Source organism: Phalacrocorax aristotelis, chromosome 1, assembly GCF_949628215.1.
Source record: "Phalacrocorax aristotelis chromosome 1, bGulAri2.1, whole genome shotgun sequence".
Taxonomy (NCBI): domain Eukaryota; kingdom Metazoa; phylum Chordata; class Aves; order Suliformes; family Phalacrocoracidae; genus Phalacrocorax; species Phalacrocorax aristotelis.
The window spans coordinates 10,155,214-10,223,429 of record NC_134276.1 but is presented as its reverse complement, the minus strand read 5'-3'; the positions used below and the strand labels follow the sequence as shown (position 1 = coordinate 10,223,429).

Here is a 68,216-nt window from a genome sequence, read left to right as displayed (position 1 = left end):
TTCTGCACCAGTCCCAGCCACTGTCTTAAGCATACGTCTGGATGTCTTTGTTCAAATGATAAGCACGTCCAGTTTTGAGATCTTTTTTCTGTCATTTCCCAACTGCTCGTAAGCCGTCACAAATTCTGAACAGCAAGGACTTTTCACACCAACATCTCACTTGACAGATACAGACCAGATGGAATTCCACCTACAGAACTTATAAAGAATGAGCATATTGATGTATTATTAGCACTTATACAGCACCACAGGTGTAGGGCTGGCACATAATAGACAGTAAAGTGACAAGGGCTTTTGTAGATTACTATCTAAATTAGGCCTCACATGATGATAACATCAGTGGAGAAAGAAGGTAAGAACAGCAAAAGCGAGAAAGCATGAAATGTATTTATTTCTATGCCTACATCTTTTTAAAGTGATAAGGCCATCAGCAATTCTGAGATTGAACAATACCAATAACCAAGTGGTTTCTACCTCTTAAAATACAGTCCTAGTCCTATTAGTTATTAGTTGAGGCATGTTCTTACATTCCATGAATTGGCCACTGGTGGAATACATTATGTTCCATTCAAAGGCATGTATAACATACAGTATCTATCCATGCTTTGAATCACATGAACTCCACAACAGGACAGGGACAGGAAATAAGATGAAAAATCTCATGGGTTGAGATAAAGAGAGGGACATCACTTGCCAGTTACCATCATAGGCAAAACAGACTTGACTTAGGGAAAAATAATTTATTGCAAATTAAAATAGGCTTGGGTAATGAGAAACAAAGACAACAATTAAAACAACATCTGCTCCCACATCACACCTGATTTTTTTCAGCTCAATCTTACTTCTCCACTCCTGACTCCTCCATGCCATAGAGCTGCCATAGACGACACAGGAGGCCTCCTGGGATCAGGCCAGATACCCAGGATATCTAAAGTGCACTAACTCTAAGCACTTGAATTATTCTGTACAGAGAGTGTTCAGTACCTAACAGAAAAATACCCAGTGCTGTTTGGGAGCTCGGGGAGTGTCTGGGACCATTAACAGAGCAAACATGAACAGGGCAGCACTTACATGAGCCCTGCCCTGTTCTGTGCAGCGGCTACAGGCCAGGTGAGGCTTCTCACACCACCTAAAGTGATACTGCAGAGCCTGTGTTCAGACAACTGACTCCTGCTCTGTGCAGCCAGGTGTGAGCTGACTGTCCACAGATGGAGCCAGTGGAGTCCCAGGCACGACAACAGGAATTAAAGTCAGTATTTAGTTCCATTTCAGATGCCTTGCTGTAGCCCACCTGGGCATGCATTTCTCCCAGGTCCAGTATTCTGCCAGTTTCATGCCCAGTCATAAGATATTGTCTACCTGGACTAATCCAAGGCTTTTGAGATGGTTCCCCACAGCCTCCTTCTGGAGAAATTAATGCATTATGGCCTAGACAAGTGGTCTGTGCAGTGGGTGGGGAACTGGCTGACAGGCCGCACCCAAAGGGTGGTGGTAAATGGCTCCTTTTAAAAGTGGCAACCTGTCACTAGTGGGGTCCCCCAGGGATTGATATTGGGCCCAATGTTATTCAACATCTTCATAAGTGATCTGGATAATGGCATCAAGTGTAGCCTGATGAAGTTTGCTGATGACAACAAATCGAGAGGAAAAGTAGTCACTCCAGAAGGGAGAGCTGCTCTGCAGGAGGATCTGGATAGGCTGGAAGAGTGGGCCAGCAAGTACCTTATGAAGTTCAACAAGGAGAAGTGTAAGGTCTTGCACCTGGGAAAACATGATCTGGGAGTGCAGCACAGACTGGGATGTACCTGGCTGGAGAGCAGCTCTGTGGAAAGGGACCTGGGGGTCCTGGTGGACAGGAAGCTCAACATGAGCGAACAGTGTGCTGCTGCGGCCAAGAAGGCCAACAGGATGCTGGGTTGCATCAAAAAGGGCATCACCAGCAGAGAGAAAGAAGTCATTATCTCACTCTACTCAGCACTTGTCAGGCCACACCTGGAGTACTGTGTCCAGTTCTGGTCCCCGCTTTACAAAAAGGATGTGGACAGGCTGGAAGGGGTCCAGAGAAGGGCCACCAAGATGACCAGAGGACTGTGAAGCTGCCATACAAAGACAGGCTGACAGTACTGGGTTTGTTCAGCCTTGAGAAAAGAAGGCTTAGAGGGGATCTCATCACCACGGACCAGTACTTAAGGGGTAGCTACAAAGAAGATGGAGGTTCCCTTTTTACAAGGAGTCCCATGGAGAGGACAAGGGGGAATGGACACAAGTTGCTCTTGGGGAGATTCTGACTGGACACGAGAGAGAAATTTTTCACAGTGAGAACAGTCACCCATTGGAATAATCTCCCCAGGGAAGTGGTTGACTCGGCCACATTGGACACCTTCAAGAGTCGTCTGGACAGGGTCCTGGGCCATCTTGTCTAGACTGTGCTCTTCCTAGAAAGGTTGGACTAGATGATCCCTGAGGTCCCTTCCAACCTGGGATTCTGTGATTCTGTGATATTAGGCTTTCAGACAGCCAGATTGGCACCAGGTCAGTATGTTAAACACCTGAGTTGCTCCCCCATATTTAGACACCCCATTTATTTGTCTGCACCCTCATGCTGGGCTCCACCTGCCCCTGCCCCAGCCCTGACAGCAAGGAGGAGGCCAAGGGGAGGTGGGGTGGGCTGGGGGCGATGAGGGGCCGTGATGTGACCGAGCCCCTGGCGAGAGGCTGTCCCCACATGGGCAGGAGCAGCAGTGGCCTCTCCATGTCGGCCGTTTCCCCCGAGGCCCGAGTTCTCACCTCTCCCACTGCCCTTGAGTGCACCTGAAGGGCAACAGCCCTTTTTCCCGAGGCAGCTGGGGGCTGGGCCTTCCATCAGCCCCTGGCACCCCATTCCCCGGCTCTAGAGCAGCTCTGTCACCGCGGGCAGGACGGGGCAGGGGCCGTGTCGCGGGGGTTCAGTCGGTGGCGCGGCCGGCCCAGGGAGGCTATAGGAAGGGCTGCGTCGTGAGCCAGCCTAGGCTGGGAGGGCAAAGGCTGAGGTGGGAGGGCAGAGACGGGGGCGGCCGGGGGGGCTGGGCTGCAGGCAGCGAGGCAGGGGCTGCCTCTGGTGCGACAGCTGGTGGCTGCTCCTCCTTTGCCTTCTCAGGCCGGGGGCCCTGAAGAGGACACGAGCAGACCATGGCGCACCCCTGTCCTTGGCCACTCAGCCGGAGAGATCTGCGACTTTCTACAAGGACACTGACATAAAGATAAGGAATCCAAATAATACCCGGCCGGTGCCACCTTTGAGCCGTCTGCTCCTGGCACCAGCCCCAGCCATGCAGTGGCCATGTCGTGGTGGCAGCAGGCTGGTGGTGGGGTTGGTGACACAGCCACCCCAGACGGGTGTCTCCTGGCTGCCGGGGAGACGTGGGACTGACAGCCTCGGCCTGAGGCTGGGGGAGCCCTGGGCAGGGGATGCCCACGGTGGCGGAGGTGCCTGCTCCCCTGGTTTGTATGTATTGCCCTATTTTTCACAGCCTCAGGCCCAGGCAGGGTCACAATTAGATCCTGGCGCACCCCCGTCCCCTCCCTCCTCAGCCGCTCAGCCAGAGATTTCTGCAGCTGTCTGCAAAGCCCTTGACCGGAGGACAAGGAAGGACACACAGCCCCAGCCCACACTGCGCCACGGCCTCACAGGCAGCTGGAAGCTCCTCACAGCCACGGACGAGGGGAGCTCCGCGACACCCGCCTTCTCTGTCTGACCCTGACCTCGAAATGGAGTTTCTGAGTTATGAACCCATTGGCTGCTCTTCTGGTTTGTGCGGGGCTTTGGGGAAAACTTTTGGGGCTTCCCTTATTATCCTTATGTCCTTATTGTGTTTATATATGTGTCTGTGTGTATATGTGTAATACATAATGTAAAATATATACAGGTATATAAATACACATTTATACATGTAAATTGTATCTGTGTAAATGAATATATACACACACACCTTTGTATACTCACATATATATATACATAAATGTCTCTATGTACACCTGCATATTGTTCTATATGAGCACATCCTGATCTAAAGGAAGCGGGAGCCTGTCAGAGGGTGCTCTGAGGCCATGTGGGTATGGCGGTTTCAAACATACTGACTGGTCAATCACAGAGCAGTGTGGAAACACGCAGGGCGCGAGCCAAGAGTCCCTTACAGATTCACACACAGATGCATATGGCTGTATAATATTTCAACTCTATTACTTTTTAAAAACCATGAGATCAAGTCATTTAATCACACTAGGAATGCTTGATTATCCTGTTTCAATTCCTGCATGGTCTGTGAAGCTGAAGCCTCCTATTTCTGTGGTAGCACACCGGGGTTCTGCAGTCCTCGTATGACTTGTGAACCTATTTTCCCTTACTGCTGATCAGTATTTTCATATCCTACTTGTACTGTATACCTCGACAGATGTGCAGGGCTTCTTCACAGGGCACTGGGTGTCATTCAAATGATGATAAACCCTGAGGACTGGTTTTTGTGCATTTCCAGGACCCCATCCTTTATGACCTAGAGTGCTACATCTTTGTGGGTTGTGCTGGAGACCCTGAATATGTTGCATTGTGTGTCTGTTAGAAGTATTGGTAAACCAGCACAGAACAGGCCAAGCAGGCATTAGAGGTGAGACTCGCCTTGTCTCGTTTAGGTACCTACAAGGCCAATTTCTCACCTTCTGAAGCAGGCTTCCTATTTCAGAAGTCAGGGGTGAGAAACGGGATTTTTAGGCACAAACCATTTCATCTGCTTCAGACATTGATTTAGAATGAAACAAGTTATACCTTAGAAGTGTTTTTTTCTTTTCCTCTCCTCTTTATAGAGTAAGTTTTGGGTGTAACTTGGATATAAGCATGGAAGAGTGAAGCCCAGTGAAATGAACCCCTTTCCTAAGGATATTTTCACAGAGGCACCACTGACTGGCTGAGGAGCTCAGCTGTGGCTGCCGTGGGTCTGTCACGGAGCAGGCTGGGAACAGCCGTGTCCCGCACGGGGCAGCCCCAGCCTCTCAGCCCTCTTCAGGGCAAAACCACGCCAGCCACAAGTTTCACTCTCATCTCCTCTCTGATTAATGTTGCTGCTTTGCTCCGTGGTCTTCTGTATCCTTCCCGACCCTGGAGGCCCAAGAAAGAGGAGAGAAGGTATCCAGAAGCAAGCTCTGCTATAACTTGTGCCTCTCCTTGGGCCAGACAAAAAAGCTAAAAGGCTGTAGGAGTGGCAAGAGGAAAGGGATGTGCTCTGAGGTGGGAGAAGCGCGTTGGTGTGGGATCAGCTAAGTCCATAAAGGGATCCTGAGCATGGGCTGACTGAGGAATCACTTTATTCTTAGGTTGTGGCCTGAAGAAAAGAGCTGGGGGTGTCGTCCTCCTGCGGCCAGGGAGAGCTGCAATACAGGAGGCAAAAGCAGCTTGCAGGGTGTGCTTAGGAGAGTGAGAATCTGTATGATAAAGTGGCTAAGCAGGGATCAAAAGGAGCAGGCACAAATCCCACCATCTGTCTTGCAGACCTATGCTTAGCTTGGTGCTTTTGGATCCTGTCTTATCCTGGTGACAATGACTACCGTTTGTTTAAGGTTTGGAGCTGGTAATATTGCGTGGGTGGAAAAGAACAGAGGTCGTGGGTGCCCTGGACTGATCCATTCATTGGTGGAGATGTTTGAGCAGTTTTGTTGTGTTTCCTTGTCTGTCTGATGGCTCAGAAATGCCAGAGCAAGAGTGAGGGTGTGATACAGATGGCAGGGGAATTTGTTACTCAGAAGAGCCCTAGAGTTACAACATTTCCCTCAGAAAGTGAAGTTCCCTGTAAAAGAATCCTCATTCTGGCTAGGCTGAGGTGCTCTAGTTATTGGCTAATCTGGGCTGATCTTTTCTCTCCTGAACTCCTTCAGGTCTTGCAAATGAGAGAAATATTGACTGGGAAAGCAAGTGACAGTCTTCATAAACCAGTCCTGCAAACCTACCCTGTCATATCCAAGCCCCTGCTCTTCGCTGGCATAGAAAAGTAACGAACTTCACAGGTGTATTGCTCGAACAGATTACTGAACAACTGTGCCATCAACTGTTTTCAAGCAAATTTTGTTGTGGTCCTGCTCCAGTGTTGAACAAAGCCACATTCTGTAACCTTCTATTCTCATAAATTTGAAATTTTGGGTTCTTTCCAGCCCTAAATTCTTGAAACTTTTATTCTTCTCTTCCACTGAATAAGGGATTATTTACTGCTTCTTTCATGGACCTGTTGGAGCAGGTTCAGAGGAGGCCACAAAAATGATCTGAGGCTTGAGCACCTCTCCTATGAAGGAAAAGCTGAGAGTTGGGGTTGTTCTGTTTGGTGAAGAGAAGGCTGTGAGGACACCATATTGCGGCCTTTCAGTACTTAGAGGGGGACTATAGGAAAGAAGGGAAGAGACTTTTTAGTAGAGCCTCTTGTGATAGGACAAGGGGCAATAGTTTTAAATTAAAAGAGGGTGGATTCATACTGGATATAAGGAAAAAACTTTTCCCAATGAGGGTGGTGAAGCGCTGGCCCAGGTTGCCCAGAGGTGGTCGATGCCCCATCCCTGGAAACGTTCCAGGTCAGGCTGGCCGGGGCTCTGAGCAACCTGACCTAGCTGAGGGTGTCCCTGCTCACTGCAGGGGGTTGGGCTAGGTGGCCTCTAAAGGTCCCTTCCAACCCAAACGATTCTATTCTATGAATTAGTTTGGTATGCTGTGGAGGCCAGTGTAAGGAGTGACATTACTACACAAGAATTTTTGTTGTCCCTCTTGGATCATATTTATTTTATACATAGATATTTCAGAATGGTTGCTGATATATTGCAAAAGTATCCCTGAGTCATCACATCTACACACTTCCTGGGAAGATGAGAAAAACAGCAGATAAAGGCTAAATAAATATCATTCACCCAGGCAAAACAGAAGTTTCACTAGAATTAAGTTTTCCAAATGAAGAAAGGGAGGATAAAGCTGTCTCCTCATATACTAGCTGTCAGTTACCTCAGTGCCTGGGCTGGAAGCGGGGGTTCTCTTTAGCATTGCTTGCTGCTCCTTTCCTGTCCCCCTCTTTTTGTTTCTGTACTTCCTTTACTTTCTCCCCTTTGCTGGTACTACCAGTTCCAAGATATGCAGCATAAGGAATGCAGTACCTATCCTGCATGTTCACTGTTTCCTGGGTCTTGGGGCATGGCCTAAATAACCTACTATATACATTACTAAATCACAAAGCCGAAGTTGTAGTATTATGTCTTACAAACACTCCTTAGAACAACTGGAGGTAGAGAAAAATTATCCTGACATGGTGGGATCTGAAGTACAGCATGCCTGGAATGCAAAGACATACCTGTGAGGAGGTGGAAGAAGCTGCTCCAAGCCACAACGCATCTCACTCTGAGCTGTCACTGAGTGTCTCACTGAGGAGCCAAGGAGAGAGCTCAGAGCTGTTAAGACAATCAGTATCCCATAAGACTCATCTCGCTTTGAGTCATTTCCTGACCAAATCAAAATCCCATCTATCAGCTGCCCTATTTCTTTTTTAATGGGGCTTTTCCTGTTAGAACTAAGGTATTATCAGTGTGAGATACTGCTAAGACCGCTCCTCTGATAATAGTTGGGTATTTTATTCAATGCTGAAAATACCAATCTTAGTCTAAGTTTAATCAAAGACATGAGGCTGATGGGAAATAAAACCTGTCCTAAGTAGTTGTAAAAATTATGCAAGACAAGTAATGTGAAAAGATTACCAGGAAAAGAGATTTATTTTCTCAGCCCAGGTGACAAAACTGAAAAAAGGTCCAAAACACAGACAAAATCCTGAACACACAGTACTTCTTCAAATTAATACCACTTTTAAAACTAGCAAAACTATCAGTTACTGCATAGGCCTCATATTGAGCGCAGGAGTGATCAGAATTGCACATGTTGAGAGTGAGAACAAGAGTGAGGTTCAGCTGAAGCTAGCATTATTGCAGACAGTTACATATATTCTACCTAGTAAAAAAAAAAAAAATCCTTGGTAAACTAGAAAAGCTCCAAAAATGGCAAAGATACACATGCCAAATGGAAAGCTAGCATGCATTTGTTTGTTGAATGCATAATTATGCTAAGCAGCCAATTAGAAAAACCATCAACAGTACATACAAATACATAATACACAAAATAAATGCCAGGGCTTGTAAATTGTAGCTTATAGCCGCTCAGCAACGGGGTCCCAAAGCCTAATATCTGCAGCAAGAAGGCTATGCTACTGTTGTGCTCTGTGGCCTATTTGACTAGAGGTTGAACTTGTGGCCTGAGAGCTCAAAGGGCCCTGGTTCGTGGGAAAGGCAGCTCCTGCAGGAAGAAAGGCTCAACCACAATTTCAAATCAGTAGTTTCCTTCTGACTCTGCCAGTTGCACAGTCCCTCAGAATTCTCTCACGGCCTCTGCAGTCTATCTGACTAGCAGATTAAAAGGGTGGTAGGTTTTGACGCTTTAAGTCAGAGTCTCTGTTATCTTGAACTTCAGGAGTCCATTATCGGATTCCAGCTAAAATAAAGTTTACATTGCTGGCAGCTGTCAAGTTCAACTTGCAAACTTTGACCCTTTCTTCTACAAGAGGAATGTACCCAGTGAGGCAGAGAGAGCAAAGGACTGTGCATCGAACACAAACCAAATGGTATCTTCCAGCATGTACAAGTTGTTTCTCAAGAGACTCAGCCAGCCTCTTCAGTGGTGCATGACGGGAGGATGAGAAACAACAGTCATAAACTGAAGCAAGAGGTTCTGCCTGGATATAAGGAAAAGCTTTTCCATCATGAGGGCAGCAAAGCACTGCAATATGTTAACAGAGAAGTTACGTGGTCTCCAGCCCTGGAGATTTTCAAGCCTGGAACTGATAAAACACTGCAACCTGGGCTGACCTTGGAGCTCACCCTGCTTTCAGCAGGAGTTTGGACTAGAGACCTCCCGAGTTCTCTTCCAACCCTATGACCTTATGATTGTGTGATGTTCTTCCATTCATTACAATCCCCTGCCCTGGGGAGCTGCTCGCCATCAAGTGAAAGAATACGATTTACTGACTCCAGCTGTGAGAGTTGGCTGCTCTGCTCTACCACGGTGCTGTCTGTAGTCCAGCAGCACATCTCAAACTGCTCATATAAGCAGAGATGAGCACAGGTCTCATCCTAAAGATGCTGACTACAAGTGATTGCTCTGTCTCAGCTAAATCAACCCTTGAAGATCTGTCAACAGCATCTTAATTTAGAAACTACACTGCCAGGTCAACACACTTTCCAGCCAAAGTAACATTGACATTGCTGGTTTCATCATGGCAAGGGTTCATTTTAATACAAGTATAATTTCTACCTCTACCACATATGGGTATGCTTTCATTTCATTTGATTTAGACTCTTAGTGCATAGGATGGTCATTGTATGAATTTGTGATCATATTATAGAAAGTACTTTCTTCAAAAAATACTGTTCGTTTCTCATTTCACCTCCAGATTCTTTAATGTAATTGCTCAAATTGGAAAGGATGCTCTAAGCAGTGCCAGTGTGCCAGTCAGGTCCCTCCCCTTGCTTACTAAATAATTCTAAAGCTCTTGTCTTGTAATTAACTCATCTGCTGCAGTACATAAACCAATGGCTCGGTGAGCTTGTCTGCAGTAACTGTCAAAGCCAAATGAGCGTTTGCAAGGAGCTGTCTGGAATTAGGATCTTAGTTCTTCCAAGTATTAATTACAGCATATTTAGAAAATAAAAGAACTGAAAGTTGATTATAGTAAACAACTCTGCTAATGGCCCTCTCTAGCTGAACACATCTGTAGTTACATGAACAACTGGCTCATGTTACATGATCAATAAACTGTAAATTCAACGTACTTAGTTGATCTTGGTTTCTGTTCCCATTAACATTTTTTTTTCCACTTAATTCAACAGTCTTTGTTGGCCAATTCCTATGGAATAATCCCAAAGCTTGAGAGCCAAAACAGCTCATCTGGTCAACAGCACTTGGCAGTGTTAAGAGTGAATTTCAACTCACTGTAAAAGTCCAAAAAAAAAAAAGTTTTTTACGTTGTTTGAAGTTATACTTCGCTGAAGGAGAATTAGCACACCAATCTTATCTTGACTTCTTGTATAAGAAAGGATTTCACACTCAGGGCTTGAGTTAGCTAATAGCTGTGTCCCTGAGATACCCTGACAGATCTAACAAAAATCACAGATGCTTAAAAAACAGTTATTCCTGTATCTGGCCCCTCATTGTCTGCCTTTCCTTAGTAGACTGTTTCAGAGCATATACCTCCTTGCTCATGTGGCTAGTTCAGACTGCTTTTCGAACTCTAAGAATCAATGGACTGGAAACGTTTCTCAGTGCAGCTACAAAGTTTGCAAGAACGTATGAACAGACAGTGCTTTTAATGCATATTATTTATTTAACATTGTTCCCACTTGTCTGGTAGGAACTAGATGTCTTCATCTGCTGGCACATGTTAGTTGGCCTGATTTTGTTCATAAATGTGAAACATGACCCTTGCTTCTTTGTATCATCCTAGTGTATGAGTCACGGGAACGGACATTTCTCAGTGCATACATAACTATTCTTTCATTTTTTGCTTTTTGCTTATAACCCATAATTCTAGTGACACATACAGGATATGGACAGTTGCATATGCATCCATGCATATGTTTTGACATATGGCATGTACAGCTGACTACAAATCATGTAGCTTCAGTAATTCGCTCCATAGGCTTTGCCCTTTGCTGTCCAGTAATGACACCAGCCACTTCTGCCTGGAATGGTCTTTGAGGAACTGAAGGATGCAGTGGCATAGAAGACTGACAATAAGAAATGATTTTGGGAAAAGAATGATATTATCAGACTTTTTGTAGAAGTTCATGAAGACTAAAAAGTATCTTTAAATTTAAAAACTGATCAAGAACTTCAGAATGGGTCACAATATGTCTAAATTCTAGATGCTGCCATGTCTAACTTAGGGCTTGCAGAACTAGACACCTGTGCTTCCTTCCTCACAGAAATGAAGGAGTCTGAGGTTTACACTTTCAAGTGCAGACAGCTTGCCACAGAATACCTATCATGCTGTCGTTATTGCCACCTGCTGTCTGTCTTTCCCTCTCAGCAAGTCCCAGATACAGACACAGATGTCTTAGCAGCTCTTGAAGAAGTTGTTGAACAGGCACAAGTTGCAGCCCAGTATATTGAGGAAAAACAGAATGAGTGCTGGCTTGCTGCAACAATTTTGTAAATTGTGTTGGTTTTCTGTAGTGGAGCCAGTAACATCCAAGATGATGCTGGATAAGCTAAGGATAAGAATCACATTGGCTGTCTCAAGAGAAGTCAGCACCAGCATTAGGCTTCTCAGAATAGAGATCAGAAAAGCTTCGTGCTTACAAGTGAGTGGGGAAACACCCCCACCGACAGCATGGGGCGTAATGTCTTTGACCTCAAATCTGTTTGATAAATGTCTGGGTTAGGGCTTGGGGAAAGACCTGGACTGAGTCCATCTGAGGATCATCTTCTCTCAAAAATTAAGTAAAGCTCCATTTGCTTTTAAAATTCAACTGCTACAGATTGTGGTTTGCACTGAACAAAGATGGCTCAAAAAGCAGACCCAAATCTGGGAGAAGGTACTGGACAGTTTGAATCCCACCTTATCAAAATATCACATAAACTGTTGTGTTACAATCAGCCTTACAGGTGCTTCCTCTCTCTGGGACAGTTAGCCTTGAATTTTTTGTGCACAGGGGAACAGAGTCAATAGGAGAGAGAGAACTGCTGTCCCTATATCCTATTCCTTGCAGTGGTTCAGGGACAGGCCACAGATTTCTTTTTAAATCGATGTTGCTGTAGTTTACAAGTGTATTTTGAGAGATCCTGGGCCCTGACGTTGTATATTATCTATCAGCTACTGCCAAAAAGGGCCCTAATTAAACTTGAATGAAACAATGCTATGGTTAGACCAGAAATTAAAAAATTATGTCTTCTAGGATGAGAGAAAAACTTGCTGAGGAAGCTTACAGGTCATTTAGGGAAAGATCTCAACAATTTTGGAGTTTGGTGCTTCAGTTCTGGATACAGCCTCCTTAGCAACAGAAAAATACTTTGTGTATCCACCTGGTCAACAGAAACAGTCTATTGCTGCCCCCCTCTGCATGGCGGATTTGTGTTATCATTCCCTTGATTGCTGCAGACAAAATCCTCTAGGTTAGCCTAACTGATGATCTAAACTAACCTGACCAATTTTTTCAGAGGTGGATCCTCCATTGGCAAAAGGAGCAGTGGAGCAGCCAGCAACGTCTCCCATCAGCACAACTAGATTTGGGGGAGGACACATCTCCATGGTTCACAAAAGTGTGAAAATAACTGAGCAACAACTCTAAAAGCATTTCCCATTATCTGGAAAACTGGATTATTTAATGAGAAAGATCAACAGCTAATTAAAATAATGACTTAATTACAGCAACTTGCCTAGAGGGCTATAATGTGAAGAGTAGAAATCCTTATGAATAAATGAGGTCTTATGGAAAAGAAAAAAATCTACCATGACACTGAAATCCATCAGATCACAGCCTGCCTTCTAAGACATGGTGGAGGCCTCAGCTGAAATGGCAGACCAAATTTCACAAAATATTTGCTGTGCAAGAGGTTAGTAATCCTCTAGCGGCAGCGTGTCCGATGAAGGCATCTAATTTTCTCTGTCTGACCTTGGTTGTCCCATTGTAGTCTTCTGAGCAGACTGTCATAAGAGGAAGCTGCACACCAAAGTCAGAAGTACAGACTCTACTAAGATGGTAATAATTTGGTATCCTTTTAAATTAAGGACATGATGAATTTTCTTTGCTTCTAATTGTCTTCATATTAAAAATACCTTGATATGGAAGAGGCATGGCAGGGATAGATTTTGGATAAAAGAATAAAAATAGGTCTTCATCTCAAAGACATGCTTTGTGAGATGATTGTATGTCTGACAAGATATATTGCCTTGTTTTTACTCGGGTGACTAGAAGGCTTCTTGCTTAATTTTATTTGCAAACAGCTGCAAGACTCAGCCTGTGAGGAGAAGAACGTCATGGATGAGTATTCTGGGCTGGCTGCCCAAAACTTGTTATGATCATTATACATCCATCACACAGTATGTGACAGTTTTCCCATCTTCATATGTGATTGTGTAAAAGGAGAGCTGAAAGGGCTACCTTGGAGTATAATTATGCAACACCAAGGTAGGTAATAAAAGGTCAACAACAAAATTAGAAACTAATAGAAACAGGAAATGACTTCTGGTTTCCCAATGCGCTATGAGTAGTGCTATAATAATCAAGCTAAAAAATTCAAAGCTCTGAAAATAAATCCAGTGGTTAACAATTCTTAAAATACAAAGCTGAGTGAAAACATGAAACTTTTTTACTCTCACTTCAGAAGTTATCTAAAGCCTGAGCTCTCGGAATGGAGTACATTACCTTGTTAATATTGCTCAATGTGTTCCACTTGGGTATATTATTTGCAAAAAAACCCTCTTTATAAATTTTGTTTTCTTTGTAATAATCCTCCTAGTGTTTTTAAATGCTCCATTTTTAAGGCTCCTGCAAACTGTCATACTCTCTGTTGATGATCATGTTGTTGCTATTTATGCTACTTCTTTCAGTGTCCCTGCTGCGGCCTGCACCGTGAAGGCTGCAATGGAAATCTGCCTCTTGACTTCTTCCCAGGCTTCACGTTGATCAGCTTTGTTTTTAATGTCAAACATGGCATCATAGATCCCTGGGAATGATTCTCCTGCATACTTGTTATGGCTACTTGGAGCAAAGATAACATGTCTGTAGGGAAGTTGAGGAAAAAAAATAACAATATTCCACATTAGGAAAATAAAACATTATTTTCTGAATAGAACTAATCCATTTCTATATTATCTGTTAAATTCTCGACATTGAAGGTATAAATAAATAAGATTAGTGAGCAATAACACCTATCATCTATGAAGCAAGAAAATAATGTGTGAAATTATTGCATGTGAATTCCAGAGCTTTATAGCTAACAAGATTTGTGATAAAGTTGACTGAAGTATGTTCCTTTCCCTTATTTTAGATGAAATGGAAAGATTAAAAAAAGCCAGCTTCTTTTCTCCCAGATACACACTCTCCAAGAGATACAGGCATGCTTTGAGGTAGAAAAGCTGATGCTTTAACAAGAGACTGTTCTCAACAGATTTTTAATCAGAAGCTATGAGGATTACAAGGACGATCTTAAGTTCTCTTTCTACAGTTACTTTTTAGTGGAACTTCTTAGCGGAAAGATTACTGTTCTGAATTATGCAGAGTGGTAAAAGGACCAAAAAGCTAGACTTGACCTGACTATTCTGCCTCTCAAACAAGATTTAGCTCTTGAACTGGATGAGAGAACTACTGAATTCACTTCACTGCTGTTGAAGTACTGCCCTCTACACTGGATTTGCTAGCATGACTGCTCTGCTATAATCAATCAGATTGTAGATACTTCAATTATACTCTATTTTACTTTCAAATAATAACAACAACTTCGGAAAGATCCTTTACCACTGAAATTACTTGAACTGAGTCCAGGGCCAAACGTTTACATTTGTTTAGAAGCCCACTGAAATCAATGGAAATGAGTTTACTGACTTGAATTGGCTTCCAGTAAGGCTTTTATACATTCTACATAGTGTATCTCACTGATTGTTTTCCCTTTTCAATCTTATTTGTCCTGTTTAATTGACTTCTACCCTGTTGAATAAAATCATTACAATTCCATTTAGAGACCTGTAAATTTTAAAGGAATTCTCATAGGGTACTCCACACAGAAAGTGAAAAATGAGCCTTTCTTACCTATAGAATGGCCTGCCAGGTAATCCAAGAGGATCGATGAAAGCCCTTTCTAGAAACATGAGCTGATCATTTAGTGATCTGACAGCAATTAGGCTAAAAAGAAAACAAAGGACTAAGTCAGCTGTTAGTGTTTGGCCCACTCTCATCCCGTGCCCCAACGTACACAGCTCTGGATTTTCAAAGGACATTAGATCCAAGTTGTTGAACTTAAAGTGTAGTCCACAGAAGACAGCCCATGCCATCTGCACAACAGAATTATGCTGATCTGTACTGTGAGACAGCCTAGTTTGTAACCTGAAAGTCTCTTAAAACTGCTTTTACAGGCCAAGGAATAGTGTCAAAGACGACAGACTTTCAGGTATTTTCTCTCATGTTGCACCTTATTCCTGTATCTCCTTTTCATTAGGATGCTTAGGCAGACCATTCTCTTCTTTTGTACCACAGTTTTCTAAAGACACTATTTTCCACAAAGCCAGCCAGCAGCAAATTACTTCAATAAAATGACATTTATTTTTATGTAAAACAACAACATCTGAGAAACAGGAACCTTGTGATGTTAGAATAATCTTTTGAATCATCCGAGAATTGTGGTTTTTGATGGCAGTCTGTAAATTCCCTGGAGCAGAGACCATCTGTATCTGTGTGCTCTGAATAGCTTTGAGCATACCACTGATGCTTAACAAATAAAATAACTGTGAAGAAGATTATACTGAATATATGTGGATTTGGTAGTTCACATCCAAAGTAGCTTACTGTAGGGCTTCAAAGGCGCTCACCAAGAAAAAATGGTTACATTTCTATCACTGTTAAGCCTGGAGTAACTCTACTACTGTCAGAGAAACAGTTTCAAGTTTACATTGGTGTAGATGGAAACTGAAACTGGTTCACCAAATTACAGCTTAGATTTAGGCCACCCATCAATGAAGCCATTTTGAAAGCGTCAGATACATGTCATATGTCATAGATGTCATATTTTACATAAGAAATTATTGTTAACTCATTTATCCTGAAAGTTGCTGCCATTAAAAAGATGGCTTTTATTCTCACTTAGTCTTCTGTAAGGATAAGCATATGGCTAAATTAGATTCTTCCCGAGAAATGTAACATACACATATGTATATACAAAAGGAAGTTTGGTTTCTCATTCTGGGCATGGCCTACAAAGAATAAATTAAGTCATGTGCACATTAGGCCTTGTGGCATAGGTGGTGCACAGAGTTTTAGGAAAGCTCACCAAAAAGCTTGCCACAACTACAGTCATGGTACAGCTATTTTTTTTTTTTCATTAAGTGGTACCAGTATCTTGAAAACTAGAGTGCTGGCAAACAATGACCACAAGTCAACATTTGTTCTTTAATGATAATCCAGTGACAAAATCCTAGGATACGTTTCTACTTGAAGGAAGTTACACACCTGAGCTGGCTCTGTTCGTGCTAACCAGCACTCTAGTCACATCCATGTATCATCCTAGCACTGCTCCTCAACTAAAACCCATCAAGAATTGACACTAACTAGCTTGGACACTTTTTGAAGATAACATGGCTAAATTCCCAGGCTCTGCGGTGTTTCTGATGCCCACTAATTCAACGTTTCTATACTTTGTTTCTTAGAGTAACCAGATCCTTAAAGAGAAGAATCCATAAGGACTCATAATAAAAGAAATGACTGACAGTCATTTGTCACCCAGGTTGTTCAGGGGACTAAATGCAAGTGAAGATTATGCCCTCTGAGCCCAGAGGACTACATGGAATATTTGACTGGAAGGAAGAAAGAGTTAAACTTACTTGTTGAAATCTATTTGTTGCAGCCTTTCATGAAAGCTAGCAGCAACTTCTGTAAAATTCTTCACGGCTGAAAAGAGAGCATCTGTAGGGAGCAGGAAGGAAGCATTTAACTTCAAATCCTGAAGGAATCATTTAACCAATCAAATTCTTCAGATTAAATCTTTATCTTTCACTGTGATCATGATCTGTCAATTCTTACAGAATAAAATCAGATGACCCCACAATCCTACATTACAAACTATGTAATTCTGTGTGAAAACTTGCCTTGGAGACAATATTCACAAAAATTGTTTGTTTGCTACTTGAAGAATGTACAGAAATATCGAAAACTAGAGCATGGATTGCCAGAACCAGACTGTTCAGGTAGGTCCAGGATTTTATAAATCCCAACCACCTGTGTTTTACTTGTACGTCCCTCCACACATACAGAGATCTGAGAAAGACTGAGAGTATATAGTGTGTGTGAGCGTGTGTGCACAGGCACACGTACCTAGTGTTGGTCATCAGCAACCAAGTCCTCAACTGAATATATAAAAGCTTCTCAGGAAGGAGGCATATTGCAAATCCCTATAACATGAAATAGAATTTCACATGCCAGTACAAGATCCCTATTGTGGCATCAGGATGAACCATTCCTGCCTGACCAATTCCCGAGGCAAACTTCTCATGGTGCTTCACTTGCCAACATCTGCCCATAAACTGAAACAAGAAAAGTTCTGGCTGGATATGAGGAGAATATTTTTCACCCTGAGAACAGTCAAGCACTGTGGCCCAGAGAGGTTCTGCAGTCTCTGTCCTGGGAGTTTTTCAAGACCAGATGAGATAAAGCTCTGAGCAACCTGGTCTGACCTCAGAGCTGACCCTGCCTTGGGCAGGTTGACCTAGAGACCTCCTATGCTCCTATGATCAGTGTTGGACAGAGAATTATCCAACACCATAAGCTGCAAAGTAGTGTCGTCTTTTTTTAGGGACCAAGACAAAGATATCTTGTTGACAACATTGGTGAACCATGCACACGTCAAAGAGCACACGACTGTATTAGTTCTATTTCACAGTGGAAGAGTCTCTATACACACATGCTAGTGACAAAATATTCAAATTTCAAATTACTGGAGGGTGTGGCTCTTGTTTTATTTACTGTTCATACAGCACACGGTAAATACCAGGTCACGGCTAAGACATACACTAAGATAAGGCACTGCTAGCATTAGCAGAGGAGTGTGATGGAAGACTGTACGTACCAAAGGATACACTGTATGTTGCCAGTTCCTCTTCATGATTTCTTGACAAATTATAGATGATGTGAGCATAGTTGCTCACAGCTGATGCATAATCTCTACAGTCGAAAGGAAGCACAACGGAGCTGGCCAATTCAAACACCAGCCCTCCCCGTACCTGAGCTACTGTCAGATGATTCTTGAAAGTGGGATCATAAAACCTCTCCACAATTTCATAGGTTTCATAGACACTGTGGTAAACTGGATAGCTGCTATATTTTTCTACATTCTGAAACGAACAAACCCAAACAAAACCATTATTCAGCTGTGGATACTTCAGCTTTGCTTGAAAACCTTTTCTGTGGGATTCAAGGCACTGTAAAGTTAAGTGTTCAGGTCACACGAATCCTAGGTAGCCACTACAGAGAGTCAAATGAGAAGAATGGCTCAGCGGTGGCTCTCTTAGACATCAGCCTATGAGGAGATGAATGGTCATTTGGAGATGCCTCTCTCCACTGACCATGTACAGAGCCTAAAGAAGGTAGCTAAGAACAGACACATAACTTCTAATTGGCTAAATAAAGGTAAGATTGCCCTTCCTCTCTTTGCTTGGAGATCAACAGTCATTTCTGTTGTGTCTTTGGATATGCCTTTACAGAGGAAAAGACCACACTGAATAGATTACTCCTTGTATTTCTCAATTAGTCTCATCTCACAGCATGCTCCAGAGTCAAACCCGTATTCTCCATAAGACATGAACCATTTTGAATTCAAAGCTTCGTAAGTTATTACAAACTATTCAAAGCCATCACAAGCCACTCATAAGCTTTCATCAGCCACAGGTAATTTTGAGCACATCCATTTACCCTGAGCAAAGTTCCTTTTGTCCAATTGATACCAAGTTGACCATTCCTATTTATTAAATAGTTGTGTTGTAGTAGCACACAGAGCTCTAGTAATGAACTGGGACTCCACTCTGACACACTAAACTGAATTCCTCCAAAAAGCTGGCAGCCTAAATGGCTCAATTACAGGTGACATTATTCTGGCAGTTACAGGGGAGACAAAATTACAAAGACACAGACTTACCCAATTTTTACTGTAACGTGCTCTGCCTGAAGCAATGCCAAGACGTTGAAAAAAGACTTCAAAGTCATTGCCAGAACCCAGTTTATTTATTCTTTTAACAAGAAAGAGGAAAGTGCCTTGAGTGACAATACTTAAAGTATAATTATAGTTTTCTTCCAAGTACTGTGGCAATTATTGCAGTCACAGTCACTACGGTCTTCCCCTAGTATGCTCTTTCTGTTGATATACCACGAACTGCCTGTGACCCCTATATCACATGCACCTCACCAGTTGCATTCTTGGAGGAGCAGAGTCATCATTCTCAGGGTCAGAGAAATCAAACTCTCAAGAGGATAATTTAACTCATCAACTTTAATCATTAATAAGACCCAGTGACCTTCCTCCTGCTGAACTTCCACTATCCCAAGCTCTCAACTCAGAGAAATCACAACAGTACCAGCATGGGACCATGGAATAGAATCCGCCTTTGAGATTCTATAGAGAAACTCCGGTAAATTGAAAGGACAGTGTTGTAAAAACCTGCCTGGTGTGCTCCCCAGCCACCCAAACTCAGAGGGGAAGACAGTGCACAGGAAAGCTGCTGTGTGAGTATCTTCTGTGCCTGCCACTGGCTTGCGCGTACTACTCTTATTTATCTAAACACACTTGACTTTTTATATATAAACCCTCCTGTCCATGCTACAAAGACAAGTTCGCAAAGCTGTTGTACAATAGCGTATCAGCTGCAAACAATAAAACTCTGAAATTTATACCAGCTGAGAATCACACCATTTCTTTCAGGCGTTCCGTTTTTCAAGTGGATGTTTCTTTAAAACCCACACTCTACAAGTTATGACAACTTTTGGTGTATCTTTTTTTTTTTTTTTTTTCGTCACTGACCTGGGGACCTCTTTGTATTCTCTTGATGGATTTTTTTCATACCAGCTCTCATAAAGAGATTTTCCTTCAAACCCCTCATCAGGACTTGGTATCTAGAAAAAGTATAGTGTACAAAAAGACAAAGGGTACAATTTTAAATGTTACCAACACAACAAATCTACAGTCTGTCACCACGTAAAGCCTATGGCTTAGGGCGCTGAATAAGTCACAGTCTTAAGTCCCTCAACCTTTCTGCATTTCCATTTTAACATTTAAATACATAGTAATTTCCAAAGGAATAGTTTATTTGCTAAAAACAAATCTAGAGGTAACTCTAGATGGAAGAAAACACAGGGAAAGTAAAACATTTCAAGTCAGTATTTACAATCTGATATTTCTTTTTGAGATTTTCAGCCATTTAATTTAAATATTCAAGAGAAAAATCCCTCACAAAACCGAAACTTTTTATTTTGCTTTGGCAGAAAACCTCAATTTTGTCTTGGTTTAATTCAAAACTGTTTCTACCTTGGTTTAGTTCACAAAAATTATTTTCATGGATGTAGCAGTAACCTTAGAAGGACAAAGCGTGCAGTACTTGGTGTTCATGTCATCATAGCTGCTACAAATCATGATAATCCCGAAGCTCATCTCTATCACTCTTTTCAGACCACCCTCCAGATTACTGAGCAGGTAATACACTGTGGGTATGTTTTCATCTTTCCTTTTTATTGATGGGCTGCTGAGGATTTATTATCTTTAATCTATTAAAGATCATTAATATCTATTTTATTATCTATATCTACTATCTAAGAATTACTCCACAATAACAATTAAAATAAAACTAATATTTTTGCTTTTTTGGTCATGAAGCTAATTGTTCGTAGAACAGTATTAACACTTTTTGTCACAGATTAATTTTGGAGGGGATCACACAGGACCTGATCAGCATTCTCTTCAGACACCAGCTACCAACAAACTGTGGTTACACACATTCATCAGCCTTTGCTGCCGCTTCCCAGCTGGAGGAAGGGTTATGCAACCATGTTTACTGCCATTTCGGTCAACGTTTTAACAATGGCTCTTGGTGCCCAGACGGAGGCTCAGCTGACCTGATTTTCTGACCATTCTGAACACCTTCACTTAGCACCGGTTACCATGGGAACTGCAGGTGATCAGCTCTTCTGCAGTTCAGGACAGAAATAACTTATTTTGGGCACCTAATTTTAACAGAGTTAAATTTTATTTGTTGCATTTCAATGGCCAGAAAATTATTATACTGAATTATTGTGTTTCCTCTATTTTTGTACCAGTCTAATGCCAGCTTCCAAGAGATAACAAATTATTGACCCTGGAAAAGACAGACGACTGAATATATACAGCAGATGAAGACAGATATAGTAGATTAACAGAATATATACAATAGTTGAATGTATATATGTATATAAAAGACAGAAGACTAATTAAATGTTCATGCTTTAATACAGATGAACAGGAAAAAAACCCAGAAATAAAAAGCTCTTAGTGCCAGCCTCTCAGACCCACTCTGACAGCAAAACATCTTACAACTAAGGTGGTGAGGCTATTACCTGAAAAAGGTCCCTACCTTTTAATTTTGTGTGCCACACAAATATGTGTGAAAGCATCATGGTCAGAGCCAATTAATATTTCACAGGGCACACTGAAGGCAGCCACATGGACCAAACCTGTCACATCATGCTAAAAACAACACTGTAGCAAGCCTGATTTCTTCCCCTGCCTAAGGGGAGTCAGAGCCTCCCACTACCGTGGGCACCCTAGTAACTGGACCAGGCAGACAAGTTTGTGCTTGTCCTCTGGCTCATGGCATGTTTTTATTCTTCTGTGCTTAAAAGGAATACCTGCCCAGGAGGAGTGGAAAACTCCCCCAGTCTTGAATAGCTAATGATTTAAAGGTATACACTTGAGATCACTTTGCCACTCCTGGGAAAAAGCTCCAGTTACTTAGCTATTGACTTAAAGGGGGTACTGCAGTTAGAAAAGAAAGATAGATCTGACACCGTATTTTATACACAGAGCTCCATCCAGTAAGTGAGCACTGAACATGCTGGCTAAAATCTTCAAGTGATATTACCTCTTTAGTCAGACTGTATACCAGTCTGTACATCAGTGGTGTGCAATCCACTCGTAGTGTGTAGTTTCCTAAAAAACAGGAAAAACTATTTATCCAAAGAAGCAAATTCTGCTCAGCTGAAACCTCATGCCATAATTTGTTAATAAGAAAGGGACTAAAGAGCTACACTCTCTACAAGGAACCAGCCGATTCTCGCTGTAGACGAGTTCGCTTCCCATGATCTTGTCAGTGCATTTGTATTGGTTGGGATGAGTTACAGCCCAGCTTCAGAAGCAACGCTTAAAAGCTTTTCTTATGTCCCTATGTTTATTACACGTTGTAAGAGGAGAAGCTGACTCTAAAGAGTTGCCATAGAACTGTGGACAGGGGCAGAACACTTCTTGTCCCTTTTCATGACATCCCAAATAGTGTAACTACTGTAATGGACTTCTTCCCTGAAGCATCAGGAATATCTGAAGGATAATTTATGATTCTGGGTCACAGTTTTCACAGGATCACAGAATCCCAGGTTGGAAGGGACCTCAGGGATCATCTAGTCCAACCTTTCTAGGAAGAGCACAGTCTAGACAAGATGGCCCAGCACCCTGTCCAGCCGACTCTAAAAGGTGTCCAACATGGCCGAGCCAACCACTTCCCTGGGGAGATTATTCCAATCGTTGACTGTCCTCACTGTGAAAATTTTCCCGCTGATGTCCAATCGGAATCTTCCCAAGAGCAATTTGTGTCCAGAGCAATTTTTCTCCAGTATCTACTTGCAAAGTAATGTGACATTATCATGTAGAAGCTTTCATAAATCTCCAAGCCAAAACACCGCCCAGTCATCTGTATATAGCATAACTATTCTTGTAAAACACATGTCAAAACTGTGTACCTTCGATGGAGGAATCTGCATTGATATAAGCCACTCCTCGTGTTTGCAATACTTTGGCATTTTCCTACAAAAAGGAAAAGAGAAGGAAAATGCTGAGGAACCTTTTTTTCCTCAGAACTATTTTCCCATTCACAGAAGCGACAGCTGCTTGAGGGAAAGGAGCTGCAAGGAGCCATATATTCTTGGTAGTTCAAAAGCAAACTTGAGAGAGAGAGAGATTGAGAGAGAGAGAGAGAGAGAGAGTGTGTGTGTGTGTATAATGAAGAGAGAGGGAGGGAGGGAAGTGTTGCTTTTTGGTACAGATTTCTCAAAAGATCTGCCACTGTGAAAACAGCTCTTTGAACACTATTGGTTTACCTCAGCCCACTCTGTCGATCCTAACAAACCAAATTCCTCTGCATCCCAGCTTGCAAATATCACTGTTCTCCTTGGCCTCCATCCTGCAGTAAAAGAACATGAAAACTGTATTACAGAAATGAAGACTGCTTGTTACATGCTAACTAATGTGAAAACAAATGTCATTTTGGGGGGGCTCATCTTTCATCCTTATCTGTGGGGAAAGGTGTGTTTAAGGAACTTTAACACCAACTTCTTCACTAATCTGATAATGGTTTTCTAATTTTGTAGCAATCTCACTTCTACTTCAATATTGTACCAAATAACGTATTCTTTTTCTTCTCTCAGCCTTAATCGCAAGAAAATTTTCTAAGATTCAGAACTCTGAACAAGGAAAAATAATGTGCTTGCGCACAAATTCTTGAAAGAAAGATTTTCTACTCTTTTTGCTCATTCAAGTACACATTGTATACCTGTGTCTACTTTGACAGAAAAGTGTTTGGCATGTTTTCATAACTATTCCTGAATTTCTTTGACCTGTCTCCGAAATGCCAGTTTTCAAAACCTAAGGAATTCCCTTTGACAGATCACCTTCAAAACAAAGGTCTTTCACTTGAAATTCTGCATTTGATTTAAATGCAGGCCAAATGGAACAGGCTTTATTGTCCTGCCCCTGTATCTTTGCCCAAAGTTTTCTTTGAGGCTACTGGAACCTTCTCATCTTTTGCTCCCTTTTCCACTTTACTTCCCCCGCCCCAGCTTACATTCCAAAGATAGTTTCCCCTGATATCCAGTAACTCGGAGGGAATGGACAGAAAACTAAATGTCAGTGAGTTTTAAGTGTAATGGGTAGGCAAAGAAAGCTCCTCTAGCACAGTACTTCAGTTACGTCAGAGCTTCTTTCCATGGGACGTCAGCTGTCTCCATGCTTTCCGTGGGAGACAGCATTTGCTCTGAGAGCATTTGCTCTGAGAGCAGCAGAAACTTGGTACAGTTGACATTTGTTCCTATTCTCATCTAACTAGGCATGAGGTGTTTTTAACCATTACCTCCTACTATGTTTGCACAGCTCATTCTCTGCATTACACAGACATGTTTTATTTATTCTTGGGTCTGTCCCCAAACTACAGTCAAGTGATGAGAAGGCTCTCAATGTTGCCCCGATGAAGCCTTGATCAGCCCACCACTGTATCAATTTTGAAACTGAACCACTGAAACATCCAGTCTGACCAGCCTCAAATACACAGTAATCAATCGTATCTAAATGTCATATTTATTTCAGTATCCCCAATTTTGTGCTTTGTTGTCCTTTACGTGTACTTTCTCTTGAGCAGAAGTACCTCACATATACCAAGGTTGTAACTGGAACTAATTAACAGCTGCAGAGCAGCGTGCTTATTCGAGACATCAATGAGATACACATCTTTAATTCTAAGCATACGCTTAAATCCCAGAGAAATCAATGGGCATTGCTGAGAGCAGTGGTTTTGCTGTGCTTTGTTCTTTCATTACATTACCTTTCCTTTTCAGTTTTCCAAAGCTCCTCACAATCTCGTGAACCACAGCTGCCCCACTCTGAGGATCAATGCCACCAAATACCCATGAGTCGCGGTGGCCTCCCAGGATGACATATCTGTCTAGAGAAATTAATTATGGAGACTGACTTAGAAAAATAGTTTTCCTGCCATAGAGCTGTTATTTGGAAGCAATATCTAAATTTCCATGTAGGTGTCAGGCAACAAAGCTTAACAGTTTATAATATACATGATAGAAAAGCGAAAGACATTTTAAATCTCCAAAGACATTTTTCCGCATTTTCACCCAGTGGTAAAGAATTTGTCAAACACAGTAACTTGATCCCATAAGACTTAAAACCTCCTGAATTCCATGATGTTACCTCTATTATTAGAAATACTGCAGATTTCCTCTGAACAGAGAAGCATCTTTCCATATTTTACAACAGTATGTTTCACGGTAAAGCTGACCCACTACTTATATTTGTACAGCCCACCAACTCACAACATTACTGCGTGCTCAATGAGTATTTCTTTCAATATGTACAGTCAGTCATAAAAAGGGTTGCCCAAATCATGACAAAAATGTGCTTAATAAGATCAAAGTCAGACTACATCTCTGTGCTACTATAATATGGTTACCAGTTGTGTTTCAGGCAACAGGGAATGCTGCAATTACAAGTTAAATGATGTCATCGTCATCCCAGGAATGTCTCTATATATGTTTTTTCAGAGTGTAAAATCACACTGTTTGCAAGTGACTGTAAAACAGCCGAGAAGTCAGTGGTGGTGGATATGATGTCTTCAGATGGAATGCAAAATCCATTGCCGTGTTAGTAGGGAAGAATATCCACTGACGTATATTATTTCAATTGTGAAGTTACTTGCCTGAAGACAAATATTTCTCTCTTGGTTATGACTCCCTCTTGAAAATCAGCATTTACAGTGAAAGTGCTAGCATACCCTGAACCATACAAAAGCTGGTGCAGTAAATATTTCAACAGCAATGATCATGTAGTGCAATATTTCAGAAAAAACTATGTTCCTCATTTCCTCCTTTTAACTATGAAGTGCATGTAGAGGTCGCTGCACGCTCACATTACACTGAAGATAAATGACTTTACCTGGTTCCACTGTGCCTCTGATGGTACCAATCACATTGTAAATCCTTGTTATTTCGTTGTGGCTGCGAACGTGCATCTTCACTTTTCTAGGTTATTGGGAAGAAGGTCCAAAGAGAAAATCCACCAGATTAGATAATAAAACACCTTGACACCTTTCAAAAGTATACAATATAAATTATAAGGAAAGCATTTTGGCCAAATTCACCCTCCATTAAACCAAAGTAAATCTGAAAAAGTGTAGTTTTTCTTGGATTTATACTTGTGGAACTGAGAACAGCACTTAGCCCTTGAAAGCTATGTACTGATATTGATGTCTGTGAGATTTATACAGATAACAGGCTCAGAACTCCAAATTTAAATATTTTTTTTACATTTGGAAGAGTGAAAGAAAAATTAAAACCATCTAATGTTAAAAAGGTAAACAGCTCTAATCAGCTAGAGGTTGGTGCAAATCAGAAGTTACTCCATCACAGTCAATACTGATGCGGCAGCTCAGGCAGCAGAAAATCAGACAACCTGAGGTGCATCAGGAGACCGACTTTGTTTATCTAAACACAGCTGGAGGTGCAACAACTCATCCTCAAGGGCTGCCTGTATGTTTTTGAGATGGACTTTTTCATGTGGTATGAGTAAGACATAGGGAAAAGTTCAAACAGTTCATATGAAGTCAGTAAAATAGCTCAGCCAATACTGAAACACCCAGACTTTAGTCCTAAACTGTAATTACTAAACCAGTTTAAAAACTATCTGAGGGAATAAAAATGACATTGTAGTTAAAGTTTTTTTTCTGGAAAACTTGACTTGTAGGTTAATATTATTTTATATGAGGCAATAGGTAAGACCAGAAGCTGGACCCAAATGAATTAAAAAAAGACAACACACAAATTCAGTTCTCAAAAATAATGTCTCATCAAATAGTTTGTCAAAGGCTAGATGCTTTTCAAATGAAACTGATTCAAGACTAGCTGGAAATGAAAGCAATTCAGTCATATCCATCCAAACAAGATGTAAATCTACTGAAGCTTTGCACTGAGTGCATTTCAACCCACAAAACTGTCATAATCAAAGGAATGATGCAGAACCCCAGCTACTCTACCTTCGGTCAAATTCAATTGCCTTACCTGTTTTTCTCTGATTCCAAGCACGCTTTCCTTACCAAACAAAACTGACCTTGTAGAATAATCTGTTGTGAAACCAGGACCAACGTTGTAAGATACATTCAAATTTCCTTTCCAGCTACTATGTGGTGGTGCATATCCTCCCATATTACTATTATGACAAAAAAAAAAGATCGTTATTAGTTACAGACATCTTACAATAGCACCAAACACAAATGAGGAACCAGGAACCACACTTTGTTAGGTCCCACGCACACAGAGACCTCAGTGATGGTCTTTGTCTAAATAATTTATACTATGAGCTTTCACAGGAGAATAATCTGTCTTTTCAGCTACGTTAATATTAGTAAATTTTCACAGAGGAATAGTCCTGGGATTTGAGATTAGCTTGGAATGGCCTACAGCTATCCTGGAAAACAGTGTTGGCCTCCAAAGGTTTTGCATACAAACTGCCTTTTGTCCCTGGAACTTTCTACTGCCTTGAACTGCATTTGCATTTAAATAAGCAGAGAGTAACTTGGACCATTCTAACAGTTTAACAGCACAGGCAGTTGCCTTCTAGTGCCTGTCCCTGGACACTGTTTAATCTGGTAGCACAGACAGAGTTGATATGTTTCACAGATGCCTAAAACTGGAGAAATATGATCAGTCTAAGTCACCTTTTCTTGTTCCATTGTCAAAGGTGAGATGTTTCTTCTCAGTTAACACAACTGGAAATGCAGTAATTCAGTGGATTGCAATTGCCTATAATCATCCATCTATTCTAAAGGATTTCTATTTTTGACATGAACTTGTGAGAAACATAAAAAAACATTAAAAAGTATGCTGGATGTTCTGGTTCTTATTAGGCAAAATATATTTATTGTAAATGAAAGCACATCCTTTACTGTAAATGCATAGATTTATTTTTTTTTACTCAATATTCAGAGGCATCAGACAGAGCAGAATGATTGCTCATGTGATTTGGATGTAAAATTCTGATTTAAATGTAAAATTGCGATACAAACACACACCCAAGTTTATGTTCACTTATTGCCCTAAACGTGTATCCATGGTACTCTTGCCAACACTGGTATTTCCTGCTCTGTCTCTCTACAGTTGATACAGATGATTACAGCTACATTTTTAGGGGAATGATACGCTTGACAACTCAATCACATCTTCGTTTTTTCAGGGAACTTATTTAGTTTGTTAAGATAACTATGAATTTTAATGCTGTCCTCTGGCAAGCTGGTAGCCTACTTACATGTAGATGTCTACTAAATCCCCTGTAATACCCCAGAGTCTCCCCAGTAGCCTTACATTAGCTTGCTAGCATCATTTCATATTTATGCAACATAATACATCTGATGAGAGAAAACACACGCCTTCACTTAACAGAGGACAGTACAGATGCTGTCCCATCAAATATGCATGGCAAGTATTTCCTGGGACAAATGAATGACTTCATTTGTTGTCTTATTCACCAGACGGTTATCATGCCAACCTCAAAAATTTTTACCTTTATTCAAGTAGAGAGGCACTTTATACCTTCATTATACTTGACTGATCATGATACATTACAGATGATCCTTTCCAGATCACTCTGCACATATCTGATATGCAGTAGTAGAGGACATGTTTACGTGACAAACAAAAATACACTATTCCAACAGCTACAGTAGAAGCACAGTGCAAAAGCCCTTTCCCTTTCTTTTCAAATGCTCTCATAACTTTCAAAAAAGTCTGCTTAAAATTCCTCATGTCTCCCATACACTCACCGCAGGAGTGACTCGGCATCATGATAGCCAATGGGATGAACTGGAATTTTTGGGAGACCTACACCACTGGCTTTGTCTAATCGGTAGGTGTATTCTGAAAGCAGAAGACAGATATTTTCATGTTTACAACTCTCAGAAGGAATTTGTACCGTTCATATCGCAGCCCTAACACTGGCGTCAGGGATAATCATTTCACTTTCCTTGAAGTCAGGCTGACATTTCTTCAGTGACTTCATTCTTTACCAACACATTTTCAGGGAGACACTAACAAAGATTCTCCCATAGTGTCTGCAGTCATGCATTTAGAAATGGCTGGATATTTTAAAATTCTTTGCTAATTCTTTGTGTTTAAATGCCTTTGGGTAGAAATATTTCTCTCTGTTGGAAGGAACTTTAGACTAAGCCGCAGAGAACAAGAACAAAGAGGGATCCTGTAGTCTGATGCTTGGACTATTCAGCTGGGAACTAAAAAATTTTGCTAGTAGATAAGAGATGCAGATAAAATCTTGTACCCTGGGCTAATGAGTATTGTTTTGCTGTTTTCGTGAACAAAATGAAGTCTAGGTTTTGTTCTGACAGAGCTCAAATACAAATTATGTTTTTTCTTTTTTTTTTTTTTTTAAATGAGAATCTTAATTTTCACAGAGTGGAAAAAATGTGATGTTTGCAAGAATAGTCTCCTCCTTAATACAAGATTCACAGGGACCCTTGTCGAGATGAAGCAGACAGGGCTACAGGGCTTCATCTATGAGATTACTGACTCTAGCATGAGGAACCAGAAGTCCTCCTCATGGTCTTCTCCTGCCATGCTGCTGCTGTGAACATGTATCCTCTTCCAGCTCAAGCTGTGCTGGCTAGAGTCAGCTTTCCCCATCGCTTAGGGACTGTTCTCCTTGAGGTGACTGCCTCCCTCAGATATGCTGGCTCAAGTGCTGGCATGAATGGTTCTTAATGCATTTCAGTCAAAATGATCTGGGTGAGGTGTTAAATGAAACAGCTTAGGCAGAGCTCAAATAAGCAGCTGAGGAAGGTGATGAACAAGTGGGGAATCTCAGGAGCCTCAGCTGCAGCCAGGTGACATGAGTTGCAACATGGAAGATCTCAGCACTGCCAGTAGGGGCTCTTGTGGAGGGAAAGCAGCCCAAATCCTGCAGAAAGGAGAACTGCAAAAGCAACGACACCTGTAAGCTGTGCAGGCTGGCCCCTAGCTGACTTACTGATGAGAAGCAGAAGGAAAAGACCAGGGCTTCAGCTGTCAAATACTTGTGTCACGATCTCTGGGCTAACTTGGCTATGCCTGTGAAGTTAAGCAGCCCAGCACTACGCTGTGTGGCTCCCTTAACATCCCCTCACTTTCTCTCATGCACCATTTGCAGAACTGGCCTACTGGTGTGAAGCCCAAAGCTGCCTCTTCTGAGCAACAGAAAGACCAAGAAAAAAATGTGTTTTGTTGCAAAGGAAAGAACGTTCCCACTACCTTCCCCTGCTTCCTGAAACCAGACCCTCAGGGCATGACTTCTCTAGTGTCACTAACCTTTTGCAGGATAACCTGGCGTCAGAGGATCCCCTGCACCATTCAGGTTCAATACATTTCCACGCTGAGCTCCTCCACCTGGAAGGTTCCAGCCATTTGGATAGGGATCTACTCCTGGGGCGCAGTAGTCAGCAGGGTCAGAGTACAAGATAACTCCCTTGGCACCTGCCAGTTCAGCATTCTTCACCTGCAAAGCACATCTCCAGTCCCTATCCATGGGGACTTTATAGCTTGACACAAGAGTTCAAGGGGCAAAAGAAAGTATTATAAATTACAAGTGATTATTCCTCAGGGCCTTTTACAGTCCTTGGGCTAAGTAAAGGGTCCATAACTGTCTCATATCATAAAATTTCCTGAAAATATATATTCAGATATCAAGTTCCATATGAAAGTAAGAGGTTTGCTGTTGGCTTGAATTTTAGTTAGGAACTAACTGCAGTAACATGGAAAACATCTTTCACAGTATTACTACATAATCTGAATTTGTATTGTGTCATCCAAATCAATACAATCAACTATTGAAATATACACATCATGGATAGAAATAACTATCACATTGATGCAACCTTATCTTCCAGTTAGCCATGTATTTACCTTATTTACCTAAATTATATCCTAACATATCTCAGGATTCAGACTACACAGAAAGATTATTATTGGAGAACTTGAAACTGTCTTTGGCTGTGAACAAGACTAACTCCAACAAGTGTGTATCTTAGGCTTATTACAGCAGAAGGACTGACCTGCATCCTGTTTTGATTTTAAAAAGTGTTCTCATGCAACTTTAGTTTGTATAATCCTGGTTGGTGGAGAGCAGGAGAGAGAAAATATATGTCATTCTGACATCCCAATCTGTTTAACCGCTAGATAAGACAGTGATGTAGAGTGACTGAGTGACAACTAATCCTCCACAGTTTTAAATTTGGGTATTTTAATTCAGAAATACCATAGCTTTTTTTAGGAAATACAGTACTTGCCTTCATTGTCTACTCTATTCTTGCATACCATTAGGAAGTTGGAAAATCACAGTACAGTTCTCCAAATTTCAACAGGCTACCGAATTCTTCAGTATATAAACAGTCATTAGAAATACTACCGTAAGAATTAACATATCGTCTCTTTATATCAATGAGGGCATGTAATTTCCAAATAACAGGACAACTGCCTCTCTAGATATTAGTAACTCTGAGGTGTTTGTATTTAATTTTAATAAAAGATTCATAGACAACAATACCTTCTTCAGTTTTTAAATCTTTTCCACTCAGGTAGTATCTTTAAAAGTGGATTAGCAATTTACTGAAAATATTATCTGACCCAGAATATAAGTTACATGTCACTTTTCACTGGTGAAAATGGTATGTACGTAAACCAGTGAGGTACCCACTTAAAACCTCACAGAAGATTAGTCAACAGCATACAATGAGAGCTGGCATTCCAGTGAGGAGATTCAGTGTTTGATACCCTTAGGTAACTAAGAAATACAAATTATAATTCTACCCCAATTATGGTCAAACTAATTTTTGTACAAGAGCCAAACACACTTAAAATAGACAGTCTTCTCACATCCCTACTGAGGAAATAACTTCAGTATATGTCTGACGTATGCACACGATTATGGACTTTCCTGTCAGGCCATGGAAATCTGCAGAAATTTGTAGTTTAAAAATATTTCTATGACAGGGACATTGAATAAAGAAATCTAGACTTTAAAATAACCTCCATATAATCTCTGCCTGGTATACAGAAACCATTATAAAGAAATACAATACTATCATTTTATAATATCATATCATCTTAAAGAACAGTTGAACCAACAGGGAAGAATAGTCTAGTTCAGAGTTAGAGTATATTACCCAAGAATGTAGTAATATTTTGGAATACCTTATAGTATGCAAATGAATATAAAAATATGTAACATTTTCCAACTACTTTCATCCTAGAGATGTATTTTATATATATTAAAGATTTATTTTATATCTTCTACTAAAGAATCATCTTTGAACAGAGCTCTGTGAAAAAACTGTTACACTAAAATCTCCAGAACACTTTAGGTAAGTTGAAATCAACTGAAGGACAGCACAAGTAACATTTTTATATAGAGGCATTACCTTATTTCCTCTGAAGATCTTCCCATATCTGGCAATAACAATCTTCCCTGTACAGTTAATTCCCATTTCACGTTCTAGCTTAAAGAAGTCCTCGGTGCGGCCATAATTCACGTACACTAACTCACCCTAATGGAAAGAGGTAGAATTTGAAACAGGAATGTCAATGAGTATGTCAAAAGGAAGATGTGATCTAGTAAGAGAATAAGCTGGGAAAAATAAGCTCCAGGACTGGCTCTGGAATGAATTCTTTGATCACGAGACAACTAGGTAGCAAGTGACTTCTAATGTATTTAGACTCCTACCATCCAAACCTGCCAGACTTTGCCCTCAATGGAGAATGTGAACCAGAAACTTAGACTAAGTGCTCAGAGTACAGCATTTACTTCTCTTTGGAGTCTGTTTAAGTAGTCAGTCTTGGACAACTGGAGGTATTTTGGACCCAGACACCACAGTAAATATCAGTTGTATTTTATGGAGTAGACTGAACGATGCCAATATCCTATGAATTCTTAGGACTCAATTCATATTTAATAGAGCAGAAGCTATAGGTGGTTGACTGTTAAAATAAATACACTTAGCACATGAATAAAGTATTCTTCATGATTGTGTTTCAACCATGTTATCCAATACTTGGTGCATGATTCATCTTCCTTAATGTCAGCTACCTAAAAGTTGTGTGCATTGTCTAAGAAAGTCCTCTAGTGCACTCCACAGCCTGTGAAGAGCTGGGAAGTTCTCCGAGAACTCACCCCTTCCAGAAGAATTCACCCCAATCCTGTTTCAGCCACCTGTTTTAGGAAGGAATAAATTGCTTGGTTTGTTCAGCTTGGAGCAGAGGACACTGAGGGGAGACCTCATCGTGGTCTGCAGCTTCCTCACAAGGGGAGGAGGATGGGCAGGCGCTGATCTCTTCTCTCTGGTGACCAACAATACGACCCAAAAGAATGACAGGAAGATGTGCCAGTGGAGGTTTAGGCTGGGTATTAGGAAAAGGTTCTTCCCCCAGAGGGTGGTGGAGCCCTGGAACAGGCTCCCCAGGGAGGCATCACAGCACCAGCCTGGCAATATTCAAGAAGCACTTGGACAAGGCCCTCAGAGACATGGCGTGAATTTGGGGTTGTCCCATGCAGGGACAGGAGTTGGACTTGATGATCCTTGTGGGTCCCTTCCAGCTCAGGACATTCTATGGTTCTGTGCTCTCTGGATATACATCTCATTGATTATACCTCAAAGACTGCTTTAGAGTAAACGCCTATAAAAAGCCTCAAAGACTGGTTTAAGGAAAACACCTACAATTTCAGACAACTAAAATTAGGTGACAGGAAACTCTTCCTTAGTGTATTTCTCCATATTACTAGACACCTCCAGAGAGAGTTTAAATTTAATTTCAAAAAGGTATAAGCTTGAATTTCTTATACTGATGAAAACTGCTGACTAGACATTCAGGTGGTCTCATATAACAGCATACAGCATGTCCCGATAAGGCCGTATGTGATACAGTCATTTTGACTGTACTGGTTTCATTAGTAATTGGCTCAAGCTGCAATTTCTTCTTCAATTAAGCAAAATGAACTCAGGATAAACTCATGAAATTAAGGGGACTGTATTTAAATAAGACCAACAGTTTCACACCTAGTAGGATTCTGGCCCTTTCGGTTCAGAGAATAATTAATGAATGAAAGGATTGTTCTTGAGAAGGCTTTTCTGAATTTATGGAATAGTTTTACCTCTCAGTAAAGTGTAACTCTACTGAAGTTAAGACAGTTCATCAAGTCTCTTTAGATTAAGCAAAAGGGGACTTTAGTTCTCCATTTTAACATGATTTCTTTAGAATATCTTGTACAGAATACCTACATTTGTAGGCTACTGTGTTTTTTTATGACAAATACAAAAATGTTGACTTCAATAGTTTGGCTTACATAATTGCAGAGCTGTAATTATAACACTTAATAGCAACCTGTGGGGTTCTCATGTTCAGGGTCTTTGTTCTACAGTGAAAGGCAAAACAAGTTAACATTAGAGTAACACTTTATGGTGAAAACCTGTTCACACTTTACAGGTTTTCTTTAAATAATGTCTTTGATTAAGTAGATGCCATCACATAAGAGAACAGTTCTGATCTTTAGAAGAAGCTCTCATAACTGTATCTGATATAAAGTACATAATCCATATGCATAGCATTTTTCCTGGTGTTGCAGAACAATTCACTTTTACTCAATATCTAGATTTCTGAAACTACATTCAAAGGTGCATATTTAAAGATTCTGGCGATATTCACTATATTGCGTAGTAAATCAGGCTTCCTTAATTAAATTTTTAGCATCTCTGAAAATTCTTCAACTCTAACCTTCATGAACAGGACTAAGTACATTGATGCAATAAATTTCTCAGAGTGCTGTGACACTTCTGTATCATCATTTCCTAGTGATGTGATGAAATCCCTCATGTTTACAGAACTATTACAAAACAGCAGCTTTGAGCATGTAGCGTGGACTCATAGAAATGTCTTGTCTGGGCTCTTTTAGGCCAATTAGATATCTCAAGCACACCTCTTACTTGTGGCCATCTAACTAGATGGGAGTACTTTTGCAGTCACTTAAAAAGGAAGGGAAGAGCAGAATTTTACCATTATTTATGATGCTAATGTTTCAAACTACTACTACTGTCTGACAGACATGACTTCGTTACTTTGTCTGCTTTCTGCTAAAGATTTCTGTTAAAAGAAGTTTCTACTCAAAGCTTAACTTTTTTCACCTCACTGATTATTGGGATTTAGTTAAAATACACCACACAAGAAACACAAATATTCTAACAATCTGTATGAGACACCAGGATATATTCTATCTTCCATCTACTGAGACCAGAAATGAGTGGGAACTATTACTAAATCTCTGCCGGGTCTAACTCTAGCAGGCAAGTAGCCACTATCCCACTCTGAGAGTATTTAAGCTTCGAAACACAGTCACTGCCACTTGCTTTTAAAAAGCAGCTGCAGAAAGAAGTAAGTGCTAGCGGCACCAAACTATATTTCCACAACTCCCCGATTAGCGCACTCACCCAGAAAACATGAGAGCTGCGTTCTTGGTCTCCCTCACTATGAAAAACTTTGATCCATTTCTCCCATTTTCCAGGCAGGTGGCCTACTTATAAGACTACAGTTAGCCTGGGATGCAGGTACTTCACAGCCTTCTCCTTTCATTGAACTTAGAGCTTTATGCAGGAAACGTTTGCAAAACTAATGAGCAGAAAGAGAACCTAGGACCAATGATTGCACTTCGCAAGTTCCAAATACCTCTCTCCACAGCTTAGTTCTGGTTTTTAATAGAATGGCTTTTAACATCCAGTACATAAAGAGGCCTGGGAGGGCTCAGAAGAGCCCTGAACCCACTGAGTGTTCCCACTTCTGAGCTATATACACGCTCCCTGTTTGCAGTACAGGTGCAGAAAATTGCTCACTGGAGAATGTTATTGCTAACAGCACTAGCTAGGTACCTGGAGTTTTTGTCAAAATATTATATATCTGTCTTTTACTTATTGGGGTTATTTTTCAGAAACAATGGTCTTATATTTAAAGTAAAATAATTTTCCAGAGAAGGAAGCTGCAGCTTTTAAAAAAACTTGCTTTTATTATTTCCCATATCCCATCACTTACTACTGTAGCTCTTCAAAAACCAAATAAAGTGGTGAAGTTATTCTGTCTTTCTTTGGGGATATTATGTAACAATACAAAGACAGAATCCATTAATTTTACCTTACACTCTGTCCCAAAACTCCTACTGCAATTCTTGTAACACTCAAAGCTGTCATATCCTAGGGTACAGACTATCTGCCTGGTTCTCCAGCTTCCTTTGAGTATCTGAGACTTGAACAGCTTATTAGCAAACTTCAGAAAGTACATGACTCTAATACTGGGCTGTGTGAGTAAAAGCATTGTTAACAGGATTCAAAGTCAGATCCAACTTTACAGCAGAGATTGGACCACATGACATTCAGAGGGCCCTGCCAACCTACATTATTCTACATATAGATGGGAAAGATACTGAGAACAACAACAACAAAAATTATAATCTTACAAAATATTAATTGAAACCACTAATGATCATAGGATAGAAAACACCAGTTACACCGGCCAGCTTTATAAGAGAAGGTCCATCAGCTGGCACCATCTGTACAACAAGATAGAAAGGATTAGCATTAAGCTCAGATCACAGCAATATTTTTACCACCAGCTAGAAATGCTAGCAAAAGCAATTTTCAAGCATACTGTATGCTGTGCAGTTATACCTGTCAGCGTGAGCCTTGGGCGAGCAGCATTTTGAAAATTAGGCTGTTTATTTGGCTACATAAATATAACGGTCTTATTTGTTCACCAAGATGGGAAACAATGGTGCAGTGACAGAAATATCTGGAGAAGCTTATAGCAGCTGACAACATTAAAGATTTACTACCATAATTTTAAGGAAAAGATAAAAATAATATCCAGTTCTGACTCAAACTAGAGAAAAAAATTAAACATATATGTATGGCTGCTCAAGTTTAACATTGTTGCATCGTAAAACTCCCTAAAACATCCGAGCTACGACATCTTTCCTACTGGTGACATGTCAGGTTTTGAACTAAAGCCTAAAACCCAGGAATTTCACATTATTCTATATCACTCTATGCTATTCCGTGCTATGCTAAGCTACAATATGCTATGGTATTCCATCTTTTCTATTTCTATTATTTCTATTTCTATTTCTACTTCTGTTCCTACTTCTACTTCTGTTTCCGTTTCTAATTCTATTCTAATTCTAATTCTATTTCTTTTACTCTTCTACTGTGTTACCTCAGGCATTCCTTGGGCTGAAAATGCACTGTAGGGTGGCACCACACCTCTAACAGCCTCATATCCTGGAGGAGGAGGCTCAGATAATGATGTGTTGAAAATCTAGTGGGAAAGAAGAAGAAAAAATAAAAGAAAACCAGGCAATATGTAAAAGAAGTACTGTCTATTCAGGCACATCTCACAGGCGTTTGCAGTTTAAAGGACTCTAGTTCTAGAACTCCTAATGAGGAGTGGCCAAAACTTCAGCAAGCACTGGGCATCCTTTTCAGTACGCAGGTTCAACGTGTGATCTTGCGAATCCCATCTCCACTCTTCACACAGAATCCTGCTTAAATGAACACAGGGTCCCTTAAGGTGGTCTCAGTACTGAACATAAGAGAAAGATATATCATAATGGTAAAAATGCTTGCATTCTGCTCATCCCTGGAGCTTCTAGGAGGGCTAGAGCTGCTCCACAACGAACAGAGGTAACTTGTGATAGTACATCTCAAGGCCTGAACTCTAATCTTCAAGAAACCGAATTTAGCACAATTACCAATACTTTATAATGAATCAGTGGAAATAATGATGCTGACCACGGTTGCTTTCCTCTTTCTAAACAACAGATCAATTTTTAAACAACTGAATCACATAAAGTAATTCTCTTACATAATTATCCTTTAATCCATATATGTCAGTATGCTCTATGAATCAGGGTAACTATTAGTATCCCCAACACGTACATTAAGGAACAAAGATACAAAATATAAAAGCAAACTGGAAACCCTCATTTCCATGACCTTTGGATCAGGCCCAACACCATTAAGAGAGCAGAGGATAGATTTCCCTCCCAGTCTTCCCAGGTGTGTGAAGGCGATTTTGTTCCCTGGTTGCGAAAACTGGTGTTTTCTGTACCTCATTTCCATGCTCATCAATTATTGAGATGTAGTTGGGCTTAGTGTCATCAGGGTACGAAAGTAAGACATCATAATGAACCAACTGAACAGAATCCAAACCAAACTCCTTCCACTCAGCTTGGACTTGCTGTGCCAGATGCAGATTCTCCTTTGTTCCTGCTAGGTGAGGAAGCCGTGTAAAATTGCTACAGAAAAAGAAGCAACGAGTCAGGATCAGGCATTGCAGCCCATAGTCAGAACTCATATTAGCCTAGCTGGAAACAAACCCCCTAGAGATGACCAGATGTACCCAGGCTAAATAAGGACCCAGACTCTTCTGCATCTACACTTTTGCCTGTCTCACACGTAAGTTGAGATGAAGGGTTTCAGTTTGTCCTGAGTTATCACAGCTGTTTGTATCTTCCTCGCAGCACGGCTTAGCAAGAATGGCATGATGACATCAGCTGTGGGGTCTTGTCCTTTACTCCTTGTCTTCTGGGTGACCTAGGCCAATCACTCCTCTGCATAACAGGACTGACATTCCTTGTGAAGTGATAAAACAATTTAGTATACTTATCTCTGCGTATTCAATTTAGAAATGTGTATAATTACTCTAATCCCTACTAATTAATTGGATATTCTCCTTGGATCCCACCATTTTAATTAATTTTGGCACAAATACTGATTTATCTAGAAGTTCAGTCTTAATATGTCTTGCTGGAAAATAAGAAAGAGTGAGTTCACAGTGGCTTACAAACAAGCAATGGAAAAACTCAACAGCTTGTAATTTAGAAGTCACGCAGCGTGAATAACAAGCAGTAAGGGATATCATAAATAGTGAGCAACCCATTGTCTGAAAAATTTGTCCAGACCATTGAGAAAGCTCAGTGCTGAAATGAGCTGAAGAAACTCCCAGCAGAATGAGGTTGTCATCATAATGTCCTCATCCTGTAATATGATCAACATGCCACAGGAGCATGTGTCACACCAGCTGGTGTTAATGAAGGAAACCGAACCTTTGATAAGGAAAGGGTATAAGACTAGGAAAAATTTTAATTCTTGAGTGAGAACAAAGCCATCAAACAACACACTTTGAAAAAACTATATACAATAGAGTAAAATAGAATAGAATAGATTTCAGTCAGAAGTGACCTACAAGGATCATCTAGTCCAACTGCCTGACCAATTCAGGGCTGACCAAAAGTTAAAGCATGTTGTTAAGGGCATTGTCCAAATGCCTGTTAAACACTGACAGGCTTGGGGCATCGACCACCTCTGTAGGAAGCCTGTTCCAGTGTTTGAGCACCCTCTCAGTAAAGAAATGCTTCCTGATGTCCAGTCTGAATCTCCCCTGGTGCAGCTTTGAACCATTCCCCCACATCCTGTCACTGGATCCCAGGGAGAAGAGCTCAGCACCTCCCTCTCCACCTCCCCTCCTCAGGAAGCTGTAGAGACCGATTAGGTTGCCTCTCAGCCTCCTTTTCTCCAAACTAAACAAACTGAAGTCCACAGCAGACAAATGCTGCTAGATAAAACCATGTTCTTCTGATAACGTCAACACCTAGTACCAACACTGTACTAAAAGTCCCTGTTAGAGTAACAATAGCATTTTCTGGATGCCATACTGAACGAAGAAATAAGAGTACATTTAAGATCAACTCATTTAAGTACTAAAGGGTAGATGAGATAAAAAAAAAAAATTGGGAAAAAAACCATGGTCTTAAAAGACTCCAAAGCTTTAGACTATTAGATTTATTATGAGCAGTGTAATGTACCATCAGCTGACCAGCTGGTATCTACTACATCTGTTCTAGCTATTCACTGTGCAGAGGGAGAGAGCTTGGAAACATATCCTGGTTCACAAAAGTGAGTACAAGGTTGGAATGGTGGCAGATTAACACATAAATTTGGTCACAGCATGACAAAGTGTGAAGGGAGAGCAGCAATAAAGGATTAAGGCCTAAGATGTAGGAAGAACTAAAGGCTTGAATACTGGTATGATTTTTCTTCTCTTTTACATTGATGTACTCCACTATTCTCTATTTAATCTCTCATTATACGTATGAACGTTCATTCATACAGCCTGATTTGAAGTGAATTATTTTTCCATAAAAAACAATGTAAGATAAACATTGTTGCAGACTGAAAAAATACACATAAGAGAAAGGCTGAACCTACTTGTCATTTTATAGGCATTCACCAAAGGCTGAGCAGGAGCTTGGCCAATTTTTAATTACTTTAAGTACTGAGATTACTAACAACTCCCCAACTGTTTTTAACACAAACAAGAATGAGAGGAGCTGAGATGGACTGCTTTGTCAGTCACAGCTCACCGGGAAACATTAGATAAAACCTGTGGCTGAGAACCTGCACACCATCCTCTGTCTGGTGGCATCCTTGGGCTGGTTCCTGCTTGATTTTTTTTTTTTTCTGACTGATTAGTCAGAAATTGCTTATTGACATTACTTACTAAAGAAACTGCTTGATGTTTTCAGCTTTCATTTCAGCCATAAATGCAGCCTTCATGTCCTCATAAGGACTCACAAATGTCTTCTGTTCTGTAGGTTTTGAAAACCAGCCTGTACAACACACCAAAATACAACAGTAAAAACACCAGAGCAACATTCCCACAACACACACCATTTCTCTTTGGTATGACAAGATATTCACCATGTATTTAACAACTGTATTTATCTCAGCACAGACAAGCAGCCACAACCTAATGCAGGCTGCACAGTCTTCCACACAGTAAGAGAACTTATTTACCTAGGTAGATATTGAGGGGAATTAAATACTAAATAATATTTATTCATCACAGTTATTTTACTGTAGATGCTAAGGAGACTCATCTGTCTTCCTTTAGCACCAGAATATCATGCTGTCAGTCATGTCAGTCCTATCAGTCACCTCAGTAATAAGGCAGCAGCTTTACAAAAATGCACTGAAACACAGACACCCTTTGTAAGGAACAGATGTCTTGTAACTCCTTTCTCACTCTCTGGTCTGTCTGGCTCTTATTCTGGAATCCTTCCCTTAGTGTGCAGGCATTACCAGAGTAAGTGATGAGAGGAACACCTGGCTAGAAAGAAAGTGTTTCCGACATGTGTTTTTATTTTTAAGTCACAGACTGGACATGTTCAAATGCAGCAGCAGTTACACGGGGAGTGCAAATCAGAGGATCGGCGGGGAGCAGAGAGCAGGTAACAAGCTGGCAATGGCAAGGCCCTGGTCGCTGGCACCACAAAAGGCTCTTCGAACATGAGAGAGTTCACTCAGGGCTTCCCATGGAACACCAGGTACATACCAAAGGGCATTTTAAAATAGTGGCTCTTTTGTTTTCCTTCCCTTCCCAAACTGATTCTGACCCCTCTGTGAACTAAAGGGGAGGCAGGGAGGGGACACCTCTTGCAGCAGCAACCCACAGGCCTGCCTGCTTGGGCCGAGGGGCAGGTGGGACATTAAATTGCAGGCTATCTCACCCTCCTCTCAGCTCTCCTCTAACTCCGGATTTATCTCCCCACCTTTCTGGGTTGGGCTGGTGCAGTTTCAGTGCCGCAGGGGCGAGGGGCCTGTCTTCCCCCTCACAAACCCAGCGCTTCTTCTTTTGCTCATAGCACAACTACTTTATTTAAAAGGAAATCGAAAAGCATGTCAAAAAGATACTCTCAGCAAACGACCCCTTCTCATGCGGGGGAGCCAGAATCCCGGAGGGGGGGGGGGGGTAGGGGTGGTGTCGGTGTCCGCACCGGCCTGGCCCGAGGCGGGGCGCCGGGCTGAGCACGGACCCTCCTCGGGCACCCCTGGCACAAAGCCCCAGGCGCTGGGAACCCGCCCGCTCCCTTCCCACCACCCAGCCCTTCCGAGCCCCCCTCCGAGCCCCCTCCTCCGGCTGGAAGGGCCGGGGGTGGCCGGGAGAGCCCCCCGACCCGAAGCGGTGTTAGTCTGCACTGTACCGATGAGGAACCCGAGGAGGAAGAGCCCCGCCGCTGCTCCCAAGACGACAGCCCAGAAGCGGCCCCTGGCTGCCCTGGGGCCGGCCGGCTCCCTCACGGCACCGAGCGACGTCCACATCGCTACCGACCAGCTCCCCGCCCCCCCGCACCGCTCCCGGCAGTGCCCGCTCCGCCGGCCGAAGTCCCTCCGCGCCGCGCCGCGCCCCGCCCCGCCCCGTCCCGTCCCGTCCCGCCCCGGGGGCGGCTCCCGCCTCAGTCCCGCCGCCTCACACGCACCCCGGGGCCGCCCGTGAGGCCTCTGCTCTCCCCCGCCGCGCAGGGATAAGGTCCTGCGGCCATCACTCCCGGGGAGGCAGGAGGTGGGGGAGCCCCTGCCCGGGCGCTTGCCGTCTGTCAGGCGGTCCCGGCGCGGCACCTCCCCTCTGCCCCGTTCTCCCTGCACGTCCTCGCTATCCGCCCACCCGTATTTCTTTTAACTTGGTACAAAGGGCGGCGAGGAGGTGAAGCGATGATTTCGACGCCTGTTTGGCCGTGGTTGTTGCACACAGAGCTGTGCTGTGCCTTCCTCCGCAGGCCACGGAGTGGGTAACACCAGCAGGGCACACGTGAGGGTCAAAAAAAAAAAAGTTAAAAGCCGTATTTCAAGAGGTTTATTTTAAGAAATATTGTACCCCAATACCCAACGCGCTCTGAAAGGCTATGAAGTCTCCTCAGAGAGACGTGTGCCCCTGCGGAGGTGGACTGACTACCACACCTGCGCTCTGCGTTTCTGCCCAGTTTACAGAGGTACAACCCCAAAGAGTGGGTGCACGCTGGCTGCTGGTTTGGGGACAAGCCTGAAACTTTGTACACACTTGACTTTGTTGGAGTATTTTTTCCACCTCTTAAAATCGCCACCGTATGGTTTTGGAAAAAACTCTCCATTCAGTTCAGTCATCGCATTTGGGATGAGGTGTACCTTCAGGTCCATGAACAGAGGGGAACTTTGCATGCAGAGGTGACCTCCTGGGCTCTGCAAGGATTTTCATCCTCAGAACCCTTGCTCAGATGCCAGCTAGGGAGACAGCTGATGTTTAAGACATACAGTCTGTAGTTAGGTTTTGTCCGTGTCCACATATAGGCAGCCTGTTCTCAACAGCAAGTGCAAGCACTTTACAGGGCTGCTCCGATTGTGCCACACTACTTGCTGGTGCAGACAAAACCTAACTCTAGGATGAATTCCAGACACTGGACTTGGACTGACCTCATCAGCAGAGCCCATTGCACTAGGAAATCTTAGTGCAAGACCACTACATGGGCCCTGTGGAAAGTAGAAGTGTTGGCTCTGAAGAGCGATACACCAATGACGCAGCAGTAGCATGCTTTGAAATTTTCTAAGATTCAAAAACCCCAAATGAGCAGACAGATACTAAAAATAAAAATGCCAGTATTTGTTATATTAGTCCTGTCTCCTGCTTTATACCATCCTACGCAGTCTGGCCCTATTGTGCAAAAGCCCTGCTTTTAATGATAGCCTGAGCAGGGTGCTCTGTCACATTGTCAGGTCAAACCCAGATGCCTGCCAGGTTGCCCTCAGTGTGCTGGCTGTTGTAGATACCGTTCTGGAATGCCTAGCTCTCTCCTCTAATATTGGTAGCATGAGACTCAATCTCAGGGTCATGGATTTGAGCCCCACACTGGGCTCCAGGAAAAGAGGTAAAAAGTGTAATTATTAATAGTTTCCAAGAGATGGCTCCCAAAGTACGGGGATGGCGGTAGTGCTGAGTACAATCTCATGACCAATAATTTTTTCATACCATAAGCCAGTGTTACACAGTACAGCAAAGTGATAACTTTAATCCAACTCCCAGAGATATTAACAGCAGGATGGAGAGTGTGTATGGCAAGTCAGGTGTTACACAACTCTGAGAACAAGCACAACAGCTCTAAGAGCAAATAAATCAACATTGTGCCCAGCAACTATTAAACTAATATAATGAATGCTTATCACAAATTTGTTTTAACACGCTCTAGTCAGATTTGCTGTTATCACGAACCCTTTGTGCCACATGTTGGGCACCAAGAAAGACTGTCGTGGTTTAACCTGGCAGGAAGCTAAACACCACACAGCTGCTGGCTCACATCCTCCCCCTCCCAGTGGGATGGTGGAGAGGGTCAGGAAAAAAAAGTAAAATTTGTGAGTGAGATAAATGCGGTTTAATAGGCCGGAAAGGGAAGGGAAAATTATAATAATAGTAATGATAAAAGAATATACAAAATAAGTGATGCACAATGCAATTGCTCACCACCCACCAACCAATGCCCAGCCAGTCCCCGTGCAGCAATCACTGCCCCCCGGCCAGCTCCCCCAAGTTAATATACTGGGCATGACATCATATGGTATGGAATGTCCCTTTGGCCAGTTTGGATCAGCTGTCCTGGCTGTGCTCCCTCCCCTCCCAGCTTCTTGTGCACCTCGCAGAGCATGGGGAGCTGGAAAAGTTCTTGACTTTTCAGTAAGTAAGCACTACTTAGCAACAACTAAAACATCAGTGTATTATCAACATTATTCTCATCCTAAATCCAAAATGCAGCGCTGTACCAGCTACAAGGAAGAAAATTAACTCTATCCAAGCTGAAACCAGGACAATAGGGAACCTAAGTTTGGAAATGAGCACAGTGGAAGGTTGTATCCCTACCCAGCAGCCTACTTTCCCTGCCCATTCTGTATGTGGAGGGGCATAATGTGCCCCTCCTTGCTACTCCTCCACTACTCATTGATGAAAGCTGAAATCAATGTGGTGTTAAATGGGCTGAAGAATGGACATGTCTTCTGGTATTCCTAAAAAGATTAATCTGGCCAGGACACCTTTGGGCATAGGAACTTGGAAGAGCTCCTGGAACAGCTAATTGCTGTTTGAAGCACTTGGAAATTAAATTAATGAAGCACCATGGGACTAGGTGCTGAGCAAAAGCATCTTATCTCTTGATTAATAATATTCCAGAGGGATTTAATCAATCCCAGTGGCTTATGGCCACACTTATTCAAGTAAAGTAAGATGGAAAGGAACAGTGGGGAAACTGACATGGGAATACTGTCAAAAGTTTGGTGCTGGTCACTACTCTGAAACTAATTGACTTGCCCACACCACTTAGATGCTCAGAATTACTGCTTTGAGTCATATTATATGTAGTCTTCCAGTGTGCCTGCAGCTTGGACAGGACATTATGACACTTAAATCCCTTAAACACACAATAGCAGCAGCCAAAGGGCATAGGAAAACTTTACATAAGAACAAATTGCATTTATGATAAATGCATAAGATGGTATGCTTGTTCCTATACAGAATCATATAGGTCACTTTTCAGGCAAAGCCATTTCACTAAACCAAAAATGTTCAATAAACCAAAAGTAGGAAAATTAATGCTTCTCGTCTCTCTATGCTTTAGTGGAAAATCTACTAATCAAAGTATTATAAGTTATTTTTCTTACCTCTGAGCTGTGAGGAATGTATGAATTTATTTTTTTTTCAATTCATCCACCTGAAGAAACAAACTCACTGGGTTTTTTTGAGATGCAAATCTTAGGCAATGTTTTGTTACGATTATCCTTTTACATATCATTTATCATGACATGGTTTTCCTTAGGTCCAGTTGAAAGCAATTTAATGTGACTATTTTAGGTAGGATCTGTACTTGCAAGGTGTTGAGGAACCTAGCTGTATGTTAAAGGTGCTGTTCAAACACAGATACAATAAGATCAACTTCTGTGCTACTTTCTTTTGATATACCTGCAGGATTACTACTTTATTCTTTGCTAGCCGTTCAGCATGTGAAAATGTTGTCACATTAATTTACTGCAGATAAGGCTTACAACTATTTGTGGGGACATTTCTTGATGTACCTGCTAGATGCATGCTGTGAATTTACTCAGGTTTGGGGTTTGGGGAAGGGTGGGGAAAAGTTGTCTCAGTGGCAGTTTTTGCAGTAGCCTTTCATTCCTCTGAGTCACAAAGCTAGTTTGATAGGTGATGGGGACAGGAGCTTCCAAACTCTTTTGACTAGAGGATAAGGAATTAAGGAAACCAGTTATGCCTTACAACCCACTGGAGGAACAGCCAGTTTAGTGTGGAGATAACGCTACTGTCTGAGGACAGCTTTAATAGCTTGTCCAATAAAGGTGTATTTGCCTAGAGCTGCCAGTCCTTGTTATGGTTTTAACTGTGAAAGAGTGGATGCTGAAATGCATGGAGTTCTGCTGTGGAATTGGTGACAGCTTGGCTGAGAGCTTATGTGACAGGGTTTGAGGGGAGGCCTCTGTCATGTGGGTCATCTGCTACCGACTGCTCTCTCAAGATGAGAAAATGGACTAAGCCTTCTTTAAACAACTAGAAGTAGTCTCATGATTGCAGGTTCTTTAGCATGGGAGCGGGCAAGCACTAGAACAAGCTGCCCAAAGATATGGCATATAAATTCTTGGAGCTTTTCAAAACACCTGAACAAAGCCCTGTGCAATCTGGTCTAACTTGGACATTAGCTCTGTTTTGAGCAGGAGTTGGTCTGAACGGGCTCCTGGGGTCCCTTCTAACATTTTCCTATGATTCTGTGATTTTAATGGAGAGCTGCTTGTGGAATAATATGCGGTCTGCTTTATAAACGTTAAAGTCTGTGTTTCTCTCTAACAAATATGCAATACAAGTAGTGAAATGAAAAGACTTGCCTAGGCCCCAAGGGTTCTGTAGGTTTAAATATTTTTTTTTAAAAAAAAGTAAAGAAATTAATGAGTTTCAAGTCTCTGTTATGCTATAGAACCACTCGCTAATTAAATCTGAAGTGTTTCTGATATAAGTTATTGTTACATGCTTCATGAGTGAATTGAATTAGATGTTGCCAATTGTCAATAGAAGAGCAGGGAATGAAACCTAGAACACTTTTCACCTAGAAAATTTTCCTTACACTTTTTTCTAACTTCATATTTTCAAACTATTCAAAATACAAGCTTCATACTTTTTACTCATATAAGGCATGCAAATAATAAGTGGGTTTATAACTCATGGTTTCCTTTCCCATTCTATGTATTCTTCTCATGGTAATTGCAACAGAAATGGCACAGATAAAACTTTCCCAGGTGCCTAGAAAACATGCTGCTTTTGATTTTCACAAATCACTACAGTGCTTCTGAAACATCCCATTCTGCAAGGTGCCACATATGCCTATGTACTGGAAACAAAACTTGAGCTTTCTTAATATCTTTCTCCCTATAAGTCTCTGTATAAAGAAGTCAGAATGCTGCCTCTGCAACTATATGAAGCACTGAGCAATTGTAGACTCATAGAATAGTTTGGATTGACGGGACCTTTAAAACTCACCTAGTCCAACCCCCCTGCAATGTGCAGGGACATGGGGCGGGCAGTGGACATTGTCCACGTGGACTTCTCCAAGGCCTTTGAGACAGTTCCCCACAGCCTCCTTCTGGAGAAATTAATGCATTATGGCCTAGACAAGTGGTCTGTGCAGTGGGTGGGGAACTGGCTGACAGGCCGCACCCAAAGGGTGGTGGCAAATAGCTCATTCTCAAACTGGCAACCTGTCACTAGTGGGGTCCCCCAGGGATCAATATTGGGCCCAATGTTATTCAACATCTTCATAAGTGATCTGGATAATGGCATCAAGTGTAGCCTGATGAAGTTTGCACATGACACCAAATTGAGTGGGGAAGTAGACACTCCAGAGGGGAGAGCAGCTCTGCAGTAGGATCTGGATAGGCTGGAAGAGTGGGCCAGCAAGTACCTTATGAAGTTCAACAAGGACAAGTGTAAGGTCTTGCACCTGGGAATACATGATCTGGGAGTGCAGCACAGACTGGGACGCACCTGGCTGGAGAGCAGCTCTGTGGAAAGGGACCTGGGGGTCCTGGTGGACAGGAAGCTCAACACGAGCGAACAGTGTGCTGCTGCGGCCACGAAGGCCAACAGGATGCTGGGTTGCATCCAAAAGGGCATCACCAGCAGAGAGAAAGAAGTCATTTTCCTGCTCTACTCAGCGCTTGTCAGGCCACACCTGGAGTCCTGTGTCCAGTTCTGGTCCCTGCTTTACAAAAAGGATGTGGACAGGCTGGAAGAGGTCCAGAGAAGGGCCACCAAGATGATCAGAGGACCGGGAAGCTGCCATACAAAGACAGGCTGACAGTACTGGGTTTGTTCAGCCTTGAGAAAAGGAGGCTCAGAGGGGATCTCATCACCACGGACCAGTACTTAAGGGGTAGCTACAAAGAAGATGGAGGTTCCCTTTTTACAAGGAGTCCCATGGGGAGGACAAGGGGGAATGGACACAAGTTGCTCTTGGGGAGATTCCGATTGGACACGAGAGGGAAGTTTTTCCACAGTGAGAACAGTCACCCATTGGAATAATCTCCCCAGGGAAGTGGTTGACTCGGCCACGTTGGACACCTTCAAGAGTCGTCTGGACAGGGTGCTGGGCCATCTTGTCTAGACTGTGCTCTTCCAAGAAAGGTTGGACTAGATGATCCCTGAGGTCCCTTCCAACCTGGGATTCTGTGAATCTGTGATTCTGTGATTCTGTGATCATCAACTAGGTCAGGCTGGTTAAAGCCCTGTCCAACCTGACCTTGAATGTTTCCACGGATGGGGCATCAACCACCTCACTGGGCAACCTGTGCCAGTGATTCACCACCCTCATCATAAAAAATGTCTTCCTTATATCTAGTCTGTATCTAACCTCTTTTAATTTAAAACCTTAACCCCTGTCCTGTTGCAACAGGCCCTGCTAAAAAGTCTGTCCCCATCTTTACTATAGTCCCCCTTTAAGTACTGAAAGTCTGCAATAAGGTCTCCCCACAGCCTTCTCTTCTCCAGTCTGAACAACCCCAACTCTCTCAGCCTGTCCTCATAGCAGAGGTTTTCATCCCTCAGATCATTTTTGTGGCCTCCTCTGGACCCGCTCCAACAGGTCCATGTCCTTCCTGTGCTGAGGACCCCAGAGCTGGACGCAGTACTCCAGGTAGGGTCTCACCAGAGCAGAGTAGAGGGGCAGAATCACCTCCCAGCACCTTATTACAGAGGTGCACAAAGTCAGGTCAGGCAGATGATGTAACCCAAAATGATATTTATTCTAATCAAAAGTGTTTTGATACTCTGACAAACATTATATACCACAGGTTCAGGAGGCCAACAGGATTTAATACTGCACAGCTGACTTGAGAATTCCTAAGCTTTAGAAAGATGACTCAGGATGCTCACTCATCCAATAAGGCGAGGGCTTTCAACCTTGGGCAGTGTCCCGACCCATGGGGAGAGTCTCCAACTGCAGGCCTGCTGCTCTGAGGCGGACTAGTGCCATTTGCCCTCCGACGGGACCCCAATTGACCCTAGTCAAATCCAACCTGTGGTCATATATGGTCATGTCAGTTCCCATTGCCTGAGGGCTCTGTCTACCGGCAACTGTGTATGGACCGCAATCACAGCAAGGCAGTAAGGGTGCAAAAAGTAAAGGCACAAAAAGAATTAGCAGCCACTATGCTTCAACAGTCAGAAAGTCCCAGTCTTTATCAGGGCAGGTGCACCTGCCACACACCTCTTCAATTTTAATTTTTGATAGTCAAGTTTATTAGTTTTCCATGTTGGGTTCGTGCCTCGTCCCTATGCTGTTCACTTAGAGATCTGTGGAGTATTTACATTGCTGTGATAACATTCCTTCTGCTGAGGCTCTGGTGACTATCAAAAAAAGGCTGTTTTCCTATCATAATGGCTCACTCATTTTGTCCTGCTTCTCTCTTCTGAGTTCCTTTTGTATCCTTTTTCCTCTTCTCCCAGCTCTTAAAATGTTGCAAGGGAATAAATTTGTATGTCCTAATGAAAATTGTAATGAATTGGCCGTAGTAACTACCTGCTCAGGCGTGCTTTTCTGTTAACTCCCTTCTGTCTTGAACGGTGGCATTAGTTACTCTGTCAGAAATAATTATGCTCTTGTCTTCTGGGGCTTGTTAATGAAATGCTGAAACACTTTAGCTTCTACAGAAGTCATAGAAGTGAATATCCATCTATTTGCAGAAGGGAGCGTGGTTATTCAAACCGTACCGCATTTCGGGGTAGTAGGTTGTAAAAGAGGGAAGAAGAAGGTACGGTGAACTCATGTAATGGCCTCTAAGGATCTGTGCTACACATGGAAAGACCTGAGGTAATTCTGGATTGTAGCAGAGACCGTCTCATCTCCAGTGTTGCAAGATGCAGAAGGATAAAGCAAAGTAAAGATGCCTGCACTGATTTAACAGCTTGCCATACTGGATGAGGAAGCTTTTGCTGTTACTCCTGCTCTTGGCTTTACAAATCAGTTCTGTCCCAACTGTGGAGCTCACTGGCCTGCTCATGAACTGATTCATTAGGTTTCATCAGTACAGCACAGAATAATATTTACTTCTCTCAACTTCAGTTTGCTGCTGGATCATGGTGTTGAATTAACCCGTGGAGAGGAGTTAGACAAGCTGCAGACATGGCAAAAGGCAATCCGGGGAGTGTCTGCCCCTTTTGTGGATGCAGAATGTTAAATTAGCTCAAGCTACCATGAGAACAGAAATGGCCTGTTATTCCTGCAGAATTAGCTCCACCATGGCTGAGCTGCGTTGAATCTTTCTGTGGACTGAGAAAAAGTTTTTACAGAAAGACAATTTCTTCTGTGGCTGTTTTCAGCTTCTGCCTTCCCAGGGCACACACAGATTCTTCTGATAGTTCTTCTAGCAAAGACTGAGACACCAATGTGGAAAACAAGGAGAATGGAGCAGAATTAATGACGTACACATGGCAATCTTCTCAGGTGTTAGGGTGTAGTTGATATCAGAATATGTGCCTTTCTGCTCTGAGAAAACAATAAACTGCAATTTAGTCATGTTGTGACTGCCTTAAGATGAGCATCCTGACTGTTTTTGCTTTCGTCATACCTGCACTGGAGTGCCCTGAAGCCTACTAATATGCTAGTTTTTGCATGCTACAGGAGTAAAGGATAAGAGGGTTTTTTTTTTCTGTGCTCACCTGTGCAGACTTAAATTGTATTGCCTGCTAAATACCCCTCTTTATTGATGGTAAGTCATAGCTAGCCAATATGTATTTTTTTTAATTGTACAGAATAGTGGTGTTGCTGGTGTTATTAGTGTTACATGTGTTTTGGCAATTTTGTCTGCTCCTACCTGTTTGTTCTTTAAGATCTTCTGTTGCAGCTAGAAGAGATTTAGTGTATGTAGTAAGAAGCAGGGATCCATTTCAATTCTGTTGGCGAGCAAGACATAGTGGCTTTAAATTTTAAAAACAAGTTAAAAATAGGCACCACTGTTATGGACATTTGTGTTTGTTGTGCGATTGCATCGTAACGCAAAGTATGAAGCTTATTTTTTTAATAGTTTCCTGTTGTGAATTTCATTTTCTCAGAAATGAGAGGCTAATAATTCTCAGTGGGATTTTTTGTGGTCAGATGTAAGAAATAAATATTTGCCTCAGAAGTTTACAATGTCTGTTTCAATTTTTGTCGTATTCAGGATAATTCTGTGGTTGGAGATTTCATGCTTTTTTATTTCTTTTAATTTCTTTTATTATACAAAGAAATTAGAATACTTTGCCTTAGGTAGCACCATTTCTCCTGGGTAGTTTGAGGCGCTTTATGCAGGGTACTTCTTTTAATCCTCACTGAGTCTGCAGTAAGAGTCTTTCTGACTCGTCTGAGGTCACTGTAGTAGACAAGAAGGTCTCTGATTTCCCAGTATTCCCTATCCTGCCCGCAAGACTACAATATCTTCCCTGAATCCAGACCTGTAGGGTTCCTTAAGTATACACTTGACTTTCAGATGATGAGCTAACTAGTTCTTGGTCTCTGCAACCGCTGTTTCTGCAAAGGCAAGTTGTTTTGATGAAGATAGTTATGCACTGTGTGCATGTAGAAAAAATGCTACCAGGGAAAGTTCTTCTTGCTGTATCATAATTTCTACTGTCAGTAAAAAGTCGGGAGGATTTTTTTTTTCCCCATTTATCTGCATATTTCAAGCACTGTTTTTCCTTGAAAAATATCCCAGTGGCTCAAATGAACTGTCCCCAAAACAGACACCTAAATACTTCACCGGTTTTCAGTACTCCACACAAATCCATAGTGTTGGCCTGAATCACAGCACTCTTGCTCTCTAGTCTACTTAAAAAGAAACTGCACTGGTGTGAAATTGGAAAGATACACAAGTAAATCAGACTCCTGAACTTTGTGTGATCATCGTGCAAAGGACAAATTGAAGTACATTCAACCTCCTGACAAAAAAAAAAAGAAACTCAGAGAGCAATAAAAGGATCTGCAGCTGTAGAAAAAATGTGAGCAAAGGACAGAGTTCAGATTAAAGACAGAAGCTGAAGAAAGGCAAGGCAAGAAATAAATAACTCTTTAAAATAACTCTTGTGAAAGTCCTGCAGTGTAAGGGGAAAAAATGCTTTCTCCTGCCCTGACTTCTAAAGAGGAGTCATCAGTTCTCTGAAACTCTATGTGAAAAGGAAGCCCTAACATCTGTTTCTCCATGTTTAGTCAATGAATTTGATATTGTTTGAAGAAAGAAATTCACTTCAAGAACTCAGTCATGTTGTCTGTTTTACCCAGCAGTGTAAGGAAAGCCTTCTTCTGCCGAGTCTTTTTATGTTAAAAATGCATTATTCTAGTGGAGCTTGAAACATGCACTAAACTAAATTGATTGGAATGATAGTCTGGCAGGTTGCAGGGTGAATGAAAGTGGATCTGTGGGGTCCGATTCTTCCCTCAGTCACTACAAGACTAATTACTTCAGTTGTAAACACCTTTCCTTCTTCTCTTGTTAAGAGGCACCTTAATAATTCCAACACCGTTGTGGTTCAGTTAAAATTACCATCTGCCTCAGCCTTCAATTGCGAGGTTAATGACAGCAGTGACTCTGAGGAGACCTGCCATGTCTACATTTTTTCTTTGTGCGTGAATGGCAGGCACGAGAGAGCAGGTCCCATTCACGCCTTAGTCTATGTTCATTGCTGAATATCATTATCACAAAAAAAGATCTCCTCACAGATGCCTCAGTTGCTATGCAAACCAAACACACTTCCTGCACCTCCGTAGTGGAAGACCGAAGGGAAAGGATGTATGGCAGTAGGTACGTGTGGGGACCAGCTGAGTATGTCCTGCCTGAATCTTACTGGTGATGCAGAATTCAGCTCTGTCAAAGTATTTAGTGTCACAGCATTTAACTCACAGGTTCGTGCTCTTCAGCAGCTGCTGATGGTCACTGAAATTGATGCAGATTTTCAGTTTTGTGACTAAAAGCCTACTAAAACAAACCCGTTGTTGGGAACTTACAGGATTTTTCATGGGTGCTAAGAAGGAACTGCAGAGGTTGGCTGTGTTCTGCAACCAAACCTGCAAATGTGATCATCTGAATAAAATTGCATTAGTTCTCTGTAGAATGTATATATTTCATATGCTAGATTATTAATTTGTGTTATAGGAGCACCTACAGCCTCAGACCTGACTGAAGGTTTTATGAGTATTTTACTGAAAGGTGTAATCATTTCTTCCTCACCTGAGAAGCTGAAATAAAGGCAGTCTGACTTACTATAGCATTTAATTTAGTCCTTGGAGAAATTTTGTTCTACATTCTGAACCCACAGGGTAAATCCTTTAGACAGTCCTGCAGAGGGGGGTTAAAAAAGAAATGTTGCCAGTAGCAACTTGTTCTCCTGTTGGAACACGCCAAAGTTATCTGAAAAGACAGCAGAGAAACAGGGAAGCTGGAGAAAAAGCTTATATATTGGTATTTTGAAAATATAAATGAAACAGACTTAAATTGCAGGGGTTTTGATAGGAAAATGGAAGTGAACAATCTCTCCCACATAAATTTTACAGAATTGCATCCTGACTATGTTCACACATTGGTGACTAGCCTTCCTTACAATGTCCATATCATCAGTCCCTCTTCTGATGCTCCTGGCCACCTCGATATCAGCTTCATGGACATCACAGTCAATCAACACCATCTGTTACTGTCTAACAATATTGTCTGGATTCTACAGGATCTAGCGACGTGCTGGTACACACGTATGTTTGGTGGCAATGTCTGTAGGGTTGGTGCTCTACTACACAAAGGATGAGGACCACACGAGAATCTCTTGCTGTTCTGCGTGCCACTACTTTTAACTCTTTTTAGAGCTAGTCTGCAGAGAGTGAGCTACCTGAGGGGGAGTGAAGGAGAATGCAGTAATCGAAGATTTCTGGAAGCAAAAGGTAAAAGAGAAGAATTAAATTTCTGAGAACTTGCATATATAAATAATGAACCTTGGAATATCTTATACATGTTACTAACCCTGAAACAAAATAAAATAGCGATAATACACGCATGTTCTTTAAAAATGCTGTTCAGAAAGCATGATCGAGAGATGGGAATATTGCCTGATTTTCCTGTACTATTTACATTTAGCCACCAGATGGCAACCAAAGACTGCGCACCAATCTCAGTATACTCGCCTCCTATTTGTTTAACTTCTGTGACCTGAGGCTGTAGTCGGACAGAGCCGTTTTGCTTTCAAGGAAGTCAGCAAAAAGAAATACAACTGTAAAATGAACATCACAGGTTTGGGTCTTGTAATTTCCACTTATGCTTGATTTATATAAGTGCAGCTACAGCATTTAAAATTTGGGAAAGTGAGGGATCAGGCCGGCTGAGTTCATTTGTGTGCGAAGATGTGCCTGCGTCATGCATTTAGATCCATAGAGTAAATTCATTCTTTGAGAGTTGCATTATTCTCATGGCTCGTTTTCTGGTCTGGTTTGGTAAGGTCAAGTCAGGTCCTCAGCTTGTGATACACACTCAGTTGAGCTATATTGGCCTAAGCTAGTGAAAACAATAGTCCTTGTTTTACAGTATCTGGTGTCATGCAGCCTGACACTACACTTGTTAAATCACGTACATTTAATGTGAGACCCTCTGGTCAACTTTCTTCACCCCCATTCATTTTTTTCCTTCCTTCTTATGGCTTCATTCATCCTCCATCATGCCTACTGAGTGGGAGATACGGCAGTACTAAAACTTACTTGGAGTATGCCTTCTGTGGGGAGCCTGCTAGGATCCCATCTCCAGCCTTCAACTCTTGTATACTAACATTAAAAATACCTCTGTTCTTCCACTCTGACATTATCAGTAGCATGAAAGTTGAAGCCTGATGTGCTGGTTTTGGCTGAGAAGGGGTTAATTCTCCTCACTGTGGGGGTCGGCTCCCTTTCCAGCTTCCCGCGCTCTGCCACGTGGCGGGGGGGGGCTGGGAGGGGCAGGGCCATGGTGGGGGCGGCTGACCCCGACTGGCCAATGGCAGGTTCATTCCATACCATGTGACACCATGACCAGTATATTGAGGGGGGGCATTGGCAGCGCGGGGGCGGCGGGGCGGTGGGCGGCGGGTGGCACGTGGCTGCGGCACGTGGCTGCGGCACGTGGCTGCGGCGCGTGCGGTTTGTTTCGGCGGTTCGTTCCCCCTCTCCCCTCCCTTCCCCCCTCCCCCGGGGCTTTGCGCCTCTCGTTGTTCTCCTTTACATTGCATTTCTACTGTTGTTTCTTCTAATTTTAATTATTAAACTGTTCTTATCCCAACCCACAAGCGTTACCCTTCTGATTCTCTCCCCCATCTACCGGTGGGGGAGTGAGCGAGCGACTGTGTGGGGCTGAGCTGCCGCTAAACCACAACAGTCTTCTTGGCACCCAACATGGGGCTCAAGGGTTGGAGATAACAACAGCTGCTGGTCACAGCACCATGTTGTCCTTTTTGCAGTTGGTGTTAAAAATCGGTGTTGGTTGTTTGAGTCTGCTGTGTTCTGCTGTGATTAGTAATGTTTTGCCTACAAGATTTGTTATACAAATGCTCGTTTTCAGCTTTATCTGGTATTTGGGGTTTTTGCTGAAACCGTTACTGTACTTCGGATACCACCTTGTTGAGGCGATTAGCAATTATACCTCCTCCTCTGAGAGACTTTATATGGAGGAAATACAGAATAGTACCTTTGCAACTTTGTTCTATGATGTCTGTGCCTTTGTTACAACAACGTTTTTGTATCTTGAACATCCTTGGGTGGTTAAGGTGCACTTATTGTTAGTTTTTGGGCATGTTGTTTTGGTTTTGACTAAGCAACTTAAGAATATCACCCAGAAATCTGCCCCGAGGCTTGATAGTTACGAGTGGCAGGGCATGTGGGATAGCATGGGCAAATACCTAGGGCAGTGGGCACCCCCAGTGTTTTGGAGTTTCACCCCCGAACAAGTGCAGAATCCTAAAAAACTAGTAGAATATTTGGAGAAAGTATGTTGTTACGCTGGGAGCTCCAGAGAGACACAGACAACTGCAACATGCTGGGGTCTGGCCCTTGCATACCGAGCCCTGCTCAACAGTATTCGGTGCCCCCAGGGGGAAGAGAATGTCTCTGGATTGAAATGCAAAGTGACTGGCACTGTAGACAATCCAGCCCTGAGGACAGGCACTGCAGCCACTCAAACCCCCACAACAAGTACTGGAGCTCGCTCAGAAAATAAACCCGTACCAGTATCAGTTGTCCCCATACACAAGACGAAATATTGGAAGCGGACATCAACTCGTTTAGAACGGGATGATGAAGAACCAGGGCCATCGCGGGGAGAGGAGGGAGAAGTAATAAATGAAATAGAGACCACCCGATCCCTGTCCTTAAGCGAGTTGCGAGATATGCGAAAAGATTATAGCCGTCGTTCAGGTGAGCACGTTGTCACCTGGCTGCTCCGATGCTGGGATAATGGGGCCAGTAGCCTGGAACTAGAGGGAAAAGAAGCCAAACAACTGGGATCCCTTTCTGGGGAAGGGGGTGTTGACAAAGCATTGGAAAAAAAACCACAAGCCCTCAGCCTCTGGAGGCGACTCCTGTCTGGAGTGAAGGAAAGGTATCCCTTTAAAGAAGATGTTACATATCGCCCAGGAAAATGGACAACTATGGAGAAAGGCATCCAGTATCTCAGGGAATTAGCTGTGTTTGAGGTGATTTACGGTGACCTGGACGATCAACGGTCATCCAAAGATCCAGATGAAGCCGAGTGCACACGACCCATGTGGCGGAAGTTTGTACGGAGCGCACCATCTTCGCATGCAAACTCATTGGCAGTGATGTCCTGGAAAGATGACGAGACACTAACGGTGGCAGAGGTGATAGATAAACTCCGGGATTACGACACAAATATCTCTTCCTCACTTGTCTCTGCTGTGGAGAAACTATCCCAAGAGGTCCAGCAACTCAAAGAAGATCTGTCCTACTCCCCACCTCGACAGAGCAGTGTCTCAGCTGTTAGGAATAAGCGTCCTTTGGCTCAAAGAAGGGGATACACACCACGGGCCACCCTATGGTTCTACCTGCGTGACCACGGAGAAGACATGATGAGGTGGGATGGCAAGCCTACTTCGACCCTACAGGCACGAGTACATGAACTGCAAGGAAGAACAGTCACTCCGGGAGGCTCTTCCAGGAAAGCTGCTGCTCCAGTTTCCAGCGAGCAAGTCCCCAGACAGAGGAGTAGAAGCGCAGATTTTATTTCTAAGTGTAATAGAGGGACTCCTGATTCACATTTACAGGAAGTGAGTTGTGACTGCCATGATCAGGACTAGAGGGGCCCTGCCTCCAGCCGGGTGGAGGAAAGGGATAACCGGGCTTACTGGACTGTGTGGATCCGATGGCCTGGCACATCCGACCCACAGGAGTATAAAGCTTTAGTGGACACCGGCGCACAGTGCACCTTAATGTCATCAAACTATATAGGGCAGAACCCATCAGCATTGCTGGAGTGACAGGGGGATCCCAAGAGCTAACTGTATTGGAGGCCGAAGTGAGCCTAACTGGCAATGAGTGGCAGAAGCACGCCATTGTGACTGGCCCAGAGGCTCCGTGCATCCTTGGCATAGACTACCTCAGGAGAGGGTATTTCAAGGACCCAAAAGGTTACAAGTGGGCTTTTGGTGTAGCTGCCTTGGAGATGGAGGAAACTAAACAGCTGTCTACCTTGCCCGGTCTCTCAAAGGACCCTTCTGTGGTGGGGTTGCTGAGGGTCAAAGAACAACAGGTGCCAATCGCCACCACAACAGTGCCCCGGCAGCAATATCGCACCAACAGAGACTCTCTGATCCCCATCCATAAACTCATTCACCGAGGAGCCAAGGAGTCATCAGTAAGACCCACTCACCCTTTAACAGTCCCATATGGCCAGTCCGGAAGTCTAATGGAGAGTGGAGGCTAACAGTAGACTATCGTGGCCTGAATGAAGTCACTCCACCGTTGAGTGCTGCTGTGCCAGACATGCTAGAACTTCAATACGAACTGGAGTCAAAGGCGGCCAAGTGGTATGCCACAATTGATATTGCTAATGCATTCTTCTCAATCCCTCTGGCAGCAGAGTGCAGGCCACAGTTTGCTTTCACATGGAGGGGCGTCCAGTACACCTGGAATCGACTGCCCCAGGGGTGGAAACACAGTCCTACCATTTGCCATGGACTGATTCAGACTGTACTGGAACAGGGAGAAGCTCCAGAACACCTTCAATACATTGATGACATCATTGTGTGGGGCAACACAGCGGAAGAAGTTTTTGAGAAAGGAGAGAAAATAGTCCAAATCCTTCTGAAGGCTGGTTTTGCCATAAAACAAAGTAAGGTGAAGGGACCTGCACGAGAAATCCAGTTCGTAGGAATCAAATGGCAAGATGGTCGTTGTCAGATCCCAATGGATGTGATCAACAAAATAGCAGCCATGTCTCCACCAGCTAGCAAAAAGGAAACACAAGCTTTCTTGGGCGTTGTGGGTTTTTGGAGAATGCATATTCCAAATTACAGTCTGATCGTGAGCCCTCTCTATCAAGTGACCCGGAAAAAGAATGATTTCAAATGAGGCCCAGAGCAACGACAAGCCTTTGAACAGATTAAACGAGAAATAGTCCATGCAGTAGCTCTTGGGCCAGTCCGGGCAGGACAAGATGTAAAAAATGTGCTCTACACTGCAGCCGGGGAGAATGGCCCTACCTGGAGCCTCTGGCAGAAAGCACCAGGGGAGACCCGGGGTCGACCCCTAGGGTTTTGGAGTTGGGGATACAGAGGGTCCGAAGCCCGCTATACTCCAACTGAAAAAGAGATATTGGCAGCATATGAAGGGGTTCGAGCTGCTTCAGAAGTGGCTGGTACTGAAGCACAGCTGCTCCTGGCACCCCGACTGCCAGTGCTGGGCTGGATGTTCAAAGGAAACATCCCCTCTACACACCATGCAACTGATGCTACATGGAGTAAATGGGTTGCACCAATCACCCAGCGGGCTCGAGTAGGTAACCCCAGTCGCCCAGGAATCTTGGAAGTGATTATGGACTGGCCAGAAGGCAAAGATTTTGGATTATCACCAGAGGAGGAGGTGACACGTGCTGAAGAAGCCCCAGTGTATAACAAATTGCCAGAAGACGAGAAGCAATATGCCCTGTTCACTGATGGGTCCTGTCGCCTTGTGGGAAAGCACCGGAGATGGAAGGCTGCTGTATGGAGTCCTACACGACAAGTCGCAGAAACTGCTGAAGGAGAAGGTGAATCGAGCCAGTTTGCAGAGGTAAAGGCCATCCAGCTGGCCTTAGACATCGCTGAACGGGAAAAGTGGCCAGTGCTCTATCTCTATACTGACCCCTGGATGGTGGCAAATGCCCTGTGGGGCTGGCTGCAGCAATGGAAGCAAAGCAACTGGCAGCGCAGAGGCAAACCCATCTGGGCTGCCACATTGTGGCAAGATATTGCTGCCCGGGTAGAGAACCTGGTTGTAAAGGTACGGCATGTGGATGCTCACGTCCCCAAGAGTCGGGCCACTGAAGAACATCGAAACAACCAGCAGGTAGATCAGGCTGCCAAGATTGAAGTGGCTGAGGTGGATCTGGACTGGCAACATAAGGGTGAACTATTTCTAGCTCGGTGGGCCCATGACACCTGAGGCCATCAAGGGAGAGATGCGACACACAGGTGGGCTCGTGATCGAGGGGTGGACTTGACCATGGATATTATTGCACATGTTATCCACGAATGTGACACATGCGCTGCAATCAAGCAAGCGAAGCGGGTAAAGCCTCTGTGGTATGGGGGACGATGGCTGAAATATAAATATGGGGAGGCCTGGCAAATTGACTATATCACACTCCCACAGACCCGCCAAGGCAAGCACCATGTGCTTATAATGGTAGAAACAACGACTGGCTGGCTGGAAACATACCCTGTCCCCCACGCCACTGCCCGGAACACTCTCCTGGGTCTTGAGAAACAAGTCCTGTGGTGACATGGCACCCCAGAGAGAATTGAGTCAGACAATGGGACTCATTTCCGAAATAGCCTCATAGACAGCTGGGCCAAAGAGCACGGCATTGAGTGGGTGTATCACATCCCCCATCACGCACCAGCCTCTGGGAGAATTGAACGGTACAATGGACTGTTAAAAACTACACTGAGAGCAATGGGGGGTGGAACATTCAAGCACTGGGATACACATTTAGCAAAAGCCACGTGGTTAGTCAACACGAGGGGATCTGCCAACCGAGCTGGCCCTGCCCAGTCAGAAATCCTACATACTGTGGAAGGGGATAGAGTCCCTGTAGTGCACACAAAAAGTATGCTGGGCAAAACAGTCTGGGTTCTTCCTGCCTCCGGCAAAGGCAAACCCATTCGTGGGATTGCTTTTGCTGGAGGACCTGGGTGCACTTGGTGGGTGATGCGGGAGGATGGAGAAACTCGATGTGTGCCTCAAGGGGATTTGATTTTGGGTGAAAACAGTCAATGAACTGAATGGCACAATGTGAACTGCTATATAATACTGTGTGTCACCTCTGTGTTGTATCAATGATATCAGAGTACGAGCCTCCCAACCCATGGAAGATCAACTATGAAACAAGCCGTGCAGCAGTGATGGAACGATGACTGACTCGGTATGCAGCAACCCAACGCCTCACACCATCTCTCCCACCCAGAAAGACTGCTACAACAGATGGAGCCCAGAGTCATGGACTGGGTGAACTCAACGGACATTTTAATGGACATTTTACAGGGAAGGTCCATGAACTAAGGGAATGATGTCTGTGTATTATGTTAAAGGATGGGAAGGGGAGGTGTGGTGGTTGGTAAGGTTGTATTGCATCATATGGGACCTGGGCATGGTGTAAATGGTATGGAATAAGGGGTGGAGAATGTGCTGGTTTTGGCTGAGAAGGGGTTAATTCTCCTCACTGTGGGGGTCGGCTCCCTTTCCAGCTTCCCGCGCTCTGCCGCGTGGCGGGGGGGGCTGGGAGGGGCAGGGCCATGGTGGGGGCGGCTGACCCCGACTGGCCAATGGCAGGTTCATTCCATACCATGTGACACCATGACCAGTATATTGAGGGGGGGCAGTGGCAGCGGGGAGGCGGCGCGGTGTTGGGTCAGCGGGCGGCGAGCGGCTGCGGCGCGTGCGGTTTGTTCCGGCGGTTCGTTCCCCCCCTCCCCTCCCTTCCCCCCTCCCCCGGGGCTTTGCGCCTCTCGTTGTTCTCCTTTACATTGCATTTCTACTGTTGTTTCTTTTAATTTTAATTATTAAACTGTTCTTATCCCAACCCACGAGCGTTACCCTTCTGATTCTCTCCCCCATCTACCGGTGGGGGAGTGAGCGAGCGGCTGTGTGGGGCTGAGCTGCCGCTAAACCACGACACCTGACTTATGTGCCTTGGAAGCAGATTCTTAAATTCTTCAGAGACATGATTGTCAGCATTTTGCAGGGATGGAGTTCTGCTGGACTGGACCCTGTACAAATTTGTCATGGGATGAGACCTTCTTAGAAGAGGGCTTACAGTCTAAATAGTGTGGTGGAATTATCACCAGGATGTGCAGGGACACGTCCAAGATAAATAGAGTTTATCAAGACAGAAGCAAGAGGGATCCCAGGCATTCCGGGTTACTAGCACTGTAACATTCACTAAGCAAACAATATTACTTAAGCCTATTGTTTTCCTGAGCTCTTAGAACTGGTTTTCATTTCAGTGGTGGGGCTACCCAATTTAGAAATTACTGTCCAAGGTGGACACAAGAATAGCGACACAAGAAGCTGAGTTTTCCTGTGAGCTGCCAGATGTGTGCTTTGTATTTGGCTTTTATCTTGCCTGCGTGCTGTGAGTTTTTCTGAGCTGGCAGGATTTGGGGAACCTATAAAAACCTAGAATTGTAATACCCTTGCTGCTCCAATGGATACTTTGGGTAGGCCGCCTGGGAGTGGCCATAAATAACAGAGATGTGCATGAAACAAAATGAGGCCTGGTGACTAAATTACATTTGTTTATTTCCAGAAGAAATCTCTTGATACGAGTGGAGTGTCTCTGTCTTTCCTGGATGCAAAGAAGGTCAACAAATGGGTCTCTAAATCTAATTGGATTTTGGCCAGCCTTCAGAGTATTGATCTAAAAGGATTGTGGGATTTTCATTTGGTCCTTTAAATACCATTTTTCCTTAAAAGAAAAAAAAAAGCCTTTGTAGGAGGTTTAAATCCAAAAGAAAAACTTACATGAATGAGTGACATGAAAAGGTGCTAGAACTTCCCCAAAACTGCTTTGTATTGTAGGGTGGGGCAGGGCAGAGGGAGGAGTGTTTCCTCCTTGCTGCAGAACTACTTTTCTATAGATATGTTTAATCAGCCTCCAGCATGACATCCTAGCCATCAACAAGCTCCTGGCTCAGCAGGCTCTAGTGTCACTCTGAGGCTCCTCCAGGCTCGTGGAAATCAAGTCATGTAGAAGCTTAGATGCAAAATTGTATTAGAGTACTGGGATCACAGTGTGCTCTTTAACAGGATCTGTTGGACTGTAATTCTGTAGCTGAAGTGCAGTGCCACAGGCTCGTCTCTTGCTCTCTTCACCTGATGGAAAGGGGCAGCATGGTGTTGGGATGCAGCTCAAGTCAGCTGGTTGCAGCCAGCACATTAAATCAATAAGCAGAAAGGGAGCACAAAATGAGAGCCACTTGCATGGGTCCCTCGTACTTATGCCCTCTCTCTTACACATTGGCTGAACGAGAGTGCAAGAGGCTGAAGCAGGGTACGGTCTTGCTTCTGTGAGCAGCTATTTCAGTTTTCTTATCCTTGGTTTTGATCTGAGGACTGGTCTTCAAAAGGGACATGGCTGTGAAATTGATTCCCAAGTAGCCACTAGTCTCAGTCTCTACCTTAAACTTCAGCCTACACATTTGGGTTGCTGCACAAATGAGAAACCACAGGCCCGCTTCTTTCTTTCCCATGTATTTATTTGCTGGTAGCTTTTCTGAAGGCTTTACCATTGACTGCTTCCTGACCTACTTTATTTCACATATGCAGACCGAGGAGGATTTCAGCAGTTACTGTTCATTCTCTTGGAAAGAAAAGCTGGCAATACTGTTTTTATTTTCATCTTAGAAAAAAAAACGTTACTCGTCCTAAGGCAAGGTCATCATTTGCCTTCAATTTAGGTAATGTGAAAGAACATGCCTATTAGAGCTTTTGCTTTGAATATTAACTGCCAGTCCTTCACTGAAATAAAAGTTGCTGTATCCTTATATCTTCAGGATGTTTTGAGTCCAACATGGATATCTTGAGCTGTTAGTGCCTTTCTGTTCACAGTCTTGAAGATCAGGTGGTCAGTCTTGAATAACTAAGCTACTGTTCATTTCTGTTAGAGCTGAGACTTCCTAATGTCCTTAAAAAAAAAAAAAAAGCAATTTCACACAGCTGAGAGTATAAAAATGACCTTCACTGCTGTGAAACATTATCATGATTCATAATAAGAAAAACTGTTTTTATTCAAGTTAGTATTGCACTAGAGCAGTGGTAAAATCTGACCTCCTAGAATACATATTGTATAATTCATAGCTCTCTAATAGCTGCTATATTATAAACTTCTTCACTTTCAGTAGGCAGATACACAGGAATGAACAAACATGTTATATTGCTATTACTTAAGCTATTACTCCATACTATGTGTTGGAGAAAAATGGGTGACTAGAAATAGGCAAATAATACAAATAACTCCTGGCTAAATGGCTGGTGTCAACATGAGGGTTTTGGCTTTTATGATAATGGGACGTTCTTCAACCACGACAGGCTGCTAGGGAGGGATGGACTCCACCTGTATGGAAGGGACAAGGGAATCTTTGGCAGCAGGCTGGCAAACTTGGTGAGGAGGGCTTTAAACTGAGGAACTCGGGGCAAGGGGGTCAAACTGGCAATGCTAATGCCATCACACACAACGGGGGAGTAAGACAGGACAACCTGAGCAGTTATAAAGGTGCAGTAGTGGCCTCATGTGATGGCAACCAGGAGACCAACCACTTCAAGGGTTTGCATGGCTGTAGTGGGTCCTTGTACATCCCTCTGGGTAAACCTGTGTGCTCAAGCACCTCTCTGAAATGCCTGCGCACCAACGCACACAGCGCGGGGAATAAACAGGAGGAACTAGAGGTCTGTGTGCAGTCTCAGGGCCATGATCTCATTGCAATCACAGAGACGTGGTGGGATAGCTCGCATGACTGGAACGTGGTCGTGGATGGCTACAGGCTTTTCAGGAAAGACAGACCAGCACGGTGAGGTGGGGGAGTTGCTCTTTATGTGAGGGAGCAAGTGGAATGCATCGACCTCTGCCTTGGAGTGGAAGAAGAACAAGTTGAGAGCTTGTGGGTAAAAATTAAGGGGCAGGTAAATAAGGGTGACACTGTTGTGGGCGTTTGCTACAGGCCACCTGATCAGGAAGAGGAAGTTGATGAAGCCTTCTACAGACAGCTGGAAGTAGCCTCACAATCGCAGGCCCTGGTCCTCATGGGGGACTTCAACCACCCTGATATTTGCTGGAAAAGCAACATGGTGAGCCATGCACGATCCAGAAGGTTCCTGCAGAGCATCGAGGACAACTTTTTGATGCAAGCGGTGGAGGAGTCAACGGGGCAAGATGTGCTGCTCGACCTTATCCTAACAAACAAGGAGGGGTTGGTTGAGGGTGTGAGAGTTGGGGGTAGCCTTGGCTGCAGCGACCATGAGATGGTTGAGTTTAGGATACTGCGAGGTAGAAGCAGGGTTATGAGTCGGGTTACAACCTTGGACTTCAAGAGGGCCAACTTTGGCCTCTTCAAAGACCTGCTAGGAGGAATCCCAAGGGCTAGGGCTGTGGAAGGCAGTGGGGTCCAAGAGAGCTGGACAGTATTCAAGGACCACTTCCTCTGAGCTCAAGATGGGGGCATCCCCAGGAGGAAGAAGTCAGGCAGAGGAGCCAGGAGACCCCCATGGATGAGCAAAGAGCTTCTAGAGAAACTCAAATGGAAGAGGGGAGATTCACAGTATGTGGGAAAAGGGACTGGCCGCATGTTGTCAGGGTACGCAGAGATGTGACAAAGAAGGCCAAGGCCCACTTGGAATTCAATCTGGCTAGGGATGTCAAAGATAAGCCCTTCTTGTTCTTTAAATACATCAGCAGTAAAAGGAAGACGGGGGATACCGTGGGCCCACAGCTGAACAAGGAAGGGGCCCTGGTGACACAGGACACAGAGAAGGTGGAGCTACTGAATGCCTTCTTTGCCTTGGTCTTTACTGCTACGGCTGGCCCTCAGGCATCTCAGCCCCCAGAGGAGAGAGGAGAAATCTGGAGAAAGGAGGAATTACCATCGGTTGAGAAGGATTGGTTCAGAGACCACCTATGCAAACCGGATCCTCACAAATCTGTGGGCCCCTATGGGATGCACCTGCGAGTGCTGAGGGAGCTGGCGGATGTTCTTGCTGAGCCACTCTCCATCAACTTTGAAAGGTCATGGAGGACAGGAGAGGTGCCCGAGGACTGGAGGAAAGCAAATGTCACTCCAATCTTCAAAAAGGGTGAGAAGGAAGACCTGGGGAGCTATAGGCCAGTCAGCCTCACCTCCATCCCCGGAAAGGTGATGGAGCAGTTGATCCTGGGGGTCGTCTCCAGGCATGTAGAGGACAAGTTTATCAGAAACAGGCAACATGGATTCACCAAGGGGACATCATGCCTGACCAACCTGATAGCCTTCTACGATGGTGTGACTGTCTGGGTCGATGAAGGGAGAGCAGTGGATGTTGTCTATCTTGACTTCAGTAAAGCATTTGACACCATCTCCCATAGCATCCTCACAGGCAACTTAAGGAAGTGTGGGTTGGATGAGAGGACAGTGAGGTAGACTTTGAACTGGCTTAACAACAGAACTCAGAGGGTCGTGATCAATCGAGCAGAGTCTGGCTGGAGGCCTGTCACTAGTGGTGGTCCCCAGGGCTCTTTGCTGGGTCCAGTCCTGTTCAACAGATTCATCAATGACCTAGACGATGGGATAGAGTGTAACCTCAGCAAGTTTGCTGATAACACCAAGCTGGGAGGAGCGGCTGATACACCAGAAGGCTGTGCTGCCATCCAGCGAGACCTGGACAGGCTGGAGAGCTGGGCCGAGGGGAACCTCATGAAATTCAACAAGGGCAAGTGCAAGGTCCTGCCCCTGGGGAGGAACAACCCCATGCACCAGTACAGGCTGGGGGCTGAACTACTGGAAAGCGGCTCTGTTGAGAAGGATCCTGAGCCAGCACTGTGCCCTTGTGGCCAAGAAGGCCAATGGTATCCCGGTGTACATGAAAAGGAGTGTGGCCAGCAGGTCAAGGGAGGTTATCCTCCCCCTCTACTCTGCCCTAGTGCGACCACATTTGGAGTGCTGTGTCCAGTTTTGGCCCCCCAGTTTAAGAAGGATGTGGAACTGCTTGAGCAAGTCCAGCGGAGAGCTACCAAGATGATCAGGGGACTGGAGCATCTCCCTTATGAGGAAAGGCTGAGAGACTTGGGTTTGTTCAGCCTGGAGAAGAGAAGACTGAGGGGGGATTTCATCAACATCTATAAATATTTAAAGGGTGGGTGTCAGAATAATGGGACCAGACTCTTTTCAATGGTGCCCCATGACAGGCCAAGGGGCAATGGGCACAAGCTGGAACACAGGAAGTTCCATTTAAATATGAGAAAAAAACCCTTCCCTGTGCAGGTGCCAGAGCAGGGGCACAGGCTGCCCAGGGAGGCTGTGGGGTCCCTTCCCTGGAGACATTCACACCCCACCTGGACGTGTTCCTGTGCCCCCTGCTCTGGGTGTGCCTGCTCAAGCAGGGTGTTGGACGGGATGATCTCCAGAGGTCCCTTCCAACCCCTGCCATTCTGTGATTCTGTGATTCCCTGACACAGACTATAGAGCACTGTAGGAACTGTAAATTACTTGACAGAGTTCTTTTTGCTACAAAACCAGAGTTATATTATTCTCTAAAAATGCATTTGCAATGGTACTGTCTGTGGAATGTTGACATTTTGAAGGTTCCTTGAGTTTGCTAAGTGCTTTGGTTGGGGATGGGAGATATTGTTTTTTATGTTAGATAAAGTACACTTAGAAACTTCTTTATCTGGTATCTTGCTGGGCTGTTGGGATACTTCATCATTTTGTGAATTGAGTCATTAATAAAGATGATGCTGTGGTGCTTAACCAGCCAATTGCTTTTTTAACAGGAGAAATATTCAAGAAGCTCAGTTTGATCCTTGGTCCTTGCCTTGATCCTACTGCTTCAGAAACTGATTGTGCAAGGACTGTACTCTTGGACTTTTTTGATGTGTTCTATGCTGCATGGCAACAGAAGAGCTCAGCGGTTATTTTTACCAGATGTTATACATGAGGAAATTCCATCTTGCATATTTGTTTTTTCAGAATAGAAACATCTTGAGCTCTTATTATTATTACAGAAGATATCTGTTTATATTCCAGTGAGCAATCTTGGTGCTACTCCTGAGACCACATGAAAATCCCTCTGCCTTAACATCCCCATCCTTTACAATATATGCTCTTATATCTTTGCCTGCTTCTCATATGCCACACTGGAATGCATGTCTGGGGGGAGAGACAGTTATCTAACAACTGCAACAGAAACCTATGTTAAGACTTTCAGAAATCCTAGTTATTGCAATAATTCAATTTGAGAGAGAACAAAAGACCTTATCTTTTATTGCTGTTATTCATTTGATTTTGCAGACAGGCTTGAGAAACTTCTTTTGGAAAATCAGTCTCTCTGAGTTGTGTGAAAATTTACATCTGAGATCCTGTCTTTACTCTGGCTCTGACTTGCTATTTCAACTGGAAATTGATCTTCTGTGTTATTTTGAGGACTTGCTCTTCTATAAAATACAACACACTCAATTTTATTCAATTTTCAGTTTCATTCACATAGAAGT

At 43.3% G+C, this 68,216-nt stretch overlaps 1 protein-coding gene across 3 annotated transcripts; it reads right to left on the bottom strand.

Annotated features, from left to right (window-relative positions):
- Positions 1-12,471: 12,471 nt before the first annotated feature.
- Positions 12,472-42,099, bottom strand: LOC142051680 (putative N-acetylated-alpha-linked acidic dipeptidase). 3 transcript variants are annotated; one of them, XM_075081027.1, is made up of 19 exons: positions 41,927-42,099; positions 40,444-40,552; positions 37,993-38,179; positions 37,099-37,200; positions 32,271-32,396; positions 30,163-30,349; positions 28,629-28,722; positions 26,921-27,019; positions 25,751-25,836; positions 24,630-24,749; positions 23,134-23,216; positions 22,777-22,840; positions 21,906-21,973; positions 19,817-19,908; positions 18,938-19,028; positions 17,873-18,137; positions 16,632-16,713; positions 14,848-14,940; positions 12,472-13,821 (listed from the first exon to the last, which is right to left on the bottom strand). In XM_075081027.1, exons 1-19 carry the CDS (start codon positions 42,042-42,044, stop codon positions 13,632-13,634), a joined length of 2,256 nt encoding a protein of 751 aa, XP_074937128.1. In that variant the 5' UTR covers positions 42,045-42,099; the 3' UTR covers positions 12,472-13,631. The 3 variants fall into 3 exon arrangements, with proteins under 3 accessions (XP_074937128.1, XP_074937139.1, XP_074937148.1); XM_075081038.1 differs by lacking the exons at positions 37,099-37,200; positions 37,993-38,179 and having other exon boundaries at positions 41,927-42,088; XM_075081047.1 differs by lacking the exons at positions 28,629-28,722; positions 37,099-37,200; positions 37,993-38,179; positions 40,444-40,552; positions 41,927-42,099.
- Positions 42,100-68,216: the final 26,117 nt, after the last annotated feature.

Excerpts from the sequence above, each read along its gene's own strand:
- LOC142051680 (XM_075081027.1), bottom strand. The coding sequence starts at position 42,044 with ATGTGGACGTCGCTCGGTGCCGTGAGGGAGCCGGCCGGCCCCAGGGCA. Across the intron at positions 40,553-41,926 it reads CCTCCTCGGGTTCCTCATCG|GCTGGTTTTCAAAACCTACA; the intron begins GTACAGTGCAGA and ends TGTGTTGTACAG. Across the intron at positions 38,180-40,443 it reads AACATCAAGCAGTTTCTTTA|CAATTTTACACGGCTTCCTC; the intron begins GTAAGTAATGTC and ends CTTTTTCTGTAG.